The sequence below is a fragment of the Chanos chanos genome, chromosome 10, assembly GCF_902362185.1.
Source record: "Chanos chanos chromosome 10, fChaCha1.1, whole genome shotgun sequence".
Lineage (NCBI taxonomy): Eukaryota > Metazoa > Chordata > Actinopteri > Gonorynchiformes > Chanidae > Chanos > Chanos chanos.
Window position 1 is genome coordinate 39,837,645 of NC_044504.1, and position 72,089 is coordinate 39,909,733.

At 42.6% G+C, this 72,089-nt stretch overlaps 1 protein-coding gene across 1 annotated transcript; it reads left to right on the plus strand.

Moving 5' to 3' along the window:
• The first annotated feature begins 5,600 nt into the window (after nt 1–5,600).
• Nucleotides 5,601–52,422, plus strand: znf804a (zinc finger protein 804A). Its single transcript, XM_030787652.1, is given in 5 exon segments — nt 5,601–5,711; nt 45,167–45,310; nt 48,789–48,919; nt 49,310–52,379; nt 52,381–52,422. Coding segments are annotated over 5 exon segments (3,498 nt in total).
• Nucleotides 52,423–72,089: the final 19,667 nt, after the last annotated feature.

Genomic DNA, 72,089 nt, shown 5'->3' on the forward strand with positions numbered 1-72,089 from the left:
TCCATCCAAGTTTCATTTTACATGGAGAAAATTCTGTGTGCATTTTAATGGAATCATCTGTCATGTACTGGTGTTCTCAGAAGCCCCAGTTCAGTCCCATTCTTAGTTACCTCAGCAACAGTCTCAGTGAGAAGATTATGTGATGCTTAGTAACAGATCTTCATGACGCGTATGTAAAACACACTTTAAACCTAAAAATCCACTCAAAGCACGAGGCGTTTCTTAACTGGTTTAATGGGAGTCAAAGGATTGCTTGTTGAGAACCTCTCCCATGCACAGACACGGAGAGCTGATTTTTGTTCACCGGGGGCTGTATGTCGGCTGGCGGATCAGAGCTAATGGCTCAGTATGGCAGGAGATCTCAGCAGTGGAGCGATGTACATACTGAAGCCGCCCGTTGACTTGTGAACGTTGTCCGGGCTCAGTCAGTCCTCACTGTAGCCCAGCTCCTGCCTGCCGAGTCGTTGGCTTGATTCTTCACACGCAGAGAGGGTGTGTTCTGAGCTGCTCGACAAGAGTATTTTTAGCATCCACCTTTGTAGTTGCCGTGGAATCTACACTAATAAACTGCCTCTGTCTTAAGCCCCTCATCCTTTGTGTTCTGGAGGGAGGAACCAGCCCAGAACTGCCAGATATGGACCCAGAGAAAGATCTGGCTCTCATATCAAGTCAAGCAGAGATAGCTGTGCCCAGATCAATACATTTCTAAAGGCTAAAGTGATTACAGCTCGCTTATTGAATTGTAGCTACTACCGTAACACACCAGTCCATTTATGCACTGACTATAAAACTGGGTTAGGAATAACAATTCCCCAACATGGTTCACAGTCTCACATGGGCCAGTCCATTTACCTAACGGGTACATTCCATTTAGCTAATGTGTCGTTTATGACTGTGTAGTCAAAAGCAAATGTCAGTCAGTGACACTGAACAGTCTTCAGAAAGTCTTTTTGCTCTGTAAATATACGGTTGTTTTCATAACCCATGAACACCTTGACTTTGATTATGCAATAGGATTTGGAAGTGATCAGAGAGCCGTCTTGGAACAATATGTCAATTTACACTTGGGACAAAGTAACTGAGCATCATTCGTTTTATTACCTGCTGTTAAAATCAGGTTCCCATCAGTTCATTGGGAAAATACTGCACTTCCACATGCCAGTGCTAGACACCTGAAAGCCCTTTTCTGGAGTAATGAAGTAAGAGCTTAATTAAAATGAGTGCTTGTCATGGGCTCTGGGTCCCACTGCGTGACGTCCGTATGGCACGTCTAAAGCGACCCTGGGTCTCTGTTGGAGTCTAGTGTCATGTTGTATCCAGTGTCATCACACGGAGCAAGGCATCATGGTCACATTAGACATTTCCGAAGGAGCTAAACTAGCGTAACAGCCACTAAAAAGAGGGAAAATGGTTTCACTTGTCAAATGCTGAAACTAACCCTCACGTTAAGACCTCTGGACACTGTTCTGGAAAACCTGGCACATACTTTATGCTCTGTAGATCCTGCTGGCCAGTCAAACATTCCCATTTTGTCTGATGGTCTGTCAGGGGAGAGAGGCTACTGCAATTTCCCCAAGTTGAGTTTGGCTCTTGTCTTTTGTGTTCTCTCCAGGCCTGAACTTTAAGTCTGTCAAACTCAGGCCTGTGTTGTCAAAAAGTTCTCTTGTTAAACAAAGCTCTTTCTATCAGTCTGTGTGTGTGTGCTATTGTGTGTGTGTGTGTATGAGTGTGTGTGTGTATGTGTGTGTGTGTGTGTGTGTGTGAGTGAGTGTGTGTGTGTGTGTGTGTGCGTGTGTGTGCGTGCGCGTGTGTGTGTGTGAGTGAGTGTGTGTGTGTGTGTGTGTGTGTGCGTGTGCGTGTATATGTGAGTGTGTGTGAGAGTAAATGTGTGTGAGTAAGTGTGTGCGTGAGTGAGTGTGTGCGTGAGTGTGTGTGAGTGTGTGTATGTGAGTGTGTGTGTGAGTGAGTGTGTGTGTGAGTGTGTGTGAGTGTGTGTGTACTCCTTGCACTATTTTCCTGCTGCAGAGTAGTTAATAGTAATCGCCACGTGGCAGTGGCTTTAACTATCAGGGACATATTTGCTTTAGTTCACAATGTTCCACTCACCAGTTAAATCAACAGAATGGGCCACATTCCACTGTCCTTCCATACTTTAATATTCTCTAAATGTCTTATCAGTTACACTGTATGTATCATGTATCACCTGCCAGAAGATTTACTTGTCAGTTGTTTATAATTATTTGAATCCTGTTACGTTAGAACACAATAACTACTTATAGGATCCTAGAAGATGCATGTGTAGCACTCAGTCAGAATATTCAGCAGGTTTTTCACTGATGAAACAGGTGGAATGGTAGGTGGGCTGAAGCCATAGAGACACATTACTGAGTCGCTGAACAAATCAGTCCAGGCTAATTTCATGTTTGCTTTCTCTTTCCATTGTTCAGTTTTGAGTGGAATTCTTGGTAAGAACAAAGCCCCTTGTTTTTAACAATAGAATCTGTCAGCAGTCCATGAAAGAGTAAGGTAGTTACAAGCCTTGGCACAGAAAGTGACTCACTCACAGAGAGTAACAGGAAATGTTTTTTTAGCTTTGTCTGTGTGGGTGAGCAGCAATAATATTCCAGTGTAGTTTATCAGAATTGACACCGACAGTCATACACAGATGGTTATAATTATTATAATGTTGTTTTCTTGACATTTGACAAGAAGAGAAACTGAAAGCATTCGTAATAAATAACCATCCAACTGACTTGTACTAACACAAACTGCCCGCACGCAATATATTTCTGTTTCAAATGGTTTTCTACTGACTTCAGCGTGGATGGTTTGTGAGCAACTCAGAGTGCATTAGCATAGAAACAGACGCGTGTTGTTTGGCAGGCCTGTCTGCTGTAGCCTGGAAACAGCCGCGGTTCTGCTACACCACTGACATGACAGTCAGAGCCAGTCTGACCCGAGCTCGCGAAGTGAGAAACGGATAAACGTCTAAAAAGTGCTCATACTGCGTAAGGTATACTGCACTGATTAATATCAGAAACAAAAACATGACCTCTTTTCCTTTGGCAGATTTTATTGTGCACATGGCATTTGTTTCTCACGTAACCTTAAAAGAAAGTTTCTGTGCAGTGTGCCATGTAGGTTTGTCCATTAGTGTGTGGCTTTATGTTGGGTTTGCTGTGGCTTTTTTTTCTGCTGACAGGTTGACGGGAAAGAGAATGGTGTTTCGTTGGAAACACATTTGGTGGTTTAGTTTTAGTGCATATATGCAAGGTGTGGTCGACATTGCCCCTCACACACAGAGCCGTAATGATCACCGAGACCACTCAGATAAACAGTGGCTGATTTTTTGGTTGCCAAACTGATGTAGACCTTAGGGCTTTTACAGTTCATAATGTAACTCTCCTGTAGATGTGTTACAGCCAGACGGGAAATGTGCAGCATTTATGCACTATTTATTTTTTAAATGACATCTCCGATGCTCTGTTCGCACAGGACAGGTTTCACAGATGAGTCTTAGACATTTCTTGCTGTTCTTGCTGGTTTCTTCTTGTGTGCCCTCTGTTGCCTGAGCTTTTATTAATGTAGCTGAATGGCACATTTCATAGACTGTGACACCTTTATCATCCATTATAAATGCCAAGTCTTCCTCTTCATCCTCTTCTTCATCTTCAAATTTAAAAACAGCCTGTTTCAATTTCACGTGCCCCATGCAGCTGGCTCTTCTACTGTTCTACTGTATGCAATTTAGAATTGATTCAAAGACTGTGTTGCTTGGTTACGAGGTGTTATTGCTCTTCTCAGTGTGGGGGGTTTAGCTCTGCTGCTCCTCTTGTAGCAAGCACACTCTCTCCATCAGCTCCCTCCTCCCGTAACAAACACACTCTCTCCATCAGCTCCCTCCTTCCGTAACAAACACACTCTCTCCATCAGCTCCCTCCTCCCGTAACAAGCACACTCTCTCCATCAGCTCCCTCCTCCCGTAACAAACACACTCTCTCCATCAGCTCCCTCCTCCCGTAACAAACACACTCTCTCCATCAGCTCCTCCCGTAACAAACACACTCTCTCCATCAGCTCCCTCCTCCCGTAACAAGCACACTCTCTCCATCAGCTCCCTCCTCCCGTAGCAAACACACTCTCTCCATCAGCTCCCTCCTCCCGTAACAAACACACTCTCTCCATCAGCTCCCTCCTCCCGTAACAAACACACTCTCTCCATCAGCTCCCTCCTCCTGTAACAAGCACACTCTCTCCATCAGCTCCCTCCTCCTGTAACAAGCACACTCTCTCCATCAGCTCCTCCTGTAACAAGCACACTCTCTCCATCAGCTCCCTCCTCCCGTAACAAACACACTCTCTCCATCAGCCCCTGGCTTCTTCTTTCCTTTGTTTCACCACTGAATAGCTCTGACATCTAAACATGCAGTAAACATTAGGCACATCTCTCTGATGTAGATTCTCCAAGACCCTTGTGTTCTTTATGAGAGTATTTCTCTGATTAAATTCAAACAGAGTTCAAACTGTTGTTTGATCCTCCAATACACAGCAACCAGCTTCAGCAGCATTAACCATGATGTAATTTTATGTTTAACTTAGTAATTATTTCCTTGGCGAATGACAGTGCGTTGAGATGCTGCTGTGGGTAATGCATATATACGCATTTCTTTAAAAAGTATTATTTTGAGATATCTGTGATGTGTAGTGTTTGTATGGGTTTTGTTTTTTTTTTTGGGGGGGGACACCATCTTCAGTTTTTGCCATCTCTCATACAGTTGATATGACATGATAAAAGATGAATGAGAGTGGATGCTACGAATATCCACTAAAGCCCAAAGTCATCCACAGCCAATAGACGCATCTTCTTACCTGCTCCCTGTCTGCTGCCTCAGCTTCTCACAGAGAGAGAGAGAGAGAGAGAGAGAGAGAGCTAACGGGGGAGGGTGAGAGAAAAATAGAGAGCGAGAGTGAGAGAGAGATGCTGAATCCTGATTGGCTGGAGGAAGAGGGGCTGACTCAGTGAATCTGGAGAGGCAGCGTGTGACAGATGCAATTCTCATCCCAACCCTCACCATCAGAGCAGGGGCTCTCTGCCATTGGCTCCGTTCAGCCGACCGGCAAAGCACAGCACTCTATAACACCATGCCTGTCTGGGATGAGGAGAACGGAGCACTCTCACTAGCACAGCACACTCACAGAGAGGCACGGAGCGGGAATGCCAGCCTTATCCTCCTCGGCACGTCGGAGTGAGACGGAGCGGAGCTGGAGCTGACAGTGCGGAGTGAGGAGGGCAGGACACAGGACTGCTGGAAATCGTCAGAGACACGCAGGAACGTAGCAAAGTATTTCACACGGACTGTTCAGCGGCTGATCCCAGCAGGTCCTCTTCACTCTCTGATGAAGTCTTTCTCTTTTCTCGACTGAGGAACTGAGCCCATGCCTGCCACCTGAGAGGAAGAGAGAGGGAGACTGAGAGAGAGAAAGAGCGTGTGGGTGAGAAGGCGAGATAGAGATAAAGGAAGAGAGAGAGAAGTGTCACTTTTGTCTTGTGGCAGAGTTGCGTTTTGGGACTGACTGTGGGTGGAGGTGGTGGTGCCCCCATGGCGTGCTACTACATCGTCATCAGCTCCACACACCTCAGCAACGGCCACTTTCGCAACATTAAGGGAGTTTTCCGCGGCCCCCTCAGCAAGAATGGCAACAAGACTTTGGTAACTATCATTTAAACACCATGTGCTTTGTGCTCAGTGTGTAAGTATGTCTGTGTCTGTGTCTGTGTGTGTGTGTGGAAGATCTAATGTTAGCTGATCTTAAAAACATTCAGTAAGAGGCCTGTGCAGAAAGTTGATGGGAACTGGTGTGGGAACTCGTGTGTGAGATGAACATGTGGGTGTTGAAGAGAAGTATAATTTGAAGCAGTTGGTGTATAGTTTATCATTTTTCAGTGAAATAGTCAGAACAAATGAAATCACGGTCTGTCCGGTGAGCGTGCTGTAATTCCGAACAGATGGATGGGGAGGACTCTAATCTCTAATCTCTAATCTCCATATACTGCAATGAGCACTGCCATGGAAGTCAGTCCTTACATTCCCTTTATGACCTCAACCTCACAATAATCTCTCTGTCACTCCAGCCAGTACCGGTCCACCGCTCCAAAATACATTGTATTAAACCCTTAAATCTAGGACACCACTTTTGGGAAATTAGAGGAAAAACAAGAGAAAAAGAGAGAGATATCTCTTATAATTACTCAGCAAGCGCGACATGAGATTTTACTTCCTCTGGCAAATCCTGCAAAGATTATAGAAATAAAGTAATGTGGTGATTGGTGCAGCCTTACATTGTAATTTAATTAAAATGCTCTATTCTTGAAAGGAAGCATCTTTCAAAGCATTTAATGCGCTGGTGAAATCTCCTGCTCGCTGTCTTTCTCTCACTCACTCACTCCTCTCATGTGCGTGTGCCAGTGGGAAGAACAGAGCCTTTCACTGACAGCCGACGCTCCCTCTTAAAAGAATCCGGAATGATTGGAAATGAAATATTGAAGCGCCTGGCTCAGGATCAAGCGGATGCCGCTGCTCCTTTGCCTCCTGCCTCTTGCTTAAAAGAGGGAATATTGTGGAAATGTTGGGTGGCAGAGTCGAGCAACAGATTGTTTCCAGACAACAGGACGGCGAGAGAGATCTCGAACCCTCCCCCGGGGCCCGGCTCAGAGCAATCAATCAGGTCCATCCAGCGCTCGCCGTTCCCACTTCACTACCACCTCTCTCCTCTCTCCACTCTCCTGTCTCCCCGCCTGGGGATCTCCTGTTATTTCATCCAAAATTACAGCGGCCCGAGGAGTGGGGTGTGTGTCCCCTCCTGCACATTCACAGAAACACCGTAGCTATGACTCTGCGCTTCATTCAGTGTAGCTTTAAGCTTTAAGCTGCCACAGTTTTCATGGCTAGGCAGTGTGACACAAGTGTGTGCTGGGCAGCTCTTTTAGGGAATGTAACAGTGAGGGAAAACTGTGTTAGGGAGTGTAACAGTGAGGGAAAACTGTGTTAGGGAATGTAACAGTGAGGGAAAACTGTGTTAGGGAATGTAACAGTGAGGGAAAGCTGTGTTAGGGAATGTAACAGTGAGGGAAAGCTGTGTTAGGGAGTGTAACAGTGAGGGAAAACTGTGTTAGGGAGTTTAACAGTGAGGGAAAGCTGTGTTAGGGAATGTAACAGTGAGGGAAAGCTGTGTTAGGGAATGTAACAGTGAGGGAAAGCTGTGTTGGGGAATGTAACAGTGAGGGAAAGCTGTGTTAGGGAGTGTAACAGTGAGGGAAAACTGTGTTAGGGAGTTTAACAGTGAGGGAAAGCTGTGTTAGGGAATGTAACAGTGAGGGAAAGCTGTGTTAGGGAATGTAACAGTGAGGGAAAGCTGTGTTGGGGAGTGTAACAGTGAGGGAAAGCTGTGTTAGGGAATGTAACAGTGAGGGGAAACTGTGTTAGGGAGTGTAACAGTGAGGGAAAGCTGTGTTAGGGAGTTTAACAGTGAGGGAAAGCTGTGTTGGGGAGTGTAACAGTGAGGGAAAGCTGTGTTAGGGAATGTAACAGTGAGGGAAAACTGTGTTGGGGAATGTAACAGTGAGGGAAAGCTGTGTTAGGGAATGTAACAGTGAGGGAAAGCTGTGTTAGGGAATGTAACAGTGAGGGAAAACTGTGTTAGGGAGTTTAACAGTGAGGGAAAGCTGTGTTGGGGAGTTTAACAGTGAGGGAAAGCTGTGTTGGGGAATGTAACAGTGAGGGAAAGCTGTGTTAGGGAATGTAACAGTGAGGGAAAGCTGTGTTAGGGAGTGTAACAGTGAGGGAAAGCTGTGTTAGGGAGTGTAACAGTGAGGGAAAGCTGTGTTAGGGAGTGTAACAGTGAGGGAAAGCTGTGCTTTTCTCCCTGTTGGTACACTGCCATCTGGCTCTGGCAGCATAGTAGCAATATTTTACTGTGAAAGAAGCTCTAGTACTGTAGAACATTTGTTTGGCTTGGTTTGAACACACAGGAAGGGGAGAGGCTGGAGCGTAATGGCAGCCTATTAAGCATAATGTAGGAAGAGTGGGAGTGTGTGGCCCAGTGCTAACCCTTACGCTACAGTGGACATGTGTTCATACTAATAGAGACCCACTCAGTGAAAGCCATCTCTGTAATTAAAGCCACTTATTCTCCATTCCACTGAAACACCCAGCCTGTGAACTCATCGTAAGGCTTTGTTCCAGTGAAAGAATCCACTTTGACAGGTGACTTGTACTGGTCTTAGTGGTTCAGCTCAGCTGATACTCTCTGCACTGGCCTGGAATGCTGGATTCTGCCTGCTGACACTCTGTGCTAAAGCCAGGGGTGATAGCACTGCAGCCAGTCATCTGCATTAAGTCTTCAGTTAACTACCAGTGATTAGAAAAACAGGACTGGACTAGGACTTGAAACCAGAGTTGAGCACAGCTTTGGCATAATGCGTTTTGTCCAGTACAATTTTGTTTCAGTGTTCACTGGACAAATTTAAATACAGAAGAGATGAATTATTCTGCCTCAGACAATTTAAAATACACGACTAAAGTTTAAATAATAGACATCACAATTCTCTCTCTCTCTCTCTCTCTCTCTCTCTCTCTCTCTCTCTCTCTCTCTCTGTTGTTTGCTCTCAGTTTAGAAACATGAATGGCGGCTGTATGTGACTGCTCTTGCGAGATAATTATTTTAAAGACTTTGTCATGACTTGATGTTGGTTTTGTAAAGACTTTGGACAGTGAAACATAACATGAGAGACAAGCTTTCTGCCTCAGGTCCAGCCTGTTATACTGAATATACTGAAGCAATAAGACCACTCTCATGTGACCACAGATTGAGTTAATACCTGTTTGAACCCAGGCGCTGATGGGGAGAGCTTTAGAGGTGTATATAAATTGTGTCAGACAGCAAATGAGCTGTGATGTGTTGGGAGACATTTTTCTCACAAAGCTGCCCAGAATATGCATATTACTGGTCTCATTTCAAAGACTTCATCGATTTCCTCTCTGAGCCTCAGGAATGTCAATCCAGCCACTGCTCAGGCTACACGTGTGCCCACTCTGTTGTGTTGTGTTGCACTTTGCTGTGCTGTACAGTGTTGTACTCTGTTGTGTTTTGTTGTGTTGTAGAGTGTTTTGTTGTGTTGTGTTGTGTTGTGTTGTGTCGCATTTTGCTGTGCTGTACAGTGTTGTGTTATGTTGTGTTAAGCTTCGTTGTGTTGTGTTGTGTTGTGTTGTGTAGTGTTGCATTGTGCTGTGCTGTGCTGTGTAGAGTTGTGTTGTGTTGTCCTGTGTTGTGTTGAGTTGCATTGTGCTGTCCTGTGTTGAGTTGCATTATGTTGTGTTGTGTTGTGCTGTGGTGTGCTGTGTTGTGTTTTGCAATGATATGCTACCAACACAGTCTACTAAAAATCTGCATCCTGCCAACAGGTACTCCTTTTCAAAATGTTTGTTGAGGTTAAGCACACATATCACATAATTCAAAATAACACAACCAATCAGTACAACCCAGTTATCGATTTTTATGGGCATAAAACGGCCTTAACTGGATGTTAATCATGTCAGTGTCTGTGCAGCTCAGTTACAGCATTGCAGACACAGATGGAAAACAGCATTCAATTCTGGACATGACCACAGGGGCATGAGATCACACACCTCTGTTAACACAAACCGATCAGCTTAACATACCTCTGTTAATACAAACCGATCATCTTTACTCACCTGTATTAATACAAACCAATCAACTCACACACCTCTCTTAACATAATTTGAGACAAAAATGCCACAAGACAAATCACTCAGAGGACAGTGACTGTCAAAATGTCTATGAACAGGCCCCTGACAGAGTCAGCAGTCAGACCAGAGCAGTCAGACTCAGTTAAACCAGAGCAGTCAGACCAGAGCAGTCAGTCCAGAGCAGTCAGACCAGAGCAGTCAGACCAGAGCAGTTAGACCAGAGCAGTCAGACTAGAGCAGTTAGACTAGAGCAGTTAGACTAGAGCAGTCAGACTAGAGCAGTCAGACCAGAGCAGTCAGACCAGAGCAGTCAGACCAGAGCAGTTAGACTAGAGCAGTCAGACTAGAGCAGTCAGACCAGAGCAGTCAGACCAGAGCAGTTAGAACAGAGCAGTTAGACCAGAGCAGTCAGACCAGAGCAGTTAGACTAGAGCAGTCAGACTAGAGCAGTCAGACCAGAGCAGTCAGACCAGAGCAGTCAGACTCAGTTAAACCAGAGCAGTTAGACTAGAGCAGGCTGTAGACACTCTGTTGTTGGTCCACAATCGGGAAAGAGTGACATTCTGTTATACTTCTGTTCTCCCTCTGCTGGTCTGTCAGTGCTCTGTTTATCTTGGTTTAATTAGTCAATCAGTGTCCCATTTCACTGGTTCCATCAGTTAATCATCCAATCAGTAGTTTCCTCTGTTTCTGTTCATTAAGCCTTGTCTTCTGTTTGTATAAATACACTGGCCTTTTCCCAAGTCTTGACTCAGACAGTGTTCTGAATGACTCTGAGTATTACAGTCCTGTATGTGTTCTACTCTTTGTGCCTGTTATCAATCCAGTGTCAAGTCATGCTCTCCTGCCTGTTTGTCCCTGTACCTGTTCCAGACATTTGCATCTTCGGTCTGTTTAATAGAAAACCGGAGACTTACATGTGCCTCCCACTACCCTCCAGCTTCCTGACACATTCCTGTGTTCTACTTGGCCTTCACCTCAGTGTTTTGGCTGTGGAAACTGACTAAACAATGTGTGTGTGTGTGTGTGTGTGTGTAGTGAAAGTCACAGTCTTGAATCCTGTCCTTACTGATAATGAGGGCAGATATCCAGATCCTCTGCTCAGGCTCTCTGCATTGGCTCTGTTCTGGTGTAATTAATGTGACGGCCTGGCTGATTAGCAGGCTCTGCCTCCTCTGTGTTTTACTGGGGTGCACCACCCAGGTGTGAAAGCCCACCAGCCACTGACTTATCACACAGGGCTATGCATTATTCACAGGGAGAGAGAAGGCAAACTTGTCACTGAATACAGACTGGAGCAGTTAACCCTATGTACCTCTGTCTCACACCCAGGCCCCTGTCTCACACCCAGGACCCCGTCTCACACCCAGGACTCTGTCTCATATGCCGCTCATTAAAATTCACTCCATTCATGAATCTCAACCACTCAAACACCTGCTTCATTTAAATAATCTTACATGCAGCAAAGCGGCACATTTGTGTTTCACTCAGCTGTTAACAGATGCACTGTTATGCTTATGATTTAGTCTGAGCACCTCTCACTGAATTTTACATATACAGTGCACCGTATTGTCCTCCATAGTAAAAGAGGTATAGTGTTACAGTCACTGTCCTCCATGCTGAAAGAGTTTTAAGCAGATTTTTGGGACAGCGTTTATATATGTGCAAATCTTCTCACATCTTCCCCTAGAGACAAACCAATTCTCACACTAATTCCCAGAAAATACCCCATGGATAAACTGTGTATTTATAAGGAAGAGAAGCCCGGTGGGGCTGGCGGTGGACCTGCTGCTCAGCTGTAATAGCACAATTACACGGAACACGGACAGATCAGCCCCCCTCGTTTCCGTGGCAAACACACCTGACGCTGCCAAATGAAAGACAGTATTTCATCTGATCCTCAGGCACCTGCCAATACGCTGTTGTCTCTTACACTCATAAATATTTAAATCGCCCTAAAAAACAGTGTGGATCTCTATAATTTTCCTGCTGTGTGAAACCAAAACACAATCTTTACCCAAATCAGAGTGATCTTTGACTTTGAAACAGTTTCTCAAGCTCAAAATAGCTAAAACTTTGTCTGGCATGCCTGTTCTGCATTAGAACATTTTTGCAATCTCAAGCGCCGGTGTGAAAATATGCTGTTTGGCCCTGGAGTCAGCCTTGCACAGCATATCTGAAGGGCGGCTTGTGATGTCGGCCCAGCCCCAAGCCCCCAGCGGGACTGTCATTCACTACCACCCTGGACCATAAGACAAACCCTGCCTGATTCCTGGGCACAGACTCACAGCACACACACACTGCAAGCCTTACCTTTAATCCGAAACAACACAGAGGAATGAGGGAAGAAGAGAAAGCAGCTATATGACTAAGAGAAGGATGCTTAGCTAGAGTGCTGGATGAGATAGAGGGAGAGGGAGAGAGAGAGACAGAGAGAGAGAGAGGGAGAGAGAGCGCCCTGTGGTCACCACAATAATTGAACAAGTCCCCATTATTTCTGGGAGCTGTGTGACACAATTTGTGTGAAGGGAGCCTTTTTAATACTGCCGATTCCTTTGAGTGATATTGTGATGCAGGCAGCCTCAGCAGCCTTGCCCTGCGCCTGCCTGACTGATTGGATACTTGATAGGAAAACAGCTTTTCTCTCTCTCTCTCTCTCTCTCACATGCATGGTGGTATGTAGCAGAGAGAATGGTGCCTATGCAGTGCAGGTCTCTCCACTCACCTCCACTCTTCTGCTTGGGAGCCTTTCTGACTGCTTACCGTCTGCCCTATTGCTTTCCTATTCAACCCACCACCTGAGAGTAACACAATCAAACTGTAGACATTACTGGGCACAGATGGAGAGGTTGAGACAGAGGAGCTGTGAGCAGCCAGTGGACTGGCCCTTGGTGACTTGTGATGAGGCTAGAGTTTTGTGTGTGGGTGTTCACAAACCTCCTACTTCTCTCTCAGTGTAGAGCGGTTCTGAAGAGGACAGTAACAGCTCTGGCTTCAGTCGATTAATCTCTCTCTCTCTCTCTCTCTCTCTCTCTCTCTCTCTCTCTCTCCCTCTCTCTCTCTCTCTCTCTCTCTGTCCTTTCTGCACAATATTCCATCCTTCCAACAACACTCTTCCATGCACCAATCCATGCAGTTGACTTCCTTGCTCCTGAAAGGTATAGAGCCATTTCAGAAATGACTATTGTTAATTGTTCTCTCCCACAGAGCAGGAGTTAAAGTCTCAATTTGTGGCTCTTAATTATTCTAGTCTGGTTACTTTCATTCCTGAAATGGAGCCTGCAGGCTGTGTCTCAACCTACTGAGCTCTTAATCTTCCATCATTCCAGCGGCTTGACTCAGGTGGGGCGCTGACACCTGCATTTCACTCCAGGTGATTTGTGAGGTGGGTGTGTGATAACCAGCATGGACAGGTCGATACAAACTGCATAATCAACAGGAAGGAGCAGACGTCAAAGAACACTCGCAAACTGGAATCTCCAATCACAGAGTGACATGACTCTGTGTATGTACCTCTGTCTCACACCCAGTGTATGTACACATTAATACAACACTTTCCTAAATAGATTTAGGAATGATTATGGTGTATGGATTATAGTGACCGTGTGTGTGTGTGTGTGTGTGTGTGTGTGTATGTGTGTGTGTGTGTGTATGTCTGAGAGCATTCTTATATTCTTATCTTCATTTTTGAAAAGGAGCAAGATTTTCAGTTTTCATTTGGTTTGGGTGAAATGACTGTGTATAGATTTAGAGACCAATGTAAAGTGACAGTGTGTTAACTGGTAGAGACCTGTGTGAAGTGACAGTGTGTTAACTGGTAGAGACCTGTGTAAAGTGACAGTGTGTTAATTAGTGGAGACCTGTGTAAAGTGACAGTGTGTTAATTAGTGGAGACCTGTGTAAAGTGACAGTGTGTTAATTAGTGGAGACCTGTGTAAAGTGACAGTGTGTTAATTGGTGGAGACCTGTGTAAAGTGACAGTGTGTTAATTGGTGGAGACCTGTGTAAAGTGACAGTGTGTTAACTGGTAGAGACCTGTGTAAAGTGACAGTGTGTTAATTGGTGGAGACCTGTGTGAAGTGACAGTGTGTTAATTGGTGGAGACCTGTGTAAAGTGACAGTGTGTTAATTGGTGGAGACCTGTGTAAAGTGACAGTGTGTTAATTAGTGGAGACCTGTGTAAAGTGACAGTGTGTTAGTTGGTGGAGACCTGTGTAAAGTGACTGTGTTAATTGGTGGAGACCTCTGTGTAAAGTGACAGTGTGTTAATTAGTGGAGACCTGTGTAAAGTGACAGTGTGTTAGTTGGTGGAGACCTGTGTGAAGTGACAGTGTGTTAATTGGTGGAGACCTGTGTGAAGTGACAGTGTGTTAATTGGTGGAGACCTGTGTAAAGTGACAGTGTGTTAACTGGTAAAGATCTGTGTGAAGCTGTTTAGAGGAGGTGCAGGGTCAGAGCTTGACTGTCACTGACATGGAGGAGAAAGACTCTATTTCCTGACATTTAAAATGGCCCCTGTAAAAAGCAACCCTCTGCGGCCACTCTACATGCTTTGACATTTCACTGGTGTTATTTTTAAAAAGGCCGTCTACACTGTAACTAATATCACGCTGCATTCCAAACAACTATTCAACAATTATAGAAATGTAAAACGCTGAACGTTTAGGAAGTGTGGAGTATTTGTAGTAATATAATTTCCCTGTTGGTAAATGGGTTGAGTCTGTCAGTTTGCTGTGAAATTCACTATACATTTTTCGTGTCTGTCTTGATGAGAATGAGGTCAAAAAGTGCATGGTTGTACTTCCTAAGTCGTGTCTTTGTTTTTAGAATAAACATAATGTCACAAGCTGAAACTAATACAAGCTAAAGCTAAAAATATTGTACCTAACGTTTAGATTCACTGCAAAACTCCAGTCTTTATTTAGACTGTAGACATTGCATTTGGTCAGAATTCCATACTAATTTTCATCAGATCTTTCATATGACTAGCATGTAGCAGCAAATTTTACAGGCTGGCATATAAGTGTGTCTATTTTCTGTATGTTAACTTATAGATATTTGTAAAGAGCCCTTATGGGGTCATTCACCTAAAAAGAGGAGAAAAACATCAGAGAAATAGCTGTATGGTTGTTATGATATAGATAGCAGTGATAGATGTTGACATGCTATGATATAGATAGCAGTGTTAGATGTTGACATGTTATGATATAGACAGCAGTGATAGATGTTGACATGCTATGATATAGACAGCAGTGATAGATGTTGACATGCTATGATATAGACAGCAGTGTTAGATGTTGACATGTTATGATATAGACAGCAGTGATAGATGTTGACATGCTATGATATAGACAGCAGTGATAGATGTTGACATGTTATGATATAGATAGCAGCGATAGATGTTGACATGCTATGATATAGACAGCAGTGATAGATGTTGACATGCTATGATATAGACAGCAGTGATAGATGTTGACATGTTATGATATAGATAGCAGTGTTAGATGCTGACATGTTATGATATAGATAGCAGTGATAGATGCTGACATGTTATGATATAGATAGCAGTGATAGATGTTGACATGTTATGATATAGATAGCAGTGTTAGATGTTGACATGTTATGATATAGATAGCAGTGATAGATGTTGACATGTTATGATATAGATAGCAGTGATAGATGTTGACATGTTATGATATAGATAGCAGTGTTAGATGTTGACATGCTATGATATAGATAGCAGTGATAGATGCTGACATGTTATGATATAGATAGCAGTGATAGATGCTGACATGTTATGATATAGATAGCAGTGATAGATGTTGACATGTTATGATATAGATAGCAGTGATAGATGTTGACATGCTATGATATAGATAGCAGTGATAGATGTTGACATGTTATGATATAGACAGCAGTGATAGATGTTGACATGCTATGATATAGACAGTAGAGTTAGATGTTGACATGTTATGATATAGACAGCAGTGATAGATGTTGACATGTTATGATATAGATAGCAGCGATAGATGTTGACATGCTATGATATAGACAGCAGTGATAGATGTTGACATGCTATGATATAGACAGCAGTGATAGATGTTGACATGTTATGATATAGATAGCAGTGTTAGATGCTGACATGTTATGATATAGACAGCAGTGATAGATGTTGACATGTTATGATATAGATAGCAGCGATAGATGTTGACATGCTATGATATAGACAGCAGTGATAGATGTTGACATGCTATGATATAGACAGCAGTGATAGATGTTGACATGTTATGATATAGATAGCAGTGTTAGATGTTGACATATTATGATATAGATAGCAGTGTTAGATGTTGACATGTTATGATATAGATAGCAGTGTTAGATGCTGACATGTTATGATATAGATAGCAGTGATAGATGCTGACATGTTATGATATAGATAGCAGTGTTAGATAATGACATGTTATGATATAGATAGCAATGATAGATGATGACATGCTATGATATAGATAGCAGTGATAGATGTTGACATGTTATGATACAGACAGCAGTGATAGATGTTGACATGTTATGATATAGACAGCAGTGATAGATGCTGATATGTGAATCTTCATTTGAAAACAGAAAGAAATAAACTGACACCAATTGGGACATGCTGGAACACCAACCAGAACGCTTGATCTTTGACCCTAAAATTCGGAGTCTGTGATAGGTTCATTCACAATGAGAGACGGCGGTCCTTGCTGCTTAGATTATATGACATGAACAAGATCGTAGCAATTTCATGCTGTTGTGGGTTTGTGCCTTGGAGCGAAAGCCTCGTCCTTTAATCCACAGAGTGAGATGAGAGTTTAACAAATGAATGTAGAGGGTGAGGCTATAGGTAATGTGCTGTATTTCACACAGGCAGACAAGTCCTCTTTACTGAATCCTGAGGTAAAGAGCCAATACAGAGCTCCTCCAGTCCTTTTTCATCAATGCATGGAGACACTTTCTTCATGTTATTATAGATAAAGAAGGAGGGAGAGCATTTGAATGTACATGTTTATATGGTAGGCTGCACACACACCTCCGTGCCCTGTGACTTGGATAAGGGGCCTCAGGTTTATGGTACTCTCCAGATCCAAGAACAGCCAATACACTTCTAAAAATCACCTTTGTTTGTTCTTCCAATTTAAACATGTAGACCTCAGCCATGTCTTCTCTCTCGTACCTCTCTAAAGCCTTATGATGATCACATGACCCTGTGAGTGTCTGGTCTCTGACTGTGATGATCACATGGCCCTGTGAGTGTCTGGTCTCTGACTGTGATGATCACATGGCCCTGTGAGTGTCTGGTCTCTGACCATGATGATCACATGGCCCTGTGAGTGTCTGGTCTCTGACCGTGATGATCACATGGCCCTTTGAGTATCTAGTCTCTAACTGTGATGATCACATGGCCCTGTGAGTGTCTGGTCTCTGACCATGATGATCACATGGCCCTGTGAGTGTCTGGTCTCTGACCGTGATGATCACATGGCCCTTTGAGTATCTAGTCTCTAACTGTGATGATCACATGGCCCTGTGAGTGTCTGGTCTCTGACTGTATGAAAAGCCTCTGCCCAGCCCTAAAATGTGGTTGTTGGCTGTAAGATTGAATTTATATGTTAGTGCCTGTCAGTTCCCTGAGCTCCACTGTTTGATGAGGCCACTAATTCACCAACAGAACTTGTCTCAGATCATGGCAGCTTTCTGGTACTTTGTTTGTGTCTTACTCTCTAAGGGTGACAGACAACGCATTTCAAAAACACAAATGTCAATTTCTACTTAAAACAATTAATTTTAATAGTACCTCTTGGCAAATGTCATTTTTATTATTCCGACAGAACATATTTTGGAATGACAGGAATTCACCTAACTACCATTTTTCTGACATACTGGGCAAATGCTTATTTATTTCAGAAACCGGCAGCAATTAGTCCCTCATTTAGCTTTACACACACAGGCCTCCAGATCACAGGAAGCTTCAAATGCACTAAAGCAGTGGGTGATTTGTAAGGCGAGTCCAGCTGTGCCGTCATTAGAATTCTCCCATAGATAAAAGATTGATTTTTTTGTCTCTGAGCCCGGCAGATCCCTGAAATTTATCTTCCTCTCGCTTCTCATTTAATCTCTGCTAGAAACAACAGCAGCAGTAATAGCAGTGGAAGGATCCGGGGGAATATGCCTGGTCAGCGCAGTGAGGGCTGTGGAGCTGGCTGTGTAAATTAAAGCACTACAGCTCAAAGAGACAGCTTTATGGGGCAGGTTCTGTTCCAGCCTCACACTGTGTGTGTGTGTGTGCGCGTGTGTATGTGTGTGTGCGTGTGCAATTGCACCTTATTTCAGCATGTAAATCTCATTTCAATTGGGTTGTTTTTTGTATTATTTTTATAAGGTTTTTCTTCCCTGTGTGTGTACATATCCTTTCTATTGAGATGTAAGCCAGTGTATTTCTGTAAAAACAGAAAACATCACATGATGATCCCACTGATTCTGTGCTATTGAGGTATTTTATCTTATTGTACTGCTCCGTAAATTTCTGCTCTTTTTAGATCATATTCAGCTGGAGAGATGTTTTATTCATGTCACATGCTGCAGTGTGACTCTCGCGCTGTTGTGTGTGTGTGTATGTGTGCCAGGGGGTGTTCTCTGTGCTGTTGTCTGTGTGTGTGTGTGTGGGGGGGGTGCTGTGTTCTCTGTGTTGCTGTATGAGTGGTGGTTGTGGTCTGTGTTCTCTGTGCTGTTGTGTGAATATTGTCATTGTTCTCTGTGCTTTAGTGTGTGAATGTTGTCAGTGTTCTCTGTGCTGTTGTGTAAATGTTGTCTGTGTTCTCTGTGCTTTAGTGTGTGAATGTTGTCAGTGTTCTTTGTGCTGTTGTGTGAATGTTGTCTGTGTTCTCTGTGCTGTTGTGTGAATGTTGTCAGTGTTCTCTGTGCTGCTGTGTGAATGTTGTCAGTGTTCTTTGTGCTGTTGTGTGAATGTTGTCAGTGTTCTCTGTGCTGCTGTGTGAATGTTGTCAGTGTTCTTTGTGCTGCTGTGTGAATGTTGTCTGTGTTCTCTGTGCTGTTGTATGAGTGGTGGCCATGGGCTGTGTTCTCTGTCCTGTTGACTTCTGAGGTGGAACTGGGAGAACATGACAGGGCTGAACTGGGAAAACATGACAGGATTACGGGACAGCACTGCTGTGGTCCGGGGGGGGGGGTATAGCTCTGTACTGGTGCAGACAGAATGCTAACAGTGCCCTCACTTTTCCCCACACCAGCAGAGAGTACAGGCACTCTTCAGCGGGCCACGTGTAGACAGTTGTCACATACCCTTCAGAGCCCAGCCTCATCAACAGCTTGAACTGTGCTACATTTTAACTGTGCTACATTTTAACTGTGCTACATTTTAACTGTGCTACATTTTAACTGTGCTACATTTTAACTGTGCTGCTCTGAAAACCCTTCCACCCAACAAAGCTGTACACAATCAGACGCTGCAGATCTAACGCGTCTCTGCTGCCGACAGTGGATTTAATGAGCGTGTTTATTGGTGGGCAGCTGTGGGTTCTTAATGTCTTGGTGGGAGCTGAGGCTTTACTGCACTGCCCACTCAATTTCCCTCCTTCTCCACCCACCTCCTCTTCACTTCTGCCATGCAGTGCCAGCCTATCACAAACACTAAAGAACATAATGAAATTCATTAACCACTGATTCTCAAGGACTGAAGAACTAATTAAGCTTTTTGAAGTGCATGTCAAAAGACGCATCTAGAGGAATATGCTGCAGCTGTCAGAGGCGTGACTCTTGTGATAAAGTGAAACATATAATGGACTCTTGCAAAAAGAAAGAAAGAAAGAAAGAAAGAAAAACATTGTTTTGTCATAGGCTTGTGAACATTTACCTCTTCCCTCTAGGCTGGGCCCGAACCTCAGGGAAAGTGCCGAGCTGAATAAGCCAAACAGAATATTCTGTCCTCACAATGCTGGTTATAATTGCTGGCATGTTTAAGTGCACACATTGTCTTGCTTTTTGTTTCAAAGACACAATAACATCCGGTTGCTTTCTGAAGCAAAGCCCTGATTCTGCACCATGCCCTCATATATCCCTGTTCCTCTGATTCCCATTGTCAGGCCTTCACATAAGCCCAAAACATGACATGGTGGGAGGGGCCTGTGATGTGAAATCGGCAGGTTTCCAGCCGCGTAAGGCGTAGAGGCAGCGGATTAGCTAAATTTATCCAGGCTGCGGTGGTACTTAAGGGGCCTATTTGTGAGGGCACGATAGCATCTCTCCGCCGTGCTGTAGAGGTGGGTCTGCAGTACCATTTATAAGGCTGTGTTTGTGCTGTTTAATAATGAATGTGTGGTCAGTGTTTCTCCAGCACTTACAGGACCCAGTAAAGCTGATTTGATTTGCTGTTTCAGATCGCCTCAATCAGAGGCTCAGATAGGCAATCACAAAACAACTCTGACATATGCAATGTGGAGCAAATGTCAAAGTGTTTGAGTGCAGTGGCTGGCTGAGAGCCAGACAGGCAGGGTTATTGTACTGGATGAATGCAGACCGCTGTACCGAGAGGAATGCAATAATGTAATTCATCTTTGAAGAATGGTAACAATAAACAGCCAGAGAAGCAAGGCTATGAACTCACAGCTAACTTAAATTCACGCACACAAAATCAGAGCTGGTGTCAGGGGCAGGCTGTATTTTCAGTCTCACAGTAATCTAACCTAGAGCCAGAAATCCAACCTGGTTTTAACCCAAAGAGAGGCAACTCAATTTGCTCTCCATTCATTGCATAACCTGTTTCAAAGATTGATCTATATTGTGTTATTGACTCAAGTGAACTTTACTTTCATGAAGTGAGTGGAATGCTCTTTAGAGATGCTGTCAGTTGTCTCTGTGTTAATCATCGTACTTTCTACGCGATGCAGCTGGGCCACGTTGCTGATCCCAGACAGATAGCTCCAGCGACGGGCACCAACCTCAGACGTGCTCTGATGTCACGCCCCAGTCAAAGCTTTTTACTTTCATTTCCAATCGGCCCAGTAGATCTGCTCCCTGCGTGCAGAGAGCTCCAGGGGTCCCACTATCACCTCCCCATGCCTCCCTCTCTGTGCAGCACACCACAGATAATTAATGCAGAATGTGTCTGTACCTGATAGTATGATGCATTATTGATCAAAGCCCTTATTACTGTTGATTTTGGGTCTTCTGACATTTACAACCGCAGTTATTTTTCTCAGCTGAAATTGGTGACATTTGGCTCTCATTTAAGAGGGAAAGGCACTTAGCTGATGGCTGATTAAAGCACTGCTCAATACAAGCCGTCTGGTTTTTTAAAAGTTTTCTAAAAATACTGCAGCTGCACCAGAGGCTTCAGCAGGAAACCACACAAAGCAACCGTAGACCAACAAGTTGTACGACAAACTGTTTAGACTGACAGAGGAACATTTGAGTGAAATCAATTCAAACCATCAATTATGGCTTTTTGTTCTTTTGTGAGTTCCCAGTAGCATAGACAGGGACAGTGGAAATTCCCAATTCTTCGTTGGGTTCTTGTTTGCTACAAAGCTTCTCACAAAGATGTATATCTATATAGAGAGTGAGACAGAATTGCAGGCTGTAATATCTGGTGCAGTCCCTTTCCTGGTGTCTGCTGAAGGTCTGATAGAGGGGAGAAATGGCTTTCACAGGATTCAGCCCGGAGTCTGCAAGCTATCAATCTGGTCTTTTCATTTCGCATTGGATGGGCTGTATCTAAATAATGTGTATTATATTCTTCCACATACGTGAGAGGGAAGTGCAATCCAGCCCTAGTTGATAGATTTTTTCTGTGGACAATACTATCTCTCCCACTGACTGTTGGGAAGCACTGAAAAGCTATAATGTACTGATTAAATAGATCGCAGTGAAGTAGCACGGAACACAAACATCCTCAGAATGGAAGAACAGGAATTTTCACGGTAGCAAAGGAAAGTGACAGCATTCTGTTTAAAAGACAAATGACTGTGTAAGAGGAAGAAGGCTACAATGACTATTGATTTTTTTAGTGATGGGAATTCATTTTGCCACAACTAGCAACAGATCGGCCATTGTCTCTGGGAGCTGGCTTTCCATTAAGAATCACCTTGTCTGCCCTTTGTCCCTTTGTGTATCTGTTTAGTCAACTACTGGCACTACCTGCTTGTCTCAGATCTTCTTTCAAATCAGGAGAAGGACAAACTTGTGCCCTGCTGTGGTCACTACAACCAGACTAACATCACTCAGTCTTTTCTCTGTCTTCTCTCCACGCAGCTTTACAGTTTGTCTTTTCTCCAGCCCGTTGCTGGTCTGTGGAGGTAGTGGATGACAGTCCCTGTGCTAACTCTCTGATTTCTCAGGCCTCGTTCACACAACACAGAGAGCTAAACCTTTGTTAGAGATGGATGGAGATGCCCGCAGCATGTGGCCGAGTGCTGCCATTTCTTCATCGTAAATCAGATCCAGACTGGCATGGCCATCGCGCCCGCCAAGTCAGAGAAAATGAGGATCTGCTCCAGCATTGAGATACGTTCACTAGGACTGGTTTCCAACCGCTTCTAAAACTGCCCCCATCACAGAGCAAAAAATCCACCCCCAAAAAACCAGGCTGCTTGTTTTGGGCTTTATTAATATCATTAATATTTTACATCGAGTGTCAATGGGAGCGGCAGGTTTTTTTCTTTAACGTTAAATCTATGATACAATCTTCAGAGTAAAATCACGGCAGACAGAGAACACTACCAATTTACAGGCCCCCCCCCCCCCCCGCCCCCCCATCTCCGTCTTTCTCTCTCTTGCTTCTGTTTGACTCTTCAAATGTTGCACGTACTTGTCGAGCAAGCTGTGGAGAGATCACAGTGTGGCACATTAGTGTTGCCTCCATCTCACAGAGAGAGCTGACGGCTCCGTTACAGACTCGCGGTCCAGCACAGATTACATATAGAAAATCTGTACCAAAAACTCACTTTTATCAAGTTATTATCCAGTTGTTTTGCTGTTGTTTGGGCTGACAAGTCTCTCTCTATCTCTCTGTGTGCCTGTGTCTCTGGAGGGCACAGTGGGTCTGGTTTATCTTGAATATACTTGAGATTTGACTCAGCCGCTACATCAGAGGACAGAAATACATGCTGGCTCTGCCCTAGCAACCCAAGATAAAGCTTTATTTTCTTTCATTGTTATCCTTTTTGGAATGATGCTTTTGTAATATGGTCCCTGTTGACTTGCATGGGAGCAGAGTGGGTTAGTTACAAAGGCATTAGTGTATTTTTGGTCCTCAGTCCTCAAGCATTTAATCTTTTCTCTTTTTTTCCCCTCAGTCTTGTGAATGCATTTCATGCTGTTTGAGGCTTGTGAGGGCTTCTTTTTGTGCCGCACAGAGTGTCTGTTTGTTGCACGGCTGTATGCGTGGGCTGATTCACAGCACGGATGTGTGTATATCAGTATTTCTGTGTGTGTGCCGGCCTCACTTACACTCCAGAAGGAGGCAATGTGGCTCTGTTACTGCAGCTCTGGCTTAATTGGTGTGTTGAGAGTGGACCAGCTGAAGTTCCAGATGAGGAGTGATGGAATGGACCTGAGAGAGGCGGTGAGGAAGACAGACAGTCATTACCAGTCAGCGTGGAGAGTTCCTGACACAGCCAGCTCAAACACACAGACAGCAATAAGCACCAAGCCCACTCAGGAGGACAAATTATTATTTAAAACTCAACACCCTTATCTACTTTTGGAATGAATAACAATAGCACTCCAATCACATATGTTCTAATCACAACACTTTCTCACCGAGGCCACACGGACAGGAACGAACACAATACAAGTTTATCATAAAAGTGTTGACATACAGAAATATTTTGACCATTTCAGTTTTATGATCTGTGTTACAGACCAATAGGAAAAGGCTCAGTTTTATGGCCTATGTTACAGACCAATAGGAAAAGACTCAGTTTTATGGCCTGTGTTACAGACCAATAGGAAAAGACTCTGCTTTGTCACACCACCTGTGAAAACCAATGAAAACAGGATCAAGATGATTAAGATGATTCACTCTTAAAAACTGTGCTGGCAAATACCAAGATTCTGAATTTTTGACTAATTTGACAGTTGGGTATTGGAAAAAATCCCAAACAATTTACACAGCAAATCAATGCAGTTTTAAGTGCATTGTGAGTTTGATACAGAATGTTTCTATTGCTGGTGGAAAAAAACACCATAAAACTGAAAGTCCACAGTGTAGGATCATGAACCTCGTGAGGTGCTGACAAATGCTTATGTTTGGGTTATAATGTGCCACGTGTGAAATGGGGTGACACTCCCTATTAATATACCACAGTATTAATATACCACAGTATTAAAATACCACAATATTAATATACCACAATATTAATATACCACAGTATTAAAATACCACAGTATTAATATACCACAGTATTAATATACCACAATATTAATATACCACAGTATTAATATACCACAGTATTAACATACCACAATATTAACATACCACAGTATTAAAATACCACAGTATTAATATACCACAATATTAATATACCACAGTATTAATATACCACAGTATTAATATACCACAATATTAATATACCACAGTATTAAAATACCACAGTATTAATATACCACAATATTAATATACCACAGTATTAAAATACCACAGTATTAATATACCACAGTATTAAAATACCACAGTATTAATATTCCACAGTATTAAAATACCACAATATTAAAATACCACAGTATTAATATACCACAGTATTAAAATACCACAGTATTAATATACCACAATATTAATATACCACAGTATTAAAATACCACAGTATTAATATACCACAGTATTAAAATACCACAGTATTAATATTCCACAGTATTAAAATACCACAATATTAAAATACCACAGTATTAATATACCACAGTATTAAAATACCACAGTATTAATATACCACAGTATTAAAATACCACAATATTAATATACCACCGTATTAAAATACCACAGTATTGTTTTCAGTGTCATTCACGGGACTGCTCTGTTTCTCAACACAATAGCGTTGGTCTTTCCACTGAGTCTTGCTCTCGTCTATTCATCAGAGGAAGAGAGAAAGACAGGGAGGAAGTGGGAATGAAAAGCTGATGACATTAAAGTGTCCAGCCATGGTGATAATTGCTGACCTCTATCACATAGCTAACCTCCTCATTTACCCAGACCCCTGTTAATGTCCACCAATAGCTGAATATTTCCCAGGCAAAAGTAATCTGCTGGTTTATGAATTGTGACATGCCTGGGATTGATTATGGAGCCCTGAGGCTTTTTTAATTAGTAAACTGCGCTGATTGGCACATTAAAATTCTGACTTCCTGATCTCATATGGACTTCAGCGTGTAACCTGGTCTTAACTAACTGTGAAGTGTGAGAGAATGTGGTATGATATTATTCCAGCCACAGACCTGAGGAATAATTAGACAAGCTATTAGAAGGGGTGAGGGGGGATGGAGTTCTCCTTTATAAAAATCCTCTTGTAATGACTTTAAGGGGCTTGTGAAAGCAGCCATGGTACAGCTTCAGCATTTCAACACTGAAACTGCATCCACTGATTCAATGATGGTAAGAAGAGAGGAAGAAATGAGATCACATGAATTCACTGATTTGGTCCAGCAAAGCCTGGCCTCTCAGAGAAGTATGTCCTGGTCCTTAGGTTCCTCAGCCAACACTGCCACAATATCAAAACAACCTAAAAAAGGCCACAGCTCAGAAAACTGTTATTACGGTTGACTCTTACAAATGAATAATGCACCAGGCACGGAGCCATGTCACCCAGTGAATACATCTCATACAACTTAAGCCTCAGTGACCTTTTGGAGATCGCCAAAAGTGCACCTTACAAGCCTGAAGTCTCTTTCACTACCGTAGGTTCTATTTTAAGGCTGGAAGAGATTTTGCACTCTCCATATTAAAGCGCTCTAAAAACCTCCCTGGTCTTTCATCACTTCAGCTGGATACACTGCATTGGAACCATAAACCAGATTCATTCTTCATATTCTAAAACTATGTTACATTAATATTTCACCATTAAGCATAGATAGATTCAGATTTGGAGGACATGCTGTCAGCTGTGTCTCCTCACATGAAAAGCCACAAGAGAAAAACCCACTTTACTGGAAGATCCTGAAGTAATTCATCTTCTGACAAATATTAAAGATGTATTGAAAGGTTGCACTCACTGTCACAGTGTTAAAGTAGCCTACACATGCATGTACGCACGCACGCACGCACGCACACACACACACACGCACGCACACACACACACACAATCGTACATTCTTTTTAGCGGGACTTCATGAGATATCTTTTCATTAATTATGTTTACAAAATAGTGAAGACAATGTAGACCCTTCTGAGATGAATCCTGTATGTGTCAAAGGGAAAAACACTCATCAGAAATGGCCTGTTCCACCCTGAGGCAGTGTGATGGAAGCTCCTTAAGCTCTGGCCAAAGGCAGTGACATCAAGTTTCAGCAATATTACTTATAGATTCTGGTCATAATCCAGGCCTTCGTCCAATGAACATCTCTGTATTTCCCTTTGAGAAACAATTAGTTAAATTCTTTTCACGGCAGGTAACACCGGTTTGAACATTGAGCAAGTCTGAAGAATCAGGGGTTGTTTCATCTTCATTTACCTCAGATGTACGACAGATGAGTTTTAAGAGGTTCTCTGCAGTACGTTTTCCTGTCATCTTTTATCTCAATGAATTTTCTCAATGAATTGCCTAATAAACCAAGTTCTGGTGGTCCACCTCACCTGGAACAGCATACATGCATATACTATTTACCATAAACATAAACACCATTACTTGAGTCAAAGTATAGATACTCCTGGTCAAATATTACTCCAACACAAGTAAAAGTTGTTCAGTTAAATTTTCACTTGAGTTAAAGTACCGGAGCACTTGCTTTTAAAAATACTTAAGTATTCAAAAGTTCATTTGCTTCAATGCATTTACAGAGCCTAATGACTCTGAAACAACCTACTGAATGCACCGACTTGCTTGTAGAATCTGTAAAATAAAAAGCTAGTGGAATATGCAACAAAGCCTATAGAAACACAGCTGAATTGAATGCTTCCTCTATAGAACACAGTGTCTAGCTTCAGTTAAATAGGTCCTAGGTTAACTCAGTTAAATAGGCCCTAGGTTAACTCAGATTGGCCTTAAAAGGATAAACACCTTGTTACAGTCAGACACACCAACCGCAACATAAAGGGGAGACAGACAGAGTTCGGCTCAAAATCTATGGGTTTTATTAGACTGAAAGGCACTGAAAACAAAACATTAATCAGCGCAGTCTGGCTCAAAGGTTACAGTTGCCACCAGATAAACCGCTCCCCCCTTAAGCCAGGCTTGGGGTGTATTTATAGAGAGGAGCAAACCATGCTCAGGTGAGCCAGACAGGTAACTGCACAGGTGACACCTACCTGCCTGGAAGAATAGAAAAACAGAAAAATAAATTAAGTAAGCCACCAGCAAGGGTAGTCACAATAAATGTCACTGTGACACCTTAAGGGGCAGAGGAACATAACACACGTCATAATGTTGTAGGCTAGGTTAATTTTGCCTCTAGTGAATAGCATTGCCTGAAATAAGAAACAGCTGGATGACCATCGTCACCGCTTGATTCCCACCCCCCTCGTCTTATTGGGACCGGGTCCTACGTGCATCCACTGCCTTCACGTGATCTTACTAATAGTACCGTGTTTGTCTGATTAAAACATATCTTTCTGAAAGGACTTTTGTCAGTAACGTTAACTCTGCATTTTCACTAGCTAACTATTAGTATGCGTCAGCAGTGGATTCACACAGGACCCGATGTCCCAAATGGTTTCCAAGTCAACTGGTTTCCGTATGTGTTCACACGCTGTGTTAACCGTAGTAGTTGCGGTCTGCCTGTCACCAGATTCGTCACACATTCACAAACATATAAATCGTGATTTTCAAGTCACATCTCATATCTACTGTGGCGATTAAGATCATAAGTGAGCAGTGAGCACTACATCACAGCCACCTACGAAAAACGTTAGGCGAACACAGCACGCGAACGCGTACGGGAAGCAGTTAGCTTGAAAACCAGTTGATTTCAGAAATCTCAAACATGGACTTAAGATATGGCCATGGCTGCTCTGGTGAGGAACCTTTAACTTCATCATCTTTATCTGCCGTAGTAGCAGCCATCAGTAAAACCGCCAAATTCAATTGTTAAAAAAATGCAGCAAGCACTTGACTGACAGCATTAGAGCAGTTTACTGTGACTGGTTTTTCTCCTGTGACGAACACAATATGGCCTGTTGCATTTTAGAAAAGAAAATTCATCCGCTGACTTCAAAGCTATGCTTCAAATTAATGAGTAATGAGAACCTTCATAGAAATGTAGTGGAGTGAAAAGTATATTATTTGTCTGTCAAATGTAGTGGAATAAAAGTCATAAGTTAAAAAAAAAAATAACACTCAAGTAAAGTACAGATATTCGAAAAGTGTACTTAAGTGCAGTACTCATGTAAATGTACTTCGTTACTGTCCACCTCTGGCAGTACTATATACTATCTTACACTACAGTACTCCATACGGTGTATTACACACACACACACACACACACACACACATACATACATACATATATATAACATCACTTTAGACTATATGCATCACAGTAGTATACATTACATACATTACTATATACACCACACTAGTGTACATTATATACATTACAGTATTATATATATATTGCATACTTTACAATATTATGGAATATTAAAGCACTATGTACTATATATACTACAGATTCACTCTAAGCAGTTGCTATCACTGAGACCACGTTGGCCTGGGGTTCGATCATTGGCCCAGTAGTGTTGAGCTGACTGCAGATCTCACTCATGTAGACATCTTACCTGGCTCAGCTGCTTGAATTGTGCTGCCACTACAGATATAGCATCACCTGACAGAGGCAAGGCACAGACGAGACTGCGTCCCCACAGAGATCCTGCCCAGATGCCGTTCTTCGGGGCTGGCTCACCGTTCAGCATCTGCCCAGATCGCGCTCTCATGCGAAGCGTTAAACCCCTCTGCTACTAACAACCTATGACAGGATCCCAAACAACAGACTGCGCACAGCCAGCAGCCGCCAGTGCTCCTGCCTGCCCACGGTTAGAGCTCCTGACACCTGACTCCTGTCGTCCTTGGGACTTATCAGAGAACACTTATTCACTCTGTTGTTGCTAGCAACCCACTGAGACTCAGACATAGCCCCAAAATATTCTTTGATTTTGTCCTGATTAAAAGCATGTCACCTTTGCTGAATCCCTGAGTCTTACCATGCCATGAATATGATAAAGACCTCTTCAACAGGCAGGCTTATGCGCGTTGTATACAGCCAGGTGGTACATTCAGGTGGATGTCATTCAGTCGGTGTCAGTTTCTGCAGATTCTCTGGGGCCTCTCCTCCTGTTGCCGTGGAGTGGTCCATCACTTGTTCCTTTAGCTAAAGCTGGGAGATGTTTTCTGTGTGTGGAGATGTTTTCTCTGTGTGGAGATGTTTTCTCTGTGTGGAGATGTTTTCTGTGTGTGGAGATGTTTTCTGTGTGTGGAGATGTTGTCTCTGTGTGGAGATGTTTTCTGTGTGTGGAGATGTTGTCTCTGTGTGGAGATGTTTTCTGTGTGTGGAGATGTTTTCTGTGTGTGGAGATGTTGTCTCTGTGTGGAGATGTTTTCTGTGTGTGGAGATGTTTTCTGTGTGTGGAGATGTTTTCTGTGTGTGGAGATGTTGTCTCTGTGTGGAGATGTTTTCTCTGTGTGGAGATGTTTTCTGTGTGTGGAGATGTTTTCTGTGTGTGGAGATGTTTTCTCTGTGTGGAGATGTTTTCTGTGTGTGTGGAGATGTTTTCTGTGTGTGGAGATGTTTTCTGTGTGTGGAGATGTTTTCTGTGTGTGGAGATGTTTTCTGTGTGTGGAGATGTTTTCTGTGTGTGGAGATGTTTTCTCTGTGTGGAGATGTTTTCTGTGTGTGGAGATGTTTTCTGTGTGTGGAGATGTTTTCTGTGTGTGGAGATGTTTTCTCTGTGTGGAGATGTTTTCTGTGTGTGGAGATGTTTTCTGTGTGTGGAGATGTTTTCTCTGTGTGGAGATGTTTTCTGTGTGTGGAGATGTTTTCTGTGTGTGGAGATGTTTTCTCTGTGTGGAGATGTTTTCTGTGTGTGGAGATGTTTTCTCTGTGTGGAGATGTTTTCTCTGTGTGGAGATGTTTTCTGTGTGTGGAGATGTTTTCTGTGTGTGGAGATGTTTTCTCTGTGTGGAGATGTTTTCTGTGTGTGGAGAGTGACTTCATGAGCATGAATTACCCCGAGTCCGTTTTGATCATATTTATATGAGATCATATTTCGATCATATTTATATGAAAACGCTGAACAAATATCTCTCCACGTATCTCTGCCCACGTACAGGCTTATTTCACCACACTCTCTTAAGATCTAAGATTTAAAAATTCAAAACAAAATGAAACAAAAACAAATCAAACAAACAAACAAAAAACAACCAAACACAAAAAAGAAAACAAAAAAAAAATGAAAAAGAGTTACATTTTCTACGGAATGTTTTTTTTTTCTTTTTTCACTCCAGTAACAGCTGCAGAAGCTTCTCATTTTGTGCAGGCATAATCATCCAAAGCATTAAGACAAAACTGTTGGGTTTGATTTCCCTCCAAAATAAAGATCGTTCTGTGACACTTGTGCTGCACATCAAAACTGCCTTGTAGGATATCCGAGGGCCCTATCCACGCCTCTTTGGGGGAAAATTGTTTTTACAAGCAATTAGCCATGCTGCCTCATTTACTTTTGCATTGGAGAGATTTGGGGAGTCATTGCAGTGTATCATGTCGACAGGGGAGAGGCAGCCTGCAGAGAGCGAGCGGCTCTCTGATGAAGGAACAAACAGATGAAAGGACGTCACTTCTTCCTTGCAGCAGGCGCATTCATGAGCTACAGCTTCCATCTGAGGTCTTGTCTGCAGTGACCTGCATTTAATTAGATCACCAACTGTTGTGCTGAAAAACAGCACAATGTCTTTTGGTTGTTTTAGATGAATACATATTGTGCACAGAATCATAGAGCTCCCTTTTTAGTTTCCATGGTTGCTTGTGTTAAGCTGGTTTGTGATGAGGGAGGCCTTCCCCTGGAGTGTTGGAAAGGATTAAAAGACTGAAAGCATGTGAGCAAATTCCTCTCTATCCGAAGAGTTCCTCTATCAGAAGGGTTCCAGTATCAGAAGAGTTCCTCTCTATCAGAAGAGTTCCTCTTTATCAGAAGAATTCCTCTATCAGAAGAGTTCCTCTCTATAGGCGCTTTCGGACCAAACAGTTCTAGGGTCTCATTCGATAGGAACTACCCCCTGGGGAGCTTCCCCTAGAACTACATACGTGCTAGGTCTTATTTCTGTTTGCTTTCGCACCGCCAGTAGGAACGCTGAAGTGACGTAAGCCGGCCGGTAGTATCTTTGCTTGAAACGCTAAGAGCTGTTGTTTACACGGCTAGCCAGGGTAGCTGCACATTTTAAGTACAAATTTAATGACTTTTAATACCTTTTAAAATTCCTCTAAAAGGAAAAAAAAATAATACCATTACTGTGGCAAAAGAAATCGACAAACTAGACTACAGTATACACAATTAATGAGTTTCATTGAATTTGAATGACAGAAATATTGAGTGCACATTAGATAACATAACTGCCCTCTCATTAACGAAAATAAAACTGTATGGTGATAGACCCAGTCCGATGGAAAAAAATGTCCTCATGCATTTACCACCGCAGTAGCATTGAACGACTCGATGGGCATAGTACTTTTCGGGTGCTAGCATAGCGCTTGTGCTAGCGTTGTGTTTTTGGTTTTTTCCTCTTTCCCCGCCGCAGCCCTCAAATCGTAAGCTGGACAAACACATTCTTATTTTAGGTTAAAATGCGGATCACAGCCACACAAGCGGACACACAAGCACTTGCCGAAGCGGAATGTACGCTACCTCCTCAATGTACAAATATACATTGGACGTTGCAGAAATGGTCATTGTTGGGGGATATAAAACACCGGTAAAATAAAACATAAAAACTGAGCATACCTCCCCTCCTACAATTCCAGAAATTTTAAGACATTATTAGACCTGAATATCAAAAACTAAATTTAAGACGTTCTAAGACTTTATATTTTACACGGATTTTTAAAAATGGCGGTTGCAAACATCGTATACCTACGTCTGGACCAATGGCCGTACATCCTATGTCACAAGGATCCTATTGCGCTGCGAAAGTACCCACCCTGAAGTAGGAGCTAAAAAAGCCCCTCAAAATGGCGTTCTAAGAACTTTAATCGATCTAAGTTCCTGCGGTGCGAACACGCGAAAAAGGGGTTCCTCTCTATCAGAAGAAGTCCTCTATCAGAGGAGTTCCTCTCTATCAGAGGGGTTCCTCTATCAGAGGAGTTCCTCTCTATCAGACGAGTTTCTTTCTATCAGAAGAGTTCCTCTATCAGAAGAGTTCCTCTCTATCAGAAGCACAGGCTGTAGTCTCTAGTTTATATTTAATTACCACAGAAAATTATTCAGTCTCCCACCGTTTACATCATACTGAGAACTGTGAAAAGCATGCTCCTGTTTAATTGTTCTTTCATTTCAAACAAAGACAGCTCCCTTACCACCATTCACACTCGCAAGAGACCAGACAATCATGACATTTCACACATTATTGTTTTAAAAACCGATAGTCAGAGAGGAGAGGTCCCTTTGAATGTGCCAGAGAGTTCAGCAAAACAAATATCATCTCTCATCATTTCATTAAACAGCTAAACATGATTATTATCTGACCTGAACAGCACATTTTTCATATTTCAGTGGGGTTTTTGACTTTCGTTACTGTCATTAAATGCATCATATAGTTGAAAGCTTATTATAACAGTCTGTGGTTGCAGGCGTCTGTGGTCTACCTGTAGTATAGAGTTATTGTGAAGTGAGAGGTAACCCTTGTCTTCCTCTTTTAGTCGACTGTGAGAGAATTTCAGTAATTTCTGACATAGTGATACTCTTGACATATAATTTGCTTTTTATAGTGCCTTTATTAGCACAGACTGCCGGGGAGAGAGAGAGAGAGAGAGAGAGAGAGAGAGAGAGAGAGAGGTGTCTGTGCTGCCCCGAGAGAAGCCAGTTGTAATTACGCCTGTGCTTACAGCTTTGAACACTGCATGAGATGGGGGCTGGGTGACTCTCTTACTCTCTTGAAGTGAGAGCAGGGAGAGAGACAGAGATCAGGAAGCCAATGATTTCATGTTCAGTTCTTATTTTAGTAGAGCACAGATCTGTCCTGACCAAACTACAGTCTCAACACCAGCAGCTGTCTGATGCCTGGTCTAGGCCACCTGCTCGGCCATTTCCTGTTAAAAACAAAATTCTTAAACAAATATACCGCAGACAGCAGACCTATCCGAGCCTACACTTAACAGTGTGGTTTAAAGGGAAGCTCACACCATGTCCAGCTCATATGACAAACTACAGTGAGGCCTATTTCCCATGATCCCATGGTCATCAGCGTTTGCAAAGGTTGTATGAGACTCATTATCTGCAGAATGAATAAATCACAGCTACACCCTCTCTGACAACACTCTCACCATTCACACACCCTCTATGACAACACTCTCACCATTCAGCCTCTCTCTCAGTTCATTACAACACAGTGGATCAGTCTTTCACTCACATTCTCACCTCCTCTTCCAGAACATAGAGGAGGATTCTTTCACTATATGAAGCCAACTGATAAACCATCAACAAATAAACACATTATTACACTAATTAACAATTAGAAGATGTGCTTCATGTCTTACCCAGTTAAGAAAATCTAAAAAGAAATGATTTGGTCAAATGAGAAGAAGAAGAAGAAGAAGAAGAAGAGGAAGACAAAAAGGAACAGGTTCCAAATCGCAGTAGTCTGAGGCGGCGTCTGTAGCAGGAATAATATCTACGTTCTCTACCTAACAGTTCTCTGTTTTTATTATTTTACATATTACTGGTTGCTGACAGGCTCTGGGGGAAAAAAAGAAGTAGGTCATTAGAATTATTTTAGATTTTTTTAACATTTCCTTTTTTTTTGTTCTTTGCATTCTCTGCTCTACTTCTGGAGGGAGGGGAGGGGCAAGGCCGGAGCCAGGGGACATGCAAATGCTAATCACATATCATCTCAGCAGAGCACACCACTGTTCTCTCTCTCTGCAGTGAGGGTGAGGGTGAGGGTTGCTCTGGTCTTGTGCAGGATTCCTGCACTGTGTGTTGTCTAATGTGTAGGATGACCTTCACTTAGCCTTAGAGTCACACAGAGTTGACTTGGCAGCAAGAACTCAGGGTAATCAGTGTTTATAAAAGTGCAATGATCAAATCCCCCTTACTGGAAACACTACCTTTCCTCAAACCCTCCTGACCCCATCACCCCATCAAACTTCAGCCTGCATGGCCAATAAAAGAGCGAACACTCATGATTCATATTCTGTCAGACAGCAAAATTTCTGTCTTTTCAACAGCACAGATTAGAGAACTGAAGCTTTTAGGAGTGGAGCCTTTTCTGCATCTCTGTGGGCCTGACTCTCATGTCTGAGGTGGATGCATTTCCCTCTCTCTCTCTGTCTCTCTCTCTCTGTATGTCTGTCTCTGTCTTCCTCTTTCTCTCTGTCTCTGTATCTGTCTCTCTCTCTCTGTCTCTCTATCTCTCTCCCTCTCTCTCTCTCTCTCTCTCTCTCTCTGTCTCCCTCTTTCTCTCTCTCTCTCTCTCTGTCTCCCTCTCTCTCTCTGTCTCTCTCTCTCTCTCTCTCTCTCTCTGTCTCCCTCTTTCTCTCTCTCTCTCTGTCTCCCTCTTTCTTTCTCTGTCTGTCTGTCTGTCTGTCTCTCTCTCTCTCTCTCTCTCTCTCTCTCTCTGTGTCACATGGCTGATTAGATGGCTGTCGTAGGTGTAGGGTCAGGAGCTGTTAGACGTTATGAAGACAGAAGTGGATGGCAGGGTCTTGATGGCCAGATTGGAAGAATTAATTACAGCTTGTCTTGTTCTGGATGGCCTCTCTTATTATTATGGATGGAAACGCTGGCCGTGAGGCCGTGAAGATGCTGTGTGTCTGTGATATAAGCGGCTGATGTCCGGCCTCGGTCCTGTGTGGAACTGGAGCTGTCCATTCATCTGCGCTGACTGACGGGTGAACCTGAGATTAAATCCTTGGCATTACACTTGAGCCCAGGCACAGGGGACTGAGTTCTATAGACTCTTTCTCCTCTGAAGAACACAGATGTAGATGAAAGATGAAAGACAAAAATTCTGTGCTCTGCTGGTCACCCACACTAAGCCTCTGCTGTTACACTACCAGTGAACATCTCTGATTTTCAGCAGTGTGTGAAGCTCACGGCACTGCACAGACACACATACGATAATCAAAGAACGCACTGAGGCCAGTGAAGGCAGTTCATATGAGGCAGTCATTATGGTGTAACTTACAAGTATCATTCACTCATGTCATTGAAATAAACCCACAGAGGGCAGAGGAAGGGATGCTGTTAATCCTCTGTCGTGTTGGTGGTGTCATTAAATTGGATGCCTAAGTGAGATTTTAAACACACTTAAGGAACAAAGCAGTAAAATGAAATGATGTGCCAGTACCACAGGTTCACACGGGGTTGTAAAGAAGACAGAGCGGTTCTGCTCTCAGCTACCCGTTATGTCTGAGAAGGATTTAGCAAATTAGTCATCTTTCAAAATAAACGTCACTGTCATCTGTGGGTAGCTTTTAATCTCATTTGTTCCAGCTCACATCCTATTGGAGTTATTTTTATTACTCAACCAATGAATGACAGAGACACTCAGACTCATGTTGTTTATTTCATAGAATTTTCTGTTGATTTATTCTTGACTGTAACAGCTCTCTCTAACATTACACTCACACACACACACTCACACACACACACGCACACACTCATACACACACACACACACGCACACACATGCACACACTCATACACACACACACACACACACGCACACACACACACTCATACATACACACGCACACACAAGCGCGCACACACACACACACGCGCACACACACACACACACACACACACACACACACACGCACACACGCACATAAAGATCTGTATATGTAAATCTGTCTATCATTTACCTTTTTAAGAATACTCTTGTGTTTTCAAACTGAAATTGTGAGAACATACTCTATAAGGGAGTGTATTGAAGTGAGCAGAGATAAAATGAATAAATATGCGGTTTGAGTTGACGTCCTGTCTGCCGGTGACTGAGTGCTTTCCACTCTCACTGTAACATGCAAATCATTTGCACCCGACTTCTCGCCGCACGTGCGGCTATCGGCACAAACCTGAAGCCACGTTTCCCGAGGAAAAGTCAGGGGTTTGGTCAGGGTTGAGCGAGCTCGGTTTCGTCAGGCAGAAAAGTGTGGGTAATTGCTGCATGCTCTTCCTGATTTTGCGAGTCCCTGTGTCGTGTCTGACACAGACGAAGAAAAGCAGTCTCTGTTCCCTTCATAACCTCAGCTGATTGCAGATGATAATTATCACATCCTTCCCTCGCTCCCAATGGGAGGGCAACCTTAGCAAAATTAGCAGCTGTCAAACGAAGCCGTGTTGTCTCCAGCAGGCTGTCAGTAACGCTCTCCTTGCTATTCCTTTTCTTTCACATTTCGTAGAAATTCATTTTTTCATCATGTCACTATGAGCCATGGAGCTGCCCCTGCGGGACGGTTAGCATCCAGCTGAAGGACGTATAATTGTGGTCTTTATGCACTAATTGTTTTTTTTTTCCTTGCTCTAAATCCATCAGCATGGAGTCTGGATTGAGCTTTTACTCATTCCTGCGTCTGGTCTCACCTGCTCTTGTTTTAATACAGCTGTATCGACTTCAGGCTCCTCTCACAATGTAGGCCCGAGGCCAGCAAGCAAAGCAGTAGCAGAAAGACTAAGAAAGTAAATTACATTGGCTTTCTGGGAGCTAGTCATGCATGAGAGTTGCCCAGTTCCCTGATGTATAAAACACAGGGATCAGGGTGGATTTCTCATCAGCACCTAGTCTGTCCCCAGCCCCTTGTCTCTCTTTCCATCAGGCCTGATCATTTACCTCTGTCCTCTGGGAGTCCAGAGACACACTGAACAAGTCAGCACTATCCCCCCCCCCCCCCCCCCCCCCCCCCCCCCCTCTCTCTGCTGCTTGTATTGTCACCAATTATAACCCATTCGGTGAGAGCTTTAGGAGCAGAGACCACTCATTTGCATGGATGCGTTACAGGCCTTAGTTTCCTCCATATGAGACGCCTGTTTAGGTTCCTCTTTGTGACCATTTCTGCTTTAAGTGTTTAAATATTGTGAGGAGAGAGGACATAATTAGACCAATAGATCAGAACATCATGTCTGTTAGGTTGTACTGCTCTTTCTACATGTCTATGAATTCCTGACATTTACAGGAGACTGAAAGAGCAGTGAAGAAACTAGATCCCCTCACTGACTGTAGCACAATGTTTACCAACTGAACGCAAATTACCAACCAAACACATTCTTAGCACACATTACCCACCGAACAACTGAACTTTATGTTTCACCGTTTTCCCATTTCATTTCTTCTGAATGTTATTCTAAACCATTTTTTTCTCATGAGAGACCAATTCCACTCTAAAATTCTTTTTTGTTATTCCTCATGTAGAAAAGAAATTCTTGGCATAATAGAGACAGACAAAAGAATATGTCACACTGTAACATACCGTGGACCTTACACACGGCTCCTTGCTGTATATATCCAATGTGCCAAGTGGTGGGAACATACTGTATATTCTTGTCAAAAGGCCAGTGAAGGTAAAGCTACAGCACGCAGTCGCATCACTATGCTTTTGTATTCCGTTTGTCCATAAACAGATGTTGCTGAATATAGAGTTTATTCATGTGAATGCATGGTTTGACATTGTAGATAATCTTATGCTTATTAAAAGAATATTTTAACTCCAATCTGCTTGAAAATTAATAGAAAAGTTATGTTCATGGCAGTTGTATAAGCACTGGTGCGTTATTCTTCATGGGAAGGGGTTTAGATACAGGTTTACTGCAGTGTAGGTCTCTGGACTAGAACTGCAGATTTAACAGCAAAAGAACTCAAACAATAACAACAAAAAAAGCATTAGTTGTATCTCAGATTGGAAACACTGTAAAAATTATTGCCGCTGACCTTTCAAAAATGGCTGTCCATGCAAGTCCTGGGCCGTCTCTCCCTTTAAGAACAGTGTCCCTACATCACTCAGACAGAAAAATCATAACAGGTCACTCAGACAGAACAATCATAACGGTTCACTCAGACAGGACAATCATAACAGTTCACTCAGACAGAACAATCATAACGGTTCACTCAGACAGAAAAATCATAACGGTTCACTCAGACAGAACAATCATAACGGTTCACTCAGACAGAACAATCATAACGGTTCACTCAGACAGAACAATCATAACAGTTCACTCAGACAGAACAATCATAACAGTTCACTCAGACAGAACAATCATAACGGTTCACTCAGACAGAAATATTAACCGTGAGATCACACTCACTCACAGTATTTTGACTTTAGAGACTGAATTTGAAGACAATATCATTTTTCTGAATTACACATTTTCTTACTGAATTGTCAGAAGTGTTAATGGTTTAAGTCACAATGAAAAGAAACAACAGAAAACTCAGCAGTGAAATTGCTCTTATTGACAATATTTGACTGAATAATAAAATCACACAGTGCCAATCAAGCAGAATTTTTTAGTCATCAGTTTCTGTAATATTGTCTAAAAAATATGACATTTCTGTTTTATGTAATATGCATGCATTTTTTCACAACACCCATGTCTGTCGCTACTCCAACACACTCTAATGTACATACTCTGTCCCTAACATACTCTAACATACATACCCTGTCTGTACTCTAACATGCTCTAACATACATACTCTGTCTCCACTCTAACATACTCTAACATACATACTCTCTCTCTACTCTAACACACTCTAACATACATACTCTCTCTCTACTCTAATACACTGATATATTCTTTCTCTTTATCTGGCTACATCCATGTTAAGTGATAACCATTAGGGTTGATCTGGTTGATTAGAATTAAGTTCTGCTGATCTAGTGAGAAATGTCATACATCATTCTCAGTCCTTAAGCGCCTGTGAATGTCAGAGGATAAATTATTCTGTTCCTTGTATGAGCAGTTAGATCACTAATAGCTGTGGTTTTATTTGTCTGAGGATTATCATACTTATTCGTGTATTTAATGCTGTATTGATTTTTTTAAAAACTCAATCAAGGATCAAAGTTGTGGATAGCACTCTGCAATTCACAATACATTAAAAATTGACAACAAGACTTTTAAAAAATAATACATTTCAAACATTAGAGTCAGATTCAAACATTTGAAACACATATTTTCCTCCAGCACACGGTTTTCACAGCACAGGGTGAACGGCCGAAGGCTGGAGATCATGGTGGAGTGATCTCACAGGGAAAGGTCTTGGGGAGTTGGTGCTCTTGTACAATCAATGGATGATTACTTGCAACACTCAGGTAGCTGGTTGGAGTGGGCAGGCCAGCTCCACGGTGGATGGCGGGAGAGAGAGAGAAACAAATGCCTGACTTGCCTTCATGCCCTCCAGAAGAGACTCTCCAGTCAATACAGGGGAGATGGATTCTATATGTGTCAGCAATTTAGAAAGTACAGCCAAAAGGAATTTCACCTGAACCTGTACAATTTATCACAACAAGCCGAGACCGCGGACTGGGAGGCGAAGCAGCTCCCCCTGTGATGCCCACTGAGGGAATAAGTCAACATCAGCCTCATTAGTCTGGCTGTGCTGTTATTTTTACTGTTTATTTATTTATTGGTTCCTGTATTATCCATATCCCAAATTAACTAAAAAACAATGTAACAATATAAAATATAAGTTAAAAAGGTATAAGTGATAAGTAACAGCATGTAAGACTGCAAATCTTCAGACAGGTTAGCATGTGAAGTAGCCTACTCTTTCACTTTGTCTTTGGGTGGATTACCTGCCTCCACTTCTTTCTTTCTTTCTTTCTTTCTTTGGATGAATAACCTGCTTTTACTCCTATTCTAATCAGCATTTTGGGGTTTGATGGAACATTTAGTGTTATATCATTATTAAATTCTCCCCTGGCTCTATGTTTGTGTTATGACCTCTGCATCGTGAAGTGGTGTGTCAGCTCTGCTTTATTATGTGGTTTCTGTACGGACACATGGACACACAAGCGGAACACACACAGACACACAAGTGGAACACACACAGACACACAAGAGGAACACACACAGATACACAAGAGGAACACACACAGATACACAAGAGGAACACACACAGACACACCAGAAGAACACACACAGACACACCAGAGGAACACACACAGGCGGAGGGCGCTATTCTTTGGAGCTAATTCAAAAGCTTGTTTGAGGCAAATGTTAAGAGAGGAGAGTGTCTGATCTACTGTGGTTAGGTGAACATTCATTATCATCTACGTGAGGAACTAGCACCAAAGCCAGCAGACGCCGCTGTTAGACCTCAGGCCTTCTGGGAAGGATTGAAAGTATGCATGAATTCACAACAGTTATGCCAGTGTGTAATTTGCAAAGCTAATATTTTAAACTCTCCATTTCGTTATAAATTATGCAAACATCTCTAAAAATGAAATAGTTGAGTGGTAAATTGCATTATGATTTTCCAGTGGCAAGAACTTGTTTGAAGGCTTCAGGAAACACATATGAATTAATCAATATGTAATTGTTAATGAATCTCCTGGTGTGGTGATTCAGTATGGTGTGGTGATTCAGTATGGTGTGGTGATTCAGTATGGTGTGGTGATTCAGCATGGTGTGGTGATTCAGCATGGTGTGGTGATTCAGTATGGTGTGGTGATTCAGTATGGTGTGGTGATTCAGTATGGTGTGGTGATTCAGTATGGTGTGGTGATTCAGCATGGTGTGGTGATTCAGTATGGTGTGGTGATTCAGTATGGTGTGGTGATTCAGTATGGTGTGGTGATTCAGTATGGTGTGGTGATTCAGTATGGTGGGAGTGATTCAGTATGGTGTGGTGATTCAGTATGGTGTGGTGATTCAGTATGGTGTGGTGATTCAGTATGGTGGGAGTGATTCAGTATGGTGGGAGTGATTCAGTATGGTGTGGTGATTCAGTATGGTGGGAGTGATTCAGTATGGTGTGGTGATTCAGTATGGTGTGGTGATTCAGTATGGTGTGGTGATTCAGTATGGTGTGGTGATTCAGTATGGTGGGAGTGATTCAGTATGGTGTGGTGATTCAGTATGGTGGGAGTGATTCAGTATGGTGTGGTGATTCAGTATGGTGTGGTGATTCAGTATGGTGTGGTGATTCAGTATGGTGTGGTGATTCAGTATGGTGGGAGTGATTCAGTATGGTGTGGTGATTCAGTATGGTGTGGTGATTCAGTATGGTGTGGTGATTCAGTATGGTGTGGTGATTCAGTATGGTGGGAGTGGACTTTTTGTGGAATTCATGACTCCTCAGCAATGACACCTCGTTTCAAAACATCTGGGACAAATCACTCTTTTTTTTTTCACTTACTTCTGACACAGATCATTTGCTCCATCTCTTTCAGAAAGACCCTCCTCTTTTCCTCACCACATAAAATGCATCATTCACAACCGAGATGCACTGTAAAAGCAGAATCATAACTGTCTTATTATAGCTCAATTTCATCTCATGTCAGCTGTATACTGTCTTTATGCTTCCATCAATTTCCAGGTCCTGTCTCTGACACCCAGACCTCCAAACAGACTCCTGTGGAGGTCAGCCATTACATTACAAGCTTCCAGAATCAGACAGAAAGTACCAGAATGTCTTCATTCTCTCACATGGCACGTAGCTAAAATGAGAACAGCAGAAAAAGAGAAAGAAAAACATATAATAAATAAATAAATCATATGTATGGTCTATGAGAACGGTTTATATTTTGGCCATGCGGTAGTCTGCACTAATCCTGTGAAGGGCTGTTTCTGTTAGCAGGCTCTGTTCTGAGACTCTGTCGTGGATTTGTTTTAAATCACTCAGTAATCCACAGCATGCAGATAACCAACCTTTTGATGTTTTAATGTAATGCCAGATTGCACAGGGCGTGTACAACAATTACACAAAAGACAAATACTTAGTTGACAAATACAGCAGTAAATGCAGTGATTTCAGTACATTGGTGTAATCGGTCAGACTGGGTTAAACAAGAGATTACATAGCATAATGTTGTATGTGTCCGTATCTGGGCTCTGTCACTCAGAGGGAATGAAAACAGTTACTCTGATGACTAACAATAAGCCTGATGGGAAACTTATTGCAGTAGGCACTGAGATGGTGTCCTCAGAACCAGGGGACTTTGGGAGGGTGGTGCCAGGCTCCAGTATTTCCAGTGATCAGGTATTGGAAGGCCAGTGGAACATAACATTTCATAACGTGTGTGTGTACCTGCGCGTGTGTGCATGTGCGTGCGTGTGCGTGTGCGTGTGTTCGTGTGTGTGCGTGCGTGCGTGTGTGTGTGTATGTGCGTGTGCGTGTATGTGTGTGTGTGTGTGCGTGTGTGGAGGATGGGTAGTCTTCACTGTCATCAGTGCTGCTGTGTTCCTCCTCTGGTGATGTGCTGTGTCTTCACAGCTTCACAGTTTGTTCATTTTGTTTCTGTTAAATCTCTGTTTTGTTCATTTTGTTTCTGTTAAATCTCTGTTTTGTTCATTTTGTTTCTGTTAAATCTCTGTTTTGTTGTTGTGTTTCGGTTCTACACCCTTTCACCTCTCATTTGTTGAAGGAGAATAGATGGAGTAAACTTCACATTGTCTGTAGAATGACAGGTTTTCACATTCTCAGCAAAATTGTTTTTACGAAACATTTCTTTTAAAGAGCCATTATGCACACACTCTAGTGTAATCACCTCTCAGAAGATAGAAGACATCTCATTCCAATGGAAATGTTAAAGCACCGAGTCTATGTTATGAATGATCACCCAGACACAATTACAGTCAGTTTCCAGTGGGAGTGACTGTGTGGGAGATTATTATTTGTGACTTGTGCTATCATTGTTTATAAGCACTATATTCTTACCTCAGAGTCAGAGACAGTCCATTTTTCACAACACCTCAATTCATCGGAGTGTTTTGTCATTACTCCTCACTGTGTAATGTACTCTGATAAGGCTGTGAAGTGCCACAGACTGGTGTCTGCACTGACCTCACACACTACCAGTGGATCGACTGATAATCACAACTTCATCCAACAGCAGTTTGATTCATTTTGACACTTTTGACTGAGGGCTACTGTCAAGCTCTTGATAAATGATGCACTTGATAAATGAAGTAGACTACAAAAGAAGAGCTGGAGCACTGAGCTCTGAAGCAAAGAGCTAATTCCAGACCATCCCATTCCAGACTGTCCCATTCCAGACCGTCCCATTCCAGACTGTCCCATTCCAGACCGTCTCATTCTAGACTGTCCCATTCCAGACTGTCTCATTTCAGATCGTCCCATTCCATACCGTCTCATTCCAGACTGTCTCATTTCAGACCGTCCCATTCCAGACTGTCTCATTCCAGACCATCTCATTCCAGACTGTCTGACGTCCGACTGTTCAGGACAGTTTCAGCCTTAAACTGGCCTGTATTCCACTGTATCTTAGCATTCTGACAGCATGCTGATACTACAGCAGAGACTGAGAAACATCTTAATTAAAGTTAATTTACGAATGGGATTAGGAGCTACTCTTCCTTCAGGTCATTTGGATAGGAGACCTTTTGGGAAAACGGGTTTTAAATGTCTGTTGTTTTGCGACAAGAAATTTCCATGCAACCTGGGCAATAAAGAAATTACATTTGAAATATCATCTGCCTCCAGTGAAAATATTCCCCTCCCAGGTTTGTAGTAAATCAATATTTAATAAAAAATATAAAAGAGAAAATGAGGCCAACGAATTGGGTTTGAGAGATCTTTGTAGAAAAGTGTGCATCATAAATATCCTACTGGCAAATTATAAATATACATCAAAATGACACTGACAATATGTGTCTGTTATCAAATATAGACCAAATGAAACGGATCAGAAAGCTATTTGTCTGATCTCATTTGACTTTAGTGACAAATGTGTTTTGGTTACCCATGGCTGGACTCAGAATAAAATGAATACTTCCATATGCATTTAGAGACCAGCATACGCACACTTCCCTGTACAATCTCTCTCTCTCTCTCTCTCTCTCTTCCATACACACACAAACACATGAAGGATACCCCTACCCCTTTGTTTCTTCCTTACACACACACACACACACACACACACATGATTGATATGTTTTTATTTATTATATTGTTATGTTTTTCTTTAATATTTTTGGTTAAACATAAACTGTGATTTTTAACATTCTCCAGTAAGTAAGCATGTATTCATGTTCATGTTTGAAAGGAGGGATATAGCAGTCAGATGCTCCTTTGTGGGAACCATAGTCTTTACCATATTTGGGCGTATAAAAAGGAAATGTTAGCAGATTTCTTTTCACTCTGCACATTGAATTTTTCGATTTTTTGAGAATATGAAAAAATTGGAAGGAAGAAGCTGGAGAGATTTTGTAGTGTAGGGAAGACATTGCTGTTAGTCCATCCTTGCTGGTTAGGATTAGGGTCAGGGTCAGGGTCAGGGTTAGGGTTAGGGTCAGGGTTAAGGTTAGGGTTAGGGTTAGGGTTAGGATTGGGGTTAGGGTCAGGGTCAGGGTTAGGGTTAGGGTTAGGGTTAAGGTTAGGTTTAGGGTTAGGGTTAGGGTTAGGGTTAGGTGAAACTGATAAGGTGAAACTGACCGCCTGTGTCATACTGCAGTAAAATATAATATACTGAAACTCTATACCACAACAAATAGCAACTGCTAACAAGAGAAATGCTGAGAGCAAGTTATGTTTGAACAACTGACTACATTGCATCACATCATACTAAAATTTTTAAAAAGATGTCTTATCCCTCTGTGTCTCTCTCTCTCTCTCTCTCCCCTCTCCCCCTCTCTCTCTCTCACTCTCTCTCTCTATATATAGTTTAACTCTTGTGTGTGTTTAACTCTTAATAACTCTGTTAAACCCTTTCTCTTTTTACAGCTCAAATGTTGTGCCTCATATTTTCTCAGTAAATTCAGATTTTTTTCCTGAAAAGCATTTGGCATGACAGAACGTTTCATCACTCTGTGTTCCCAGGACTATGCTGAGAAGGAGAAAAGCTTGGCCAAAGCCCTAGAGGACCTGAAGGCCAACTTCTACTGCCAGCTCTGTGACAAACAGTACTATAAGCATCAGGAGTTTGACAACCATATTAACTCATACGATCACGCCCACAAACAGGTAATGGCCCTGTTCCTCTCTCTCACACAGCCTGCAGAGAGAAAGAGAAACACACACACACACTTACACACACATAGGGGGTGATGGAGTGTTGTCAGAAGATCACAGTAAATAAAGCCTGTAACACATACACATGTCACAAGACAAATGATCTCACTGCTTCCTCAGTCACCCGCCTGCCACTGTGGGTCTTAAAGATGAAGTTTTAATTTCAAGTGCCATACATCTCAGGCAGACAGAACAATTGGAAGTTATTGCGTTTGTTGTTGTTGTGGTCTTTTTTTTTTTTTAAGATGGTAAATCTATGAAGGTAAATCTATCTCTCACTATGAAGCTACAAGCAATTGGTCATGTGACCCTGCCCCATTCTCAGTGTATGCTGCTCAAATATGGCTCATCTTGGATATTAAGTGATGAGAAAAACACTATTCAGATATCTTAATTTAGACTACACAGACCAGCAAGAACATTTTTGTTTGAGCTTCTTCCATCTTACTGCTAACATAATTCATTCAGATATGCTAGTAGTTATGTACATTATATGTTCTCGAGTTTGGTTGCTGTTGTCAATGTTTGCTTCTGGACCCCCACCCTCCCCTCACCCCCAGCCCTCCAAAAAAAAAAAAAAAACCTTTAAATTGCTCCATAGCATTAGGGCTCCCGCATCCAGTACATAAAGTCACATTCAGTAGCATTAGGGCTCACACATTCGATAGATAAAGTCACATTCAGTGGCTTTAGGGCTCACACATTCAGTATGTAAAGACACATTCAGTAGCTTTAGGGCTCACACATTCTGTAGATAAAGCCACATTCAAATGTTAGTTTAAGAAATTCAGGAGTATAGAAGTGCGTAACACAAAACAAACAAGGTTTAACCAAGAGTTAAAGGTCTAATTCCAGCACTTGTCCTCTTGTTTGATTCTGGTACTGACCCTTCTGTCCTGACTAACTGAGAAACGAAATGCCCGGTGTCTCTGGAGCCCTCTTGGCTGTCAATAACAGGGCTCGCTGAGCTATTGACCGCACACATCTGCAAACCTTGCACCCATAACCTCACTATTGAATACCACCACAAGTGAAAAGAACAGATTATGGGAGAGGGATCCTGGTTCAGTGAGCACACCAAAGCCTATCTGAACACTTTCCACTCTAATCTAACCTTCAGTCTGCACGGCTAGGGCCTGCTCCAGCTTCGGTAACTGCTGCAGTCCAAACAAAAAATGACACCGTGACTCCCTCATCAAACAGCTGATGAATGGAAGGCTCAAATGCAGGCCACACCTCCCCACAGACAGGCCACACCTCCCCACAGACAGGCCACACCTCCCCACAGACAGGCCACACCTCCCCACAGACAGAACACGCCTCCCCACAGACAGAACACGCCTCCCCACAGGCAGAACACGCCTCCCCACTGACAGGACACGCCTCCCCACAGGCAGAACACGCCTCCCCACAGACAGAACACGCCTACCCAAAGACAGAACACGCCTCCCCACAGGCAGGACACACCTCCCCACAGACAGGACACGCCTCCCCACAGACAGGACACGCCTCCCCACCGGCAGAACACGCCTCCCCACAGACAGGACACGCCTCCCCACAGGCAGGCCGTACCTACAGAGAGCAGAGAGACAGAGACCTACTCAAGAAGCTGACAGGAACAGACATACCAGCTCTCAGTGTCCGGTTGTTATGCCTCCGGTGTAATCAGTGGAACAGGACAAGAGTACTTATGGTAGACATCTCTACTCAGTCTCTTCTTCAGTTCAGTTTGTGATGTAACCAGAGGACCTGAGGTGTAACAGAGTTCAGTCACATTCACAAAGTTTTCTAGGGCTTTTCATCTCTGAGTCAACAACTATACCTCCAGCCACCTGAGCCTGGGATCAATATAGACAACTCAAGTTCTCTAGCTGTTTGCTACCAGGATCAATATAGACAACTCAAGTTCTCTAGCTGTTTGCTACCAGGATCGATATAGACAACTCAAGTTCTCTAGCTGTTTGCTACCAGGATCGATATAGACAACTCAAGTTCTCTAGCTGTTTGCTACCAGGATCGATATAGACAACTCAAGTTCTCTAGCTGTTTGCTACCAGGTATGTTGAAAAAAAGCACAAGCACCCACATGGATGAGGGGGAAGCGATAGAGTAGAGACCCGGTCCAAACAGGATCAAAGCGGTTAACCAGGTGTGAGGAGAGCCCCCTTAACATGACAGAATGGAATCTGATGTGACCGGCAGGCTTCCCTGACCATGTGCCCCACTGATGGTAAATGCAATCAGTGAAGCCTCCTCAAATAGGAAAGGTTACAGTGCCACTGAACTGTGTATAACATCAGAGCCTGAGTAGAATACGAAATGCAGGAACTCTCACAGCCACCTCCTGCAACCAGAGCTATTTTTACATCTAACTGTTACTATCATAATACCCAGGATGACCTCAGAACCTGCCTCTGTAAAATAGCACAGCGGTCTGTCTTCGTTCAAAGCAATATCTCCAGAGGAGGCAGTCATCTGTCTTAAAGCAAGGCATTAAAAATTCATGGATAATTGAATGAAAGCTTTTAGAATTAATTGGACCTGATAGCTATTGTGGAATGAGGGAGAAGTTGTTGCTTAGACAATTTTAGGTGCTTCAAAGCATAAGTGTTTTTAATAGCTCTAAATGTAAGCTGTGTGTGCAGAGCATATGGAAATTAATTTACATTGTGTGATCAGTTAAGTGGTTGCCTAGTATTACATGTGAGAATGTACCATGTCAGTCAAACCCAACAGCAGCATGGTGATGTATTGGCTAACACTCTTGCCTGGTGAGAGAGAGAGTCAGGCCACAGAACTGGAGTCAGTCCCCAGCCCTGCAGAGGCTGCCCACTGCTGCTAATAGTTAGGATGGGATAAATACTGAGGATGAAACCCCTTCATAAGTGTGTAGCCTTAATGTTGATCATTAATATCAATGAAAGAAAGTACAGTTTCCACATCTCTTTTCCCTTGGCTCTTGCATGAATACTGACGAGGCAGCAGACATGACCAGCAGTAGATGTTAACCCTGCATTGAAAGCCCAGTTTTTTCAGACTTGGAGATAAATGCAAATTAGTATCAGCAGGTTTTATCTAAAATAAATAGGACAATTTCATGCAGTTTAGCAACCTCATCCGTAACTACATTTCATTTGGGCTGAAAATGGGTTTGATGAAGCGTGACATTGGTGTGCAAACACCTTCATTACCTTCTGCAGTCTCCAAGAGATTTTTAATCTTTTTTTTTTTTTTTCTGCAGTGTATTCCTGAATGCCTGATACTGACAGGCACCACGTCCTCATAATGCAGGGTTGTTAAGCAGAGAAAAAGATTCATGGTCTCAAAGAGGATTATTATTCAAATAAGTGTGTTATGTTGGTGGGAAGCATGCCCTGTTTAGATGCACTGATAGTGTGAGTGTGAGTGAAGGACTCTGTGTCATCCACAGAGACTGAAGGAGCTGAAGCAAAGAGAATTCGCCCGTAACATCGCCTCCAAATCCAGGAAGGACGAGAGAAAGCAGGAGAGAGCTCTCCGACGCCTACATGAACTGGCTGAGCAGCGGAGAGAAGTGCAGTGGTGGGAGTCGTTCTTTTATTTTCATCTTTATTTTAGCTTCTCTGTGTGTGTGTGTGTGTGAGTGTGTGTGTGTGTGTGTGTGTGTGAGTGTGTGCATGTTATTCAAGCCATTCAGTATGCACTTGATAAACTGTACTCTTTTGTTATAGAATTATTTGGAGATTATTACTGCAAAGCTATATTAAGCCATTATCAGCCATACAAGACTGTAGCACAATTGTAAGCACTGTATAAATATCTGTAATGTGCAACAGAAAAATGCTTGTGTCAAAGGAATGCACATATATTCCAATAAACCAGCATTACAGCTATGCTTACACCACATTTGGGAAATAGATTCATCTTAACTGCTTGTCTCAGAATATTTTTTTTTCTGTTTCTGTGGTGCAGTGCTCCAGGAAGTGGGCCCATGTTTAAGTCCACCACTGTGGCAGTGGAGGGAAACATCAGGGCCTCCTTCTGTGAGGACTCTCAGGAGGAGAACCACATTTCCACCGTACTGGAACCAGGAGGCCAGGCTCTTTCCGCTAACTCAGTCCCAACTAGCAACAGCAAGCAGTCCCCATGGTTATACAATGGAAAGGCCAAAAAGCAAACTTTCAGACGCAAAATTGCATTCTCCTTTTCTCTTCCGAAGAAAGCATCCGTGAAGCTTGAGTCATCAGCGGCGGTTTTCTGCGACGGCCCTGAGGAGGGATCGATGGAGCGGAGCCACAGACAAAGCCTCCACAGGCCCTTTGCTGAGCTCCGCCTTCCTGGTTCCCCTGCTGAGGGGAAAGTACTAAATTGCGAGGAGGCGATTTACTGCATTGGCACACAGCAGGCCAAGCTGTCTCCAGAAAATGGTGGTGAATGGAGTCAGGGGTCATCAGATACAGCCCCAGAGACAGACAACCGCCCACCCTCCACCAGAGATTTGTGTGCTTTGGTCGTTTACTCAGAAGATGTGTCCTGTCCCTCTGCCCCCCACTCATCCTCTTCCCCATTATGTCTGAACAACTCTGATATTTCCCTTGACTCAGAGGACTCCGTAGACAGGCTGAGAAATGGGCTGGTTGAAAATAAACGGGAAACCAACGAGATGGTTGAAATAGAAACCAGTGTTGAGGGGGACAGAGCCTTTGTCATTAACAGTCCGTTATTAGAATGTGAATCAGCACAAAACCAGGTAAAAGAGGAGGACTCAACCCTTAAAGACTCCTCGTTTACAAAACCCAGTCAGCCGTTCTTCTCTGTTGTGAGCAGAGACGGCAACACCATTTTCCAGTGGCCCTCAGAGATGCTCTCTTTCACCAAGACAGAGCCCTCTGTGTCATACAGCTGCAACCCCCTACACTTTGACTTCAGAGGATCACACATTCGAAGATCAGCTGACACACAGGAAGGGACAGAGATCAGAAGTGATGAGGAGTCATCTGTTGGCTCTGCCTCCATGAGTCCTAGGAAATCTCCCTTCCCTGCCAAGCATGCAGAGGAAAGACTAGCTAACGCCATTGACGGTCCCAGCAGAGAACCTGAGGTGAAGGTCAGAAAGTGTTATCAGTTTTCCAGTGTCACAGAGAGCTGCCCCAGAGCGAAAGTGCATGGCAAATGTAGGCATCGAAAAGACTGGACTTATACCAGTAAGAGGCAGGAGGAGAAACTGCAGTCTAGAGAAAGACACCATTACAGAAGTTGCAACAAAAAGAAGAAGAGGAGGCGGCGGAGGAGGAGGAGGGAGAGATGTCGAGAGGCAGAGAGACACCAGGGCGATGTGGAGAAATGTAAGAAACGGCCAGAGTGTTTGGAAGGACTTGATAGCCAATTTAGAGGCACCACTTCACAGCAAGTGTCACCATTAGAGAAGTCAAAGCAATCAGCTCAAAATCAGACTGAGGACGGCAGCAGCGCTCCCATGGCAGAGGGGGCGGGGGGCAGGAGTCAGGAGACAGCAGGCGGCGTAAACGGCTCAGCGGGCTGTCGGAGTCTCTCTGATGAGGCTTGCGCCGACGGTGAAAAGGTGCTTGGGAACAGCGGGAGAGACCCAGACGATCCATCTGCAGCGGAGAAAAACATCACAGGAGATAGCTCACACTGTCAGGACATGATTCACACTGAGAACACCAGCACAGCCCAGCCAGGCCCAGATGAGCTGCCTGCGCCCACAGGTAAACCTGGGCAGGGAAAATATGGAGATCAGATTTTGAAAAGGAAACGCAAAGCTTCCGTGAGTGTCAGGGATGAGTGCGACTCAGACGGAGCGCAGTGTGTCCGGTGTAGGTCACTGGTAGAAGGCCCCAGTGAGCAAATGAGCTCTGTGGATGAAAATGACCTTGTAAATTTCAAATGTTCATGTTACCATCATGGAAGAGAGAGAAAAAGACAGAGACGCCCTTGCATCCTCGATCGAACCTCACACTCTGGTAACGAGAGGCTCCTGGTTGGCAGTCATGTTCTGGACGTAGAGGACAAAGGCGCCGTGGAGAGGAGTGTGAAAGACCTTGTTTTAAAAGGCATGCATGACAGGTCCAATGGGCCAGACCAGAGCTCATGCAGTATTAATGATGGAGAGTGCAGCGTGGTTGATTCCCAGGCAAAGAGATCCATTAGCAGTGTCCTGGGTCAAACTGTGGTGGATACAAGTGAATGGCATGGGAACCTCTGTCTCTCTCAGATCAATGCACAGTGCACTGAGTCCAGGAAAACTCCACCTACGAGAGACACCAATCCTGCAGAGACCACAACAGACACAAATGAGAACCATCTTCCAGCACTGAGCATTGAGGCTAAAGACACAAAGGGCCCTACAAGGGATTTGAACGAGTCAGATAGACCTGCTCAGATTTGCCTGCACGACGGGAAGGAAAAAGCCCTACAGAAAGCAGAGAAAGCCAGTCATGACAAATCATGTCAACACAGTCCTCAGATACAGTTTTCCAGGTTTCAGCTGGGACCGCGCGCTGAGGAGGAGACCGTGAGTCGTGAGCGGTTCCGTGCCGCCGGCAGCCCGTTCCACCCCCCGCCGCGTTCTGCGTGTTCTCCGTGTTCTCCGTGTTCTCCGCAGGCCTCAGACGTCATGGAGCGCCCACGCCCCCTGCACATCCACGCCCACGGGCTGGTGCTTCACCAGCAGATGTTCCCCCCCAAATTTAAACCCATGCTGCCCAGGTCCCCCGGCGTCGTCCCTGTGTCATCTCCTGTCCTGCATCCCGTCCATCTGCCTTCGTCCGTGCCCTCCGGACCAATCACCATCCGTCACACCATCCTCCAGCACCACACCGCGTTTCTGTCCCCACAGCCGCCCCTCTTTCCCCAGGTCATGCCTGTGACGCGCCTCCCCCTGGGCCCAGAGATCTGCCCCCCTCCTGCTCCTTCCTTTGTGAGTCCTCCACAGATGTCAGTAGTGCCTCCACCCAGTCTACACCCAATGGCAGTGACCTTCCACACCCTGCCCCGCCCTGCCATGTTTCCAGCCATGCTCCCCCCCCCCTCCTGCAGTAATCCCCCTACAGCCACTCTTCTAGGGCATCACCTCGTGTATCAGTGATATGGTTTAGAAAGCAGCATGCCAAACCCTAAAGGACTTTTGCTAAGATGTTGAAATAGTATTATTAGGAATGCAAATAGTAATACCAATACCAGAGCTTTGTTTCCAGTGGAAAGAAAAATGAAAAGCCTTTTCTATGCCATCCTCTTATACTGGTGCATTTACCCCTCTGACCCAACACACACTACACACACACACACACTCGCGCACAGACACACACACACGCACAGACACACACACACACACACTCACACACACACACACACACACACACACACACACACACACCACGCACATGTGCGCACACACACACACGGACACACGCACAGACACTCACACACACACACACACACACACACACATGCACAGACACTCACGCACACGCACCACGCGCACACACACACACTACACACACACACACACACACACACACACACACACACACACACACACACACACAGAGACACAGACACTCACACACACACCACGTGCACGCGCACACACACACACAGACACTCACACACACACACACACAGACAGACACTCACACACTCTCACACACACACACACACACACACACACACAGACACTCACTCACACACACACACACATACTGGTCTAACAGACAGTTTGTCTTTCTCTACTATGAATGATATAAAAGAATTGCTTATTTATTTTAGTCAAAATTTAAAGGCCTGGACTGTCTCCTACTCTGCTGACAAATACACTGACATGATGGTGTTGTTCACTGTTTCTGTGTAAGCAGTCTTCTGCTGAAAAAAAAATCTCTCAGTAGAGAGGAATCATGTTTTTGCTCTCTATTAATGGCTCTTCCAAATTAATAAACTGCACAATTCTGTGCACACAGTTTTGTGTGCACTACGCCGCATATCATTAATTTGATAGTCACATTAAAAATTACACTTGCAATGTAAATCAGGCTTTTTCATTTTAATGATCCCTGCATAGATACATTAGACAGTCAACAATATTTAACAATGAGCTCACAGAAAACCCACACTGTAAAGTTAAGTCACTGTTATGAAGACATACAGGTATTAACTATAATGTCTATAAATTACAAGATGAAGGGACATAGACATGAATAAACTCAACCTGGGGACTGTAGTTTGTTAAAGTTCAATTCTTTGAACATTTCGCAAACACAGAACATTAAGGAAACATGGTTTGATCGGTATTATTTAATTTATGTAAAAATGGAGCTTGTATCATCTACAATAGGGCATTATATGCAATAGTTTTTCAACAAAAGCACAAATAGAATTAAATGTGAAACTACAAGTGTGTGTTTTAAACATTTGAATTCAGATCGCACGAACATAATTTATTTAAATTCATAACACGCCTGGGAGTTGAAAATTCTGAGGTGTTGCTGATGAGTGTGTATGGAGATACAACAGCACTAATTCACCTGCCTTCTGCACAACAAAACGATGCCGTCTGAAGGAACTATATATGTGCAAATATCGATAAAAGTGTAGTCATGATCCCAAGTTCATTGCTGATATTCCCAGTTCTGTACAACATGTTATTCCAAAAGTGTTTCATAGAGTCATTTTTTATGTTCACCGGCCTGTGTGTTAGACGTGTCTGGGCTAGTTTGTGTGAAATACGTTTAAATTTACAGAGCAGCATTTCATAGACGGTCCAGTGTATTTCATGAAAATGTTCAATTCAGTTCACATAAAATTATCATTGACCCACTGCTGTATCCCCTATATTAAATTTGCTAGAAAAAGTTTAGAAAATACATGGTTGCATAATAAATGGTTGTTGTTGCATCAGGCCAGTACACTGCGTCTGAACATAAGGGAAAGTTTGAGAAATTTGCATGGACTCTCTTCAAAGTCAGAGGACTGGATTCAAAATGGACATGATAAACAGACAAAGGCCTCAAAGAATCATGTTGTTTTTTATGTTAGTAAATTTTTAACTTTTTATTTGCTAAAATTCAGTGAAAACTGATGTGAGGAGACAGGTGCAGTTATTAATGGAAAAAAAACGTTCCATGGGAGTGTATTTTAGCTCAACAGACAGTCAGTATTGGCCCCTCAGACATATAGCATGAGAGTATTAATTCAATTTGCCTTCATCTTTTGTCAAACAATGGTAATACTGTCCTGAAAACCTGAAACCTGATTAGCACTGATTATTACTGAATACATTTTTACCAAAGAATGTCTGGTGAAGACACTGGTTGCAAGACACTGCAATGCAACAATCAGACATGGTTGGCAACCCCCCCCCCAGAAAAGCAACAAAACAACCACAAAACAAAACCGAAAACAGTTCATTCTCAGCTCTGAATAAAGTAATAAATGCATTTGAACTAAAAATGTTTAATCCCCACGTTTAATTCCCACTGACCCTTAAGAATTAAAACAGATGTTTTACTGATCACAAGTCACGTCATTGGTAAGGGCAAAAGAAAATCAGGCCTGTGGAATTATGACGTCAGTTCAAAGAAGACGACAAGATTTGCCTGGTCTTTTGTGTTGAATGTTGTCTGACTGATGATAATTTCACAGGAGGGATTCCGTAGGCCCTGGAAAACACTACTGCACAGAGCTGGATTTTACTGTCTTTAAAAGAGAATTAATGGCTCATTGTCAGCCTGTCATCTGTGAACTGTAAGTTTGGATAGAGACAGCCAGCCTCTGCTCCACACGTTCATGTTGAAATCCTCTCCACATATTTTGTAATTGCACAATGTTTATGTATGTAAAGCAGCTGGGGAAATGTACAGCTTGTAAATTATTTGTATGTATAATGAATATAAGATTTCATGTATATGTAAATATGTTCCTGTTTTTATTGTGGAAGTTATCCTGTACGTATGAATTATGTAGATATGACAAAGCAACTATGTTTTTTACCCTGATTTGCCAACTGAATCATGTTTAAGTAATATCTAATAAAATAACCAAATGAGAACTTTCCAAATGTGTGCTCATTTTAAATGGTTTTAAAGCGTGCACTTTTTAGTCTTGTTATGTTTCTGAAACATTTTCATGTCTGGAAATGCATCAAACCCCATGTTTTTGACATTACAGAAAATACTGAAGAAAATGGCTCTGTTGCCTCAGGTAGTGAACATTCTAAAATATTTCATCACTGATATTCTGAAAAGTAACGGGGAGGAAAAGCCCGTTGTCGTGGTGATCTCTGAGTATCTAAAGCATAAACAGACGGACAGGCTCTCAGCCTCGCTGAGACAGCAAATGGCGATTCAGCCTTTTCTCTTTCACTGCACCTTTGAGCAACTTCAAAGTCCCGCTTTACTTTAGAGAGCAGAAGCAGTTTAACTCGTAATTTTAAAAGTGCCAAGCCGAGGCACACAGAGCGGCTTCAGGTTTTTTCACGTTTTGCCACTTTCATCTGAGGAGCAGCTTTCCGCTCCCTGTCCAGCTCAGACAGAGATGACCAGTATTCACTGAAGGCTTTTGATTCAGAACAGCACCGTAGCTATCTGTAGTATTACTCACAGTTTGTGAAATGACTCATCACACATCTCCAGTCCCTCTCCGGTGCCTGCATGTCCCTGGAACAGACGCACACTCTCTGGATTCCCAGAATCACAGTACCCTCTACCCAGCAGGGCAGAATCATGTCTTCCTGCTGTCTAACCTGCTGCCAGGGAATTACAGAACAGAGCGCAGAATGGAGCCCATCCTGTGGACCAGCTTTCATTTTGGACTGGTACTGGAATTTACTGCTCATGAAGGGAAAGAATAGACTGCACTTTATTTATGACTTGTCACGTAAAAAGGACTATCATTTACATAAATATCTTGTTATATAATATGCCAAATTGCTACGTTTTGTGATTTGGCACTCGCTGTCTCTTCAGAGCAGATCTTGCCTCCAGACTTCTGGGCCACCTCTTTTCATACACCCACATGCAGCGCTGGTTCCCACTGCTGCAATAATGGAGAGATAAACAAATGCATGCATAATACAGCAAACAACAGCAAAAAATACAAATTTTCAGTTTGGTTTCAACACATAATCATTTCTTTGCATTCATGAGTGGAGGCTCTCTGAGTAATCGCATTTGTTGATTGGAATTTCACATTTAATGTTTCCGTACTATTTCTGGGATGTGACTGTGTGTGTTAATAAGGGCAGGGTGGCTGATTGGTACTTACAGAGTTATCTCATTGTTTTTTTTTTTTTTGTTGTTGTTGTTATTTTGTTTCCCTCCAAGGTCAAGGGATACAAGAGAAAGTGAAGCAATAACCGTGGCAAACACCACACAGGACTGTCAAGTTGTTAAATTAAAGCTTAATTAACGTTTCCATTTTCTGAGAACAGGACTTTATTACCAGACAAAGACAAGCCCCTTGGTGTCTTCACAATCATTATTATAAAATGGCAGGAAGGTCTCTGTGGCTCTCAGTGGGCAGAGGAGCAGCTGCATAAAGGGCCATAAACTTTAAAAGCCATACTCTAACTCGTGTTGGATTCTGTCTGGAGTATATATAAAAAAATTGACCTTCAGTGCACTGCTTTGTAGCTTTGCGTAACAGACACAGTTTAAAGCTCTTTAAATGTACAGGAAATTTAAAATGGTAGATGCTCCCGGACTCCTCTGAAAGTTAGAACAGTTTGATCAAAACATCTGAACTTCTGCACATGCTCACGTGGCAAACTAGACAAACTGAATTTTAAACATTGCTACCGGAGAGCACATATCGAAGAATCACTGTTTATTTTCTTAATCACACAGATGTTAATGTGCCACTATCCACAATCATTAGCAGTGTATTTTTATATATTTCATGATGTATTTGCACAGAAAAGCTAATCAGGGCTCTGAAATACAGAATAGGCTGAGAAATTCATGGGTTTTGACTTAGTTGAGAGCAGTTCTCCTGGTGCCAAAGATAGTGTTGATTGTTTAGTTGTGTGAGCACTGCTGATTCTCTCTCTTATATGTGAGGAGGAGGTCAAGGACTCTTAATGGCAGTGTCCCTCTTTAGATGACATTTGATTGGTGCGAACTGTCTTGCTACCCTGGTGCTATGGATTGTCTGTGTTGGCTGATATCGCTTTCCCTTCTTGCCCCCTCAAATCCCCCTCTTGGTGCTGGTGTCAGTAAACTACATGCTCCTTGTCTCCAGATGGTTTATGTCTAAAAGAGGGGTAGACACTTTTCTTTTCACAAAACTTCTTAAATGAGAAACATCAACATTGAAATGCAATTATTTTACTGGATCTAAAGCTTATGACACAAATATAATGAGTGATATTTCCGAACATTACCAACAATATCTTCCTCTCTCCAACTCACTCAGCTCTGTAATTTATAAAAAAACAAACAAACAAAAAACATTATCATATAGAATTCATGATTTTGCAAAAATGTCATATATGTCTCAAGTAGGGATGTAATTTTGCGATATTGTGATAAAAATGTCTCGGTACCGTCGTGGGACCATGTCGAAATCCACCAGGATATTACATGGTTATTGTGCTAGTATATCTGTGTTCCACTATCTCTCCTTGTTGAAAAATGTAGCATACTGATTAAGACACTTCAGCCAAACAAGACGATATTTAAAAAAAAAAAAAAAAAAAAGGTAACACACAGCATAAGCATGATCCTATTACTCAGAAATGATTAATGTTAACAAAAATAACCCCAGGTTCCTTTCTGATACAGTGTCTAAACTTATCCAGAATTACTCCCCTCAGTCTAGCCCTTTTACTGCAAACGATTTTGTTGATTTTTTCTCGCAAAAAATAGACTTAATTCGTGGTGATATTCAAATTAGTCTATCAAACCAGACTGTCTGCATGCTCTCCCTCACTGTGCCTGAGATTAATCAGGGTGTGCACCTTTTAACTCAAGTTAAGCCTATCTCTCTAGATGCGCTGTCCAAACTGGTGCACTCTGCTAAACCAGCCTCTTGCCTCCTTGATCCCCTACCTGGTATCTGGATGTAATGGTTAGCAACTCTAAGAACCCAGTGCTGCCAGTGCACACTGCACAAATGCTGGGTGTATGTAGGGAAATTGCTAACGTTACCCTGCTGAGTTTCAGTCCCAGAAATGTTGTTTAGCCAGCTGAGCAAGTTAGCTAGGTAGCTCACCAAGATAGCCAGATTTGTACATTCATTTGTGTGGAAAGGGATATTCTCTTTTGTGCTAATAGATTTACCAGGTGTTACGTTGGCCTAAGACAAATCTGTGGCTCTCTTAAATGGCATACTACATAGTACTCATACACTGATCTTGATGTAAAAGTAAAAAGTAAAGTAAAGTAAAAGTAAAAGTAAAAGTAGTATGCAGTACGTGAAAAAAGATTTTGCAGTACACGACAGTTACCTGGATGATGTACTACTCTAGCACAAATTTGCAGTATACAACCAGAGCTCACTTTGTTGGGTACTGCATCCCATGATGCAACGCAGTAATTTCGAAAAACATGGCGGACAGCGGCAGTCATGTGACTGTGTAGAACACTAAATGAAAGTTCTCATACTTGCAAACTACATTGTATGCTAGGGTGGGGAGTAGTGTGCAGCACAGTGTATTCTGGGCCAGTATGCAGTATGTGGTACACAGTATGCCATTTCGGATACAGCCACTGTCTGAATTAGCTAACTATCAGAATGTATAGTGGATATATCAGCAAGGTTTGTTTCATTCTAGACTTTCACTCTCGGTATTCTGAAGTGTAAACAAGAAGCCACAAATGTATGTTGTATACTTTTTAATCTGTCTTCATAAATAATAAATACTCATACTTTTAAAAAGATACAGTAATGTCAGTTGTGTGTTTGTCCTTAGTGATGTGAAAATGTACGTACACCCCATGAAAACTCGCCTTCTTCAAGTATCTGAACATATGAACATTTGATATTCATTTTAACAATATTGAAAGTGATATAGTTAAACAAACAATACTGGAAACATCTAATTTTAAAATGATTTGTGATATTTAATTAAACAGAGATGCAATTTTCTTGTGGAAAAATTAAGCGTTTATATTGCTTTATTTAAACATTTAAAATATGATCTGGTGTTCTCTTTCTAAGTACGCTTTCATCGGGCTAGCAGTGTGGTAGGAGATTTGGAGGACGATGTAATTTTTAATGTTGATCGCCTCCATACTGGGCAAATCGGTCAAGTTGTAGGATAAATCGCTTTTCTTCACTTTGTATGGATCTCATCCAATATGTGTTTGAATTTTCAGACAAGAACAGCTGCGCGCAGGTTCATCCAGGCAAAACCGGTAATTACCGGCTAACAGAAACCCTGCCCTATATCAAAGAAAATCTAAGCCATTGTAACTGTGACCACATGATCTACACACAGCCATAGTCACAAGTAAGGAAATATGTCAAATCTAAACAGCTAAGTGCACCATGATTATGGTACTTAATTATTCTGTGAAAACGTTAAACATTTTAAAAGCAAATGTTAGCATCATATGAGAACGCAATAAGTGTTTGTGTCATATAAGAATGTAAGTAGTGTTAATGACTTTTAAATATAAAATACACTTACCAATGCATTCTTCTTCTTCTTCTTCTTCTTGTTAATGTTCATTCATCACAACTCTTCCTTGGGTTATTTGGTCTTCTTAAGGATTTTGAAGTTCCTCCTATTCTTTGGGAGATCCTGGATCTTGCCAGGGATATATCCACTCCTTAGCACCACTGGTTTGACAAGGGCCCTGTGTGTTCCTGGCAAGCATCCTAGGTGTTTGTTCAGTTCCAAAGAATGGCCGCCCAGGCCCTGGTTGAGACATTCTTGTCATCTGGTATTGGGCTGTTGATGATCATCGCTCCTCTCTTTTCCTTGTCGATCATCATGATGTCCAGCTTTGTGGGGATCTTCCTGTTGGTTCTTATGTCCTTGTCCCATAGGATTTTTACCTTGTCATCCTCTGTCACTAGTTCAGGCTTATGCAGTCATGGCTTCTGATGCACTGGGATCTGTTAATGCTCACAGATTGTCCAGTGCTGGGGTGTTGTTGTGCTTCTCCAAGGCCTCAGTGTTGGTGATCCTCTGGCATCCAGCCAGTAGGTAGGCAACTGTCTCATCCTGTTTCTTGCGTAATCTATATTTTGGGTCATTGGTTACTGTCAGTATTCTTGCTTTATGGTTCTTGGTGTTCTCTGCCTTGCCGTGCACCGAGAGCTTCCGTTGTCTTGGGATCAGCTTCCCTCTTCCATCTGTCTGCCTCCGCCACAGTTGTTTGTTCCTCTACCTGGTACTGAAACTGCCCATGCAGGGTCTTATCTCCTGATGTGTCTTATCTCCTGATCTTTTCTCTAGGCCTTAGGTTTCTCGTACCCTCTTCCGGGGTAGATTGCCTGGACGACTGTGTCCTGATCTTGCCTGGGGGGCCATATTGTAGGTGTTATTTGCTGAGGTGGCAATAGTTGATTAGCAATACTTTTAATATGGACAACTCAAATTAGATTTTTACTAAGGTTGTAAATTTTAGAGTTTATAGGGCTGATGTGGCATGGGAGAAGCAATATCACACAAAGTTTTGAATGAATTTTAATTGTATGTTTATAAACGGCAATAAAAGAATGGAGGTAGCAGACAAAGAAAAAGCAAATAAAAATGGACTCTTTGAAACAGAGTAAGCGCAGGACAACTAAGATGGAAGAAACACAACATAAAATGAATATCAGTAAACTGCAGAATGTGAACAGACTAATAAAGAGTGAGCCCTTATGATACAAAGTGATATGAATACGCTATCAAAGAGAACAGCCTCGGGAAAAATTTGGTTAAACAGTCCAAGTGTCCTTGTGTGTTCAACCCAGACAGAGCTGAGTAAATACAAGCATCAGGAGAGCTGACTGTACAACTCAAAAGGACAGGTTACTTCACACTCTGGCTGATAACGGTTGGGTCTTGAGCTTCTCTGGCTAGGAGAAGATAATTGTCTCTAACTCTGGAATCGAGAAGTTGGAGGTTGATGAGACGCACAGAGGTCTGGGTCCCAGGGGTCATGAAAACTGAAGCTTTAGAAAGTCCTCCATACCGAGATGCAACAGACTTCACTGGCTGGCGTTTGAGTTCAGTGTGGGATCAGACACTGGAGAAGCAGACTGTGAGGCTCACTTTGGGCTCAATTTTTAATGAGGCAAACCTTCCCCTACACACAAAGATAAATTGTTGTGTATCATGTTTTATTGAGGTTAACTCTGGAAGTGTTCAGAAACCATCAATGGCAGCTGTGCATTAGCAACCCCCCCCCCCCCCCCCATTATCCAATCATCCTTGTGCTTATAATACAATGAACAGTTACTTTATTAGACTGTCCATAATGTGGAAAATGTACCATAAGCTTTACCAGGCACGGTCCATGATGTCTGTCATGAACCTTATTTTCACTTGATAGTAAACAGACCGTGTTGTGTAATTACCTGTTCCAAAGCTCAGTAGTGCAGTGGTTCCCGCATAGGAATGGATACAGACCGCACAGAATGACAACATGTAATACATTTATCATGCAATGGAATTAAAGTTCACAATCCAATGTGCAATGTAACAGTTTGATGCAGGCCTTGATAAACTACTTGAGCTCTTTGCACAGAGCAGAGAGTTGATTCCTTTGTTACTGTTTATGATTTGTGGGTTTGATCCGGTCTTTGTGGTACCAGGCCTGCCATAACCCAGCGGGACAGGAACATTATTCTGTGCCTATCCACAATCACATGTTTACAGCTGATGGATGCAGCCAGCAGGAGGTCAGTCCATTGCTATAAGATGGCTCATCAGTATGTCAAGCTGTGATCATGGAGATTCCTTCTCACAGGCCTTTGAAGGTAATCTGCCTCAACTTCACCTTGGGCCACCGTGTGAAAATCCAGTTAAGTGTGGGATGTCATTCTCTCCGTATTAGTGATCTTGTCAAGCTGGATGATGGGTCTAGCACATTTATCCAGCCCAAACTTTATCTTGATGTCATATGAGAAGGTCTTTACTGTTTATATCAGGGAGTGAATTTGATCTTGATCTTTTGTGCAGCTTGGTATAAGCTGGGCTTGACTGACACTGGGCCCGGTTCCCTGCCATTGTGTGTCAAATGGATCCTCCAGGATTTCATGGATCTTTCAATGTTCTTTCATCATTCAGCGACCGAGCTGACATTATTATTGTTGTTGTTTTGTTGTTGTTGCTGTTGTTGTTGTTATAATTATTACCATTATTATTGCTGTGACACATTAAGAAAGCCTTTTTTCTTTCTGACAAGATGAAGCAAACAAACTCAGTCAGCTATTGCCCTCCAAAAAGTGCACACTACATATTTCACACAACACATGTGTGGACTTTCTGTAAGAGCAAGAGTAACAGTCAGTGTTGGTGTGATCAAAGGCAGATCACACGGTCACATTAAACCTGACTGTGAAGATGAAGAACAAGGCTCCTGTAGCGTCCTGCTCCACTCTATGAATGCAAATGTCAACCTGCTGCAACTCAAATGATCTGTTTCCTCCTCTCTCAGTAATAAAAAGCAATTGGCTTTAGTAAGACTTCTTTATTCAATTAACTTTTGCTAACCCTGAAACAGTAAAAGAGGGACTGAAAGAAGAAATTTCCTCTTGCTTTCTGTCTTCTCATTGTAGTCACATATTGGATCAGGATTTACTATTGTTCACCGCAGCCTGTGGAGGTAAGGAGCAGGGAGTGGCCAGGGACCGGCTGTTATCTCTTTAACTCCCCGCCAGAGGAACGAACCAGTCTGATTGTGTGTGTCATAAATGGAGGCTCGGAGCTGACTGAATATGCTTAATGTCCTCTATCAGAGTCAATCCTTCTTTAATGGAGACATTCCCTGGAATTGACAGCTATTCTCTTTATTGCCCTGTCTAGGAAATAAAAGAATGGTGTCTGTGAGTCACCTCAATGAAAACGATCAACATCATGTCAAGTAAAACTCATTAAAATTGAATATCTTTTTCATCTCACTGAAGCACATTACAATACAAGGAGCTTATTTTTTCCCCTTTTGGTCATGACAAGTCGACATGTAATCAATTTTTCTTTGCTCATACTCTCATTTGAACAAATCGTTGGTTTTTAATTGATGGAAGGTTTTCCATTGTGCAGAAAAATCACTGTGGCTTGTGAGCTATGTCACGTTCATACTACACGGGGCACAAAAGCATGAACAAAGCAGGTCCTGAAATTCAGACAAGGACATTCCCCTTCTCTGTGTTTTTATTCGTTTTTTTATTGCATTTGCTGAGCATTTGTGCAAAAACATACATCGGTGTGACTATGCCCACAGTCTGCTAAATCCTTGCTCTTTCAAATCATCCTCAGGTAACGGTGAAAAAAAAAAAGAAAAGTAGATTCCAGTCGTTCTTGCTGTGGTGGAGTACCAGTGAGGGAGAGACGAGCTGACAGGTGCAGAATGGCAGAGTCTGAAGGAGGCTTGTAATCTGCAGAATGTATGACTCAGGCTTCAGTTCACCACTTGTCTCAGTAATGGTCTTTATTCTGGTCCAGTTGCTTTTGACAGCTGCTGAGACACAATGTTGTTGCAAGTCAATAACATAAACCATGATGATAGATCTTCTCTCGGGGGATTTCTGTCTCCAACTGATCAAAAACCAAAACGACAGGGGAGGATTGTCTTGATTTTATTGATGATATTTTTCCTGATTCATGAAATAAGTCATGGATTACACATGAGATCCTCATCGTGCTAAACAGCAGTTCCAATAATCCCAGTGATTTATGAAATGCGTCTATCAACTTTATTTTGAAAAGCAGTCGTAACTGATAGCCTGTGATATCCACTTAGCTGTTGCCCTTTTGGATGGATAATAACATGGCTCGGTATAAATTAGTCAAGCCCCGGCAGACGGTTAGATGGAGCTGAAAAGCGGTTCGATTGAGAGTGGTCCATGTGCGTCTCTTTGAGGGGTGAGTGACACGGGGTGTGTGCATTCTGCTCTGCCCCCAGAACACACTCGACTGCCATCAGCAGACTAAGCATTTAATGGGGTTTAATTAATTGTGGAAAGAGCTGAGCACTCGCCCCCTTGGGGGGTGAACTACTCTCTGCTGGAGAATGGCCTGCAATCAGGACTGCTCAGACAAAAGTAATTATATGGAATTATCCCAAAATCAATGACAGATCAAAATAAACAGTGTATTTAAGGAAGCACGATCAGCGAACGGGGCCCGGGGTGTTCCCATTTTAACCCCACTGTGGGGGTCAAAGATGGACATTCATGTTTTTTCCACATTCTTAATGACAGGGATTCTGTGAGTCCTCTTAGCTTTTATGCTTTAGAGTATTCTCCTGTTAATCTAGCAAAAATCTGCTCTTTTCTGAGATGACACTAGAAAAAGAAACCTTGCTGGAATCCTCCTCTTCAGCAGCAGATATAAAACAGGGATCAAGTAAATGGCAGTTGTCGACAGCGTCACCCGCTGTGTTGAGCTCTAATCATTTGGGAGTTTTCAGTGCAAATCCAGCATTATCTCACTGTTTCTCTCAGGACCAGTGCCCTGTGACAGAGTAATCTCTGCATTCTGAAGCACCCCAGTCATGGACCTCAACTTTACGAGGAGCAAATGCACCAGACCCTAACAGATGGAAAGTTTAACTAAGGCAGACTTCCTGATCCCCCACAGTTTGCTTATAATTGAAATTAGATACAGTGCTAAAAGATACAGAGCTAGTAGTTCACAGTTCACTGTAATACTCACACATATGCCTCTGAGAGCACAATAGGCTTTCAACCATTCATACACTACACTTCATCACATAAACTGCAAAGGATATGTACTGTTAAATATCACATATGCAAATAATTTGGATAGTAGCTGCTGCAAACCTGTTTAGTTTATCAAATGTTTTTAAAGTCCATTTTGCCAGAGATTTTCGCATTTTTTCTGGATTTTACCACAGTTTTTGAAGGCTTGTTCCAAAAAGTGTTTGTCAGTTTGTCAGGTGCTTGTCAGTCCCTCGTGTCATTACAGCCGAGTTGTGTTGAGTTGTGTTGAGTTGTGTTGGACATTTGTATGAAATTTTTCATATTCAGTGCAAAAAAGGCTTTCAGGCTTGGGGTTAGGGTCGTTAGGGTCATGGGTCTGTTTAAGGGTCAGAAGGTAAAGGGACCTTCACTCTTCCCAAAGACACAGGTTGCTGCTGTCCTTAAACTAGATAACAGTCTTTTACATGCAGTGACAGTTTACAGGTACCTTAATGACACTGAATCAAATGAAGAAACATGAGGCAACATTTCTCATTTAAGAGAGGATAGAGTTTATATATTATTGGACACATATTTTTAGATTAAACATTTACTGTCGTGTCTATTCATTTCCTGTAATCCACAAACTGGTGAATCAAAGTAGTATTGCAGCGACCGATTTACGGTAAGTGTCCTGATATGGTTTTGAACAAAAACCATTGTGATGTGATTGAACTATGAACCACAAATCTCATTCACAAAGACTGAAATTTCAGCGTCAAAGTGTTCACGGTTAGAATATGTCACGAAATGAAATTCTTCAACAGATAATTTTATCATAACGGATAAAATATCATGATATAGCATTATATTATCATAATGGATAACATAACATGATATAACAGATAATATTATCATAACGGATAACATATCAGGACATTACAGATCACACTATCACAAAGTAAGTTTCTTTCTCTCTGCTACTGTTCAATCCACCTCACCAAAACAAGGAGATGAAGTCTGACCCACCAATCTCTGTCTCTTAAATTACTCCTTACACTTTTACATGTCATCGACAAATTAACCTATCACTAAAGAACAAAAAAAATGCAGCACATTATCATTAAAGACATAAAAATATGGGATCAGCTTGAAACCATTACCCTGTTTCATGCTGCAGCGTTCTCCCAGTCCTGCTGTAAATTGGCTGGGTTATTAGAATTTGTAATTACATTGGAGCCATTACTGCATGGTAATGCAGTTCGATAGGTACTGTAATTGTTTGCTCCCAGGCAGCAGAAGAAAACCAAACACTTGAGACAGATGATCTGAAGAGAGAGTTTGAGGGTGCCACACTGTAAAGCTCTATATTACACCACCAGTGACAATCCTGGGCGACCGTGTGCTCCGGGTCCAGAGGTCTACTCTGAAACCACATCAGTCTATTTGTAATGATCATAGCCACAGCCTGCATTATGGAAATGTCTCCTCAGAATGGTGAGTTTCTGCAGTCCCCTCATGCTTGGAGGCAGTGTGATGTGCCCTTGGGAAAGGAAACTCTCTCCACACACTGACCATGAAATCCACAGCTGTGGTTCCCGCTTCAGGCAAACAAAACATAGCAATTCTCCAGTCAAATTTTCTACGATGTGGAATTGACCCTCTGGGAACTCTGACGATTTTTAGATATCTAGGTGATTGAGTCATTTGTATACTGCAGGCCTCAGGTGCACACGTGAACACATGCAGTTATATTATCGGTGGGATACACTACATGTTCTATTACAGAAACATGCAATAAAAAAAGACTGTCATTCGTGGGGTTCAGGGTGAAACTGGCCTATGTCAATGTATTTTACAGTGTCGTAGAAAAGTGGTCATTATTTCAGCGAGTGTTACGTTCCCCAGTCCTGGTGGCCGCCTAAATAATAGCAGCTAGGCAGCACTGACAACCCCTTCTGGTGGCGATTATGTTTTTGTTTGTTTTGTTTCGGTATTTCTTTCTAACCTGTTGATTAGGGGCACCTGAAACCTGTGGGATGAGCTTATTTGTAGACCCTCCTGGCACCGTTCCCGCGAGACGCGCATGTCACGCCCTGGTCCCTCTGTTCTCCTGGTCCCTCTGCTCTCCCTCTAGTGTTGGGTTTGGGTTCTGTTTTCTCTTGTCCCCCCCGTCCTGTCAGGTTTTTGGTTTGTTCCTATCTAGTCTTTGTTCAATCATTACTCCCACCTGTGTTTAGTTAGTGATATCTCGTTTAGTTTGATATAAGTACTCCTAGGTTTCCTCTGTTTCCTTGTGTTGGCATTGTGTGTTTTGGATATTGCCTCCAGGTCACGTTTACGTTCTTGTTTTGCTAAGGTTCTGTTCTCGAGTCTGTAAGTAAGATTCTTGTTTCTTCAAATAAAGAGAAAGTTTGATCTGCAAATGCATCCTGTCCCTTTCGAGAAACGTGACAGCGCATGGGTGTTCTAGAGGATACTGGTCCATCCCAGCACAACGTGATGGTGTTCCCGCTTCGCTTCTTCAACTCGCTTTGTTAATTCTTTGTCTTTGTTTTGGATAATAAAACCCCTAGATTTAGACCTGTTATCGTGTGCGTCTCCCCCTTTATGCTACGAGCTGGTGACCGGGCGTAACAGCGAGCATAAGGTTAAAGAGCATAGATAAGAAGCAACAGCACCTACAGATGTGAATTTCCTTGCATCCCAAGAGAAAATCGGCACAGTTACTGTGAGTGGCTTCAGTTTAAACATTCTGGCATGTGAAGGCCCTGAGTCACTTTGTCTTTGTCTGATCTGCTGGTTCCTCATGTCTGCAGTGCACTGTTTAAGGCCCCTGATAAAAGACAGGAGAGGAGATGCAGAGGTCTTCAGATGGAGAGGAGAGGAGACGCAGAGGTCTTCAGGTGGAGAGGAGAGGAGATGCAGACATCTTCAGATGGAGAGGAGAGGAGACGCAGACATCTTCAGATGGAGAGGAGAGGAGACGCAGAGGTCTTCAGGTGGAGAGGAGAGGAGACGCAGAGGTCTTCAGGTGGAGAGGAGAGGAGACGCAGAGGTCTTCAGGTGGAGAGGAGAGGAGACGCAGAGGTCTTCAGGTGGAGAGGAGAGGAGATGCAGAGGTCTTAAGGTGGAGAGGAGAGGAGACGCAGAGGTCTTAAGGTGGAGAGGAGAGGAGACGCAGACATCTTCAGATGGAGAGGAGAGGAGACGCAGAGGTCTTCAGGTGGAGAGGAGAGGAGACGCAGAGGTCTTCAGGTGGAGAGGAGAGGAGACGCAGAGGTCTTCAGGTGGAGAGGAGAGAGGTACCGTGGAGGTCTTCAGGTGGAGAAGGCCCCTCTGTGCTCTCTCACTCTACTGACTGCCTTTTCATTCCCGGCGCACATGACGGGTGAGACACAGCAGAGTCTGCAACTTTCCTCTCCTTTTGTTTGCTTCATATTTAGACCTATTGCAAACTGCATCTCATTGTTGCCTCATTAAATGAGCTATAGACTCTCAGATACACAGTTGTTACCTGGCACACATGTGCTTTAGTGATTATTTGTTAGGTACTTGCTGTGAGTGAATGGGGATGTTTGATTATCTAAGGCTTCTGATCATTCTGAATGAGAACAGTTGGTCTGCTGTCTCTGAGAGATACAACACATGCTGTACATATCCCTCTCTCTCTTTCTTTCTCTCTCTCTCTTTCTCTGTCTCTCCCTCTCTCTATTTCTCTCTCTGTTTCTCGCTATCCCTCTCTCCATTCCTCTCTCTCTCTCTCTCTCTCTCTCTCTCTCTCTCTATTCCTCTCTCTCTCTATATCCCTCTCTCTCTCTTTCTCTCTCTGTTTCTCTCTCTCCCTCTCTCCATTCCTCTCTCTCTCTCTCGCTCTATTCCTCTCTCTATATATATATCCCTCTCTCTCTCTATTTCTCTCTCCACCCCTCTCCCCATTCCTCTCTCTTGGTCCTTCTCTCTATGTTTCCATACCATGTTCAGATTATCACAGAAGACACTGCGTGGCCACTATCAGTCTCTCTCACTGTTTATTCCGCACACACAGTTGAATAAATATTTGAAATTGTGACAGTGATATATTTAAACACAGTGAGAAGCCTCTAGATCTGAACTGAAAATACGAGCGTGTGTATTTGTATTCCTAAGGCTTCATTGCCTTCGTGTTGTGTCTTCTTGGTGAAACAAAGTCCTTTGTCCTCATCAGCTGGTGCTGTGTGAGGACTGTGTCTAGTTTAAATTCAGTACCTGAGCACCGGCGTCTGTTTCACCTGGCAAACCTGCAGGTCTAACGAGGCTATGATGTCCTCCCTGGCACAAAAAGCTTTAGTCTCCAGGTATCTGTAAAAAAAAGGGGGAAAAAAGCTTTAGTCTCAAAATACTCATAAGTTCTTAAAATTAATTTTGTTTTGAAATAGAACATTTTCACTGCTTCTGAAATCTCCTTGATTAGATCACAATTTGTAATGTAGATTTTGAGAGGATACTGAAAGGTGATTGTTCTGTGTAAATTATGGAGACTTCATTTGGACCAACTTTGGCTGCTCCTGCAATGAGCTGAGATCTGAGGATAAGCATTGAATCCTGAGAAAGGACAGAGCATGTGCAGTTTATTCCCAGGCTTGTATGGCTCTGTGTCCAAATACATGACTTACCTACAGCACAAGCTTTATCTTCAAATGTGTCTGAAATGTGAAGATGATGTGAAATGTCATGTTTAAAACTAAACTAAATCTTTAATTTCACATGCATTCAGAAAGTTAGCCTCTGATTTGTACAGTGTGTATCTGATATTTTATGTATCACACACAGGCATTAATTCAAATGAAATGTGTGTGATTTTATTTTAAATAAAATGTTATATTTTTGTGTAGTTTCAGCAAAGATTTTTCTCCCCTTGTTAAAGTGTAATTGGAAGGATCAAATATGTCATCTGTTGACTTCACATGATATAAACTTCATATTACATAATCTACTTTTAACTCTTGTCTCAAAGATGAAAGCTTAGTTTTGATGGAGTAATCGTGCTGGTCAAATTCAAATGAGAGAGATTGCTGTAGGACAGCTGGAATATTTCTTCTGATTGTTGTGGTGTAAATGAAAAGAGGCAGTATGCCTAATGCGTATGTGCAGTCAGCTGATCTGTTTAGCATACTGATTTCTCATCTTCTGGGGATGCTGTTAAGAACAAATGTGATTTTTCATATGCCATGCAGAAACAACTTGGACAGACAGACAGACAAGTAGGTGGATGGATGGATGGATGGACAGACAGACAGACAGACAGACAGACAGGTGGGTGGATGGATGGATGGACAGACAGACAGACAGACAGACAGACAGACAGACAGGTAGGTGGATGGATGGATGGATAGACAGACAGACAGACAGACAGGTAGATAGATAGACAGACAGACAGACAGACAGACAGGTAGGTGGATGGATGGATGGATAGACAGACAGACAGGTAGGTAGGTAGATAGATAGACAACTGTAACAGCGACAGCAGTAACATCACCTTCATTAACTCATCTGTCGCCTGTCTGACCTGTTACAGTTTTACTGAGTGTGAGTGTAACCACTGACATATTCATACTGACATATGCAGTGTGAGCATAACCACTGACATATTCATACTGACATATGCAGTGTGAGCGTAACCACTGACATATTCATACTGACATATGCAGTGTGAGTGTAACCACTGACATATTCATACTGACATATGCAGTGTGAGTGTAACCACTGACATATTCATACTGACATATGCAGTGTGAGTGTAACCACTGACATATTCATACTGACATATGCAGTGTGAGAATAACCACTGACATATTCATACTGACATATGCAGTGTGAGTGTAACCACTGACATATTCATACTGACATATGCAGTGTGAGAATAACCACTGACATATTCATACTGACATATGCAGTGTGAGCGTAACCACTGACATATTCATACTGACATATGCAGTGTGAGCGTAACCACTGACATATTCATACTGACATATGCAGTGTGAGTGTAACCACTGACATATTCATACTGACATATGCAGTGTGAGTGTAACCACTGACATATTCATACTGACATATGCAGTGTGAGTGTAACCACTGACATATTCATACTGACATATGCAGTGTGAGTGTAACCACTGACATATTCATACTGACATATGCAGTGTGAGTGTAACCACTGACATATTCATACTGACATATGCAGTGTGAGAATAACCACTGACATATTCATACTGACATATGCAGTGTGAGTGTAACCACTGACATATTCATACTGACATATGCAGTGTGAGAATAACCACTGACATATTCATACTGACATATGCAGTGTGAGCGTAACCACTGACATATTCATACTGACATATGCAGTGTGAGCGTAACCACTGACATATTCATACTGACATATGCAGTGTGAGTGTAACCACTGACATATTCATACTGACATATGCAGTGTGAGAATAACCACTGACATATTCATACTGACATATGCAGTGTGAGTGTAACCACTGACATATTCATACTGACATATGCAGTGTGAGCGTAACCACTGACATATTCATACTGACATATGCAGTGTGAGAATAACCACTGACATATTCATACTGACATATGCAGTGTGAGAATAACCACTGACATATTCATACTGACATATGCAGTGTGAGAATAACCACTGACATATTCATACTGACATATGCAGTGTGAGAATAACCACTGACATATTCATACTGACATATGCAGTGTGAGCGTAACCACTGACATATTCATACTGACATATGCAGTGTGAGAATAACCACTGACATATTCATACTGACATATGCAGTGTGAGAATAACCACTGACATATTCATACTGACATATGCAGTGTGAGAATAACCACTGACATATTCATACTGACATATGCAGTGTGAGAATAACCACTG